This window comes from Oncorhynchus keta, chromosome 22 (genome assembly GCF_023373465.1).
Source record: "Oncorhynchus keta strain PuntledgeMale-10-30-2019 chromosome 22, Oket_V2, whole genome shotgun sequence".
Classification (NCBI taxonomy): Eukaryota; Metazoa; Chordata; class Actinopteri; order Salmoniformes; family Salmonidae; genus Oncorhynchus; species Oncorhynchus keta.
Window position 1 is genome coordinate 21,817,012 of NC_068442.1, and position 72,089 is coordinate 21,889,100.

At 44.5% G+C, this 72,089-nt stretch overlaps 1 protein-coding gene across 1 annotated transcript; it reads left to right on the forward strand.

Moving 5' to 3' along the window:
• The first annotated feature begins 37,282 nt into the window (after window positions 1-37,282).
• lrrc4.2 (leucine rich repeat containing 4.2) lies at window positions 37,283-42,328 on the forward strand. Its single transcript, XM_035797763.2, has 2 exons — window positions 37,283-38,619; window positions 38,850-42,328. The coding sequence occupies exon 2, from the start codon at window positions 38,973-38,975 to the stop codon at window positions 41,034-41,036; it is 2,064 nt and encodes a 687-aa protein (XP_035653656.1). The 5' UTR covers window positions 37,283-38,619; window positions 38,850-38,972; the 3' UTR covers window positions 41,037-42,328.
• The last annotated feature ends 29,761 nt before the right edge of the window (window positions 42,329-72,089 follow it).

A 72,089-nucleotide genomic window follows, 5' to 3' on the forward strand; every position in this document is an offset into this window, starting at 1 on the left:
CACAGGAGAGCCATTTGAACGTACATTTAAAAAAATAAAAAAAAGGTCTTTTGGAAGAAATGCCTCTGGAAATGGTGAACTTTCATGTGCCTTAAAACCTGTTAAGGTATAGGGGGCAGCATTTTCACTTTTGGATAAATAGCGTGCCCAATTTCAACTTCCTGCTACACATGCCAGGAATATAAGATATGCATATTATTAGTAGATGTGGATAGAAAACACTCGGACGTTTCTAAAACTGTTTGAATCATGTCTGTGAGTATAACAGAACTTATGTAGCAGGCGAAACCCCGAGGACTAACTGTTCAGAATTATTATTATTTTTGCCTCTGACTGTTCCCTGAGTTGTCATTGCCATGGGATATTTCTTAAGAACCTGTTTTCAGTTGCTACCGCTTCCACTGGATGTCACCAGTCTTTGGAATTTGGTCGAGGTTATTCATTTGTGCAATGAAGAAGAAGCACATCCAGGAACAAAGTTACACTATTGAGAGTTGCGCAAGACGTAAAAAGGAGCATTGTTTGTTTACTTCCTGTACTGAAAACAGATTGCGCCGTCTACAATTTGATCGATTATTCACGTTTAAAAATACCTAAAGTTGTATTACAAAAGTAGTTTGAAATATTTTGGCAAAGTTTATAGGCAACTTTTGAAATATTTTGTATTGACGTTACGTTTTTTTGGAAGCAGTTTTTTTCTTGATCAAACGTGTCAAATAAATGGACATTTGGACATATATGGATGGAATTAATCGAACAAAAGGACCAATTGTGATGTTTATGGGACATATTGGAGTGCCAACAAAAGAAGCTCGTCAAAGGTAATGCATGTTTTATATTTTATTTCAGCGTTTTGTGTAGCGCCTGCAGGGTTGAAATATGCTACTCTCTTTGTTGACATTGTGCTATCATCAGTAATAGCTTCTTATGCTTTTGCCGAAAAGCCGTTTTAAAATCTGACATGTTGGCTGGATTCACAACGAGTGTAGCTTTAATTGAATATCTTACATGTGTTATTTAATGAAAGTTTGATTTTTACATCATTGTTTGAATTTGCCGCGCTGCATTTTCCCTGTTTTTTTTCTCCAAGTGGGACGCAACTGTCCCCTATACCATAAGAAGTTAATAACAAACTTTTATGCCATCTGTAAATACGAATAAAACTGTTAAATTAATAGGCTAGTTGGTTAAGCCATAGAAAAAGAAAAGAAACCTTCCCACAAGCCGTGATTAGCTGAGATGATGGACATGCCGAGAGGTGAGTTTGGATTGGTCTGCCATGTTGACGCTCTGTCTATTTGAGCTGGTCAGTATGTGTAGGTTATCCTGTCTAACATGTTTTTAAAAATATATATCACATAGTAGAAATGCATAAGTGTTGCTCTCCTCTTTCTGGAGGACCGAGTTCTGGAATGAGTGGAATTTGAGTATGATAGCTAAGGAGATGGAGAAAAGACCTGGATTACATCTTTAGCATCTCTAGGGTAGGGGGCAGCATTTGGAATTTTGGATGAAAAGTGTGCCCAAATTAAACTGCCTTCTATTCAGGCCCAGAAGATAGGATATGCATATAATTGGTAGATTTGGATAGAAAACAAATGCCTTACCTTTGATGATCTTCTTCTGTTGGCACTCCAAAAGGTCCTAGTTACATCACAAATGGTCCTTTTGTTCGATAATGTCCTTCTTTATATCCATAAAAACTCAGTTTAGCTGGCGTGCTTCAGTCAATAATCCACTCAATTCCCTCCATCAAAATGCATACAAAATGAATACCAAACGTTACTAATAAACTTTTCCAAACAGGTCAAACAATGTTTATAATCAAACCTTAGGTATCCTAATACACAAATAAATTATAAAATTGAAGATGGAGAATAGTATGTTAATTACCGGAGATAAATAAGAAAGAACGCGCTTTACTCCACGTGCTTGGAAACACTACAACCAAAATGGGAGCCACCTAGGAAAGCTACAATTTTCTGGGTAATTTCTCCAAAAGAACAGCCTGAAACTCTTTCTAAAGACTGTTGATATCTAGTGGAAGCCCTAGGAACTGCAATATGGGAGGACTTGGGCTTATAATTATAATATTAGCCATTGAAAACAGTGATAAGCTGAATTTTTTTTTTTTTTTTGGGGGGGTGGTTTGTCAAATGGGTTTCACCTGTCATATCAGTTCTGTTATACTCACAGACATAATTGTAACAATTTTAGAAACTTTAGAGTGTTTTCTATCTACATCTACCAATTATATGCATATCCTAGTTTCTGGGCCTGAGAAACAGGGAGTTCGTGTTGGTCATGCTTTTCATCCAGATGTGAAAATACTGCCCCCTATCCCAATGATGTTTTAAAGATGAATTAATCAGACAAATAGTTTTATCTGTGTTAGGGAAGATGTAACACATCAGATGTAGGCCAGCCAAATTAGTCCATCCACTAGTCAATCACAGATGTCCATATAGACCCAGTCCCCAATGGCTATAGGCCTATTGATCACTAACTAATTATTTAGTTAGTGACTTTCAGGGAGATCACTCTAGTTTAAAGTCGAAGTTAGACGTCCATCCAGGTCCCAAGAATGTCTAGAATTGCCTTCAAAACCGGGACACTTGGGGCGTTTGTCCATGTTTTTCAAAAGTCTATTGGTGAAGTCAAGGTAAACGTTGATTTTGATTAAGTGGAGACGCTGTTACCTATCTCTGCAAAAGATAAAGAAAAAAACACTGGCACATCGAGATGGGGGTTTCACATCTCGTTAAGGGTCATCACTAGTTACCACAGCCACAAAGTCAGAAGGATTGTCTACTCGACCAATTCAGATGAGGGAGTGTGATGACACGTTTGTTAACTCAGCCCGCCTCCTCAACGAGTGATGAATAATAGTATTCCGGTTCGAATGAAATGCTTCATTTTCAAAATGGCATATCTCGAGTTTAGGTTTGAGGACTTTCAAGACAACTGGGAAATCTGAAAAAACAAAAACAAGGTCAAATCATGACGTCATTGATCTTTAGGTCCGAATGTCAGAGTTCAAGAAAAATACACAAAAAAAAATCCACGTTGGATAACCAATCAAAACAAATTTTTCCCAGTTGGAGCTAGTTTTTTCCCAAATTCCCAGTTCTCTTGAAGGTCGGAAGTCAGAGATTTCCCAGTTCCCATTTGTTTTGAATGCGCCACAAATAACTAAATATAACTACATTCGGGAGCAAGAATTGACAGCGCACAAAAATTCATAAAATTAAGAAAGGACAACTAGTAGCCAACTTCTGCTACTCTCATCTACAATGAGCTACCTAGCTAGCATAAGGGATTCCATTCCAAGCAGAGAGGAGTTATTCTATTTGACAGAGTAACACTGTTAGTTTCCCTACAAGCCTTTCATTCTAATAGTAATATATCATATTCTTGACCTTCAACAGATGCACAGCCTTTGGCAGGAAAAAAACTCTGGGAAAGGAAAAGTCTCCCATTCAATGGCGTTCAGTTTCAAGACAAAGTAAAACAACTACTTTTGTTCTCCGAAGAGGGGGATGGATGTTCCAATAAAATAAATACAAATAAAGAGTATGTATAAATATACTGTACATGCCCAGTCGTTGTACAACATTCTAAATGCAGTCATGGGAAAACCCACCTTTGAAAGCAGTTTTGATGGCCACTAAAAAGATGAGGATCACTGAGTTTTCAAGTGTTACTAGAATACACATGTTTCTCAAATCCAATAAATAAGTAAAATACATCATTTTTGAACCAGAGCTTTTAGCAGCGGCCTGGATTATGGGCGCTCGCGGTCTCCAATGGCACCAATGTTGTTCAATGCATAGCGAAGACTGGGGCTAAATGTAACACGGGTCTAGACTTTAGAGTTTGTGATCTAGCTGTGATCTAGCTAATGATTAGCCCAATGGGGTAAATGCAGATGGGCAACCCTCAGCCTATTTTATTATACCCGCTATGCTATCAGGTGGGGGACATCAGGTGCCTAATGCTAATTGCTAAATTGCAAACCTGTCTGATAATATGGACCAATATGTTATTGGGCTCGTTTCTGGAGGGGGAAATGATTTGTTAGACACCTGCATTATCTACTTTCATTCATTTTGGAGTAGAATGTCCCTTTAAAAAGTCACCAGAGCTGACCTTCTCACAGTCATCCTCACCCAAAAAATGATAGCTCCCTCCATGACACATAGTATGCTGTGATATTTTATTTTGTCATTTCATACTGTTTAGGCTAGTGTATTATATCACGTGTCTGCAGGGCCAGCAGTGTGATGTCTGCAGGGTCGGCAGTATGATGTCTGCAGGGTCATCAGTGTGATGTCTTTCCATCACTCTCTCTGTTGAATATCAAAGAGGCTCTGACTTCCTCCACAGAACTCTGTGGGGAATAGGGATCATTTTCACGGATCAAAAGGAATTCAATTCACGGTCGGATAAAAGTGGAGAAATTATTAAGATTGGGCTTAATGGTCACATGACCAATGGTGCGATGGGTACAACTTTGGACGATTTAGAAAGTTGGATACTGTACGATAAAAGTGCAAGGCCCAAAAGTATTATCAGTGTAGTAGAGGAGATTTTATCATGTTGCTTATGCCTTGCTTGTTCAAGGGAGGGGGTAGAGAGTGAATAACGATCTGCTGAAAGACAGAGAGCGTGAGAATATTGTGGGGGTAGTCTCCCCATAACAGGTTGGCTGAAATTGATATGGAATATCATAGATAACATGATAGAAAGACAGCGTGTGTGCCAGCGTGTGTTTGAAAAGAGGACTGAGGTGTAGGAGTGGGTATGGCAATTATTCAGCCATAGTACCCAGGGCAGCATACTGTACATTATAATGTCTGGCACATGATTACAAATGTTTTTATTGACATAGTAAATGTGTTTGACACAGGCAATGGTCTGTCTGGGGATAAAATACTTACACACTCTATCAAAGACGTTTGTAGCTGCATCCCAGTACGGCACGATCTATGTGTGTGTGTGTGTGTGTGTGTGTGTGTGTGTGTGTGTGTGTGTGTGTGTGTGTGTGTGCTGACCTGACAAAAACTATCGCAAAGCAGTTGTCTTGGTACTGCTCTGTTTCAGCTGTTGTTGGCTGCCTAGCTGTTTGGAGAAGGTGCTTTCGGTGCCCTTGAGTGCAATACATACCTTTGAACTACTTTGATCTTTTTTTTATGTACATTTGATTGGTGGATTCAAATTAACTATTTAGAATGTGTTTGTTTGTGTGTGTGTGTGTGTGTGTGTGTGTGTGTGTGTGTGTGTGTGTGTGTGTGTGTGTGTGTGTGTGTGTGTGTGTGTGTGTGTGCAGAGTCAGACTCCCAGAGCTGTTTTTAGCTACCCTTTTAGTGACCTCTGTAAATTAATTGCTTTCTGATACAAACTGTGTGTGTGTCACATGAGGTTGGTGGCCCCAACCTCACGAGCTCGTGGTAATGGCTGAAGTGAAATTAGTAGAATGGTATCAAATATATCAAACACATAGTTTCCATGTGTTTGATGCCATTCCATTCACTCCGTTCAGGACATTATTATGAGCCGTCCTCCCCTCAGCAGCCTCCTGTGGTGTGTGTGTGTGTGTGTGTGTGGATCTGCCAACAACGATGGCAAAGCAGTTGGCTAGGTACTCCTCTGTTTCAGCTGTTGTGTGCTATCTAGCTGTTTGGAGAAGAAGATGCTTTCTGTACCCTTGAGGGACCTTTGAAAGGTTTGGATCCTTTTTTAATATAAGATGGATTGGTGGATTCAAATAAACTATTTAAAATGTGTTTTTGTGTCTGTGTGTGAGAGAAAAGGGGAGACTGTCAGTCTCTCAGAGCTGTCTTTAGCTAACCTTAGCGACCTCTGTAAATTCATTTATTTCTGATACGGTGTGTGTGTGTGTGTGTGTGTGTATGTGTTTGTATGTGTGTGTGTGTCTGTGTGTGATAGCTTGTGTGTGTGTGTTTTGTGTGAGTGAGTGTGCCTCAAGGTCTCTCTTGTTGTGATGTGGGTTTTGTCCTATATTTCTATTGTATTTATTTAAAAAATTTCATCCCAGGCCCCGGTATTTTGACTTTTGGTAGGCCATCATTGTAAATAAGAATTTGTTCTTAACTGACATGCCTAGTTAAATCAAATGTAAAAACACTAGCTAGGCTTATTTGAAACATTGCCATTTCTTGCATTTACGTACTAGATTCTAAAGCTTGTAAACCCCATTAGGTTTAGTGGCTCAGGTCACTGAGGTGACATTGGTGCAGAAAATGACCTGGAGGGCAGGCAGCTTGCCCCCTTTGATGTGTTGGGCTGACCGCACCACTCTCTGGAGAGCCATGTGGTTGAGGACGGTGCAGTTGCCGTACCAGGCGGTATTGCAGTCTGACAGAATGCTCTCAATGGTGCAAATGTAGATGTTTGTGAGGGTCTTAGGAGCCTTGCCAAATGTTTTCAGCTGCCTGAGATTGTAAAGGTGTTTTTGGGCTACTGGGCAAAAAGGGTCAATATCAGGGGATATCTGTATCTACAGTGCCTTTGGAAAGTATTCAGACTTTTTACACATTTTGCTAGGTTACAGTCTTATTCTAAAATGTATTAAATAGTTTTTCCCCTCATCGATCTAACCCCATAATGACAAAGCAAAAACAGATTTTTAGAATTTCTTTGCTAATTTATAAAAAACTGAAATACTATATAAGACAGGGTTGTGCCTTTCCAAATCATGTCTAATCAATTGAATTTACCACAGGTGGACTCCAATCACGTTGTAGAAACATCTCAAGGATGATCAATGGAAACAGGAGGCACCTGAGCTCAATTTCAACAAAAAAAAAGTCAAGGGATCTGAAAACATTTTGAAGGCACTGTATATATTTCTGACATTTGATTAGATATAAGGAATAAACATGCTCCAGATACGCATGTCCTTCACGTCATATATGGAGATATTTTCTGTAATGGGACAGTTTGTACATGCTAATCGTGATCTTCCTACTACAGTATGAGTCCAGGGACATATCTGGGGTGAGATACGTTCAAGACATTCACTTGATGTTCGTGCGCCCAATTATATATTTGTAGACTATTCTAACTCTGGAAAAGGTATGTATCAACATGCTGACATATCTAAGCCTTTGTACTTAGGCATGAACGAATCCACGTATTTTCAGAAATGTATATCTATAGTCATTACCTGATCATTTTTGCATCCGTATAAAAAAATCAACATGCTTCTTCACATGAAGGTGACATATCTGAGGATACATTTGCACCACATTCAGTAGTAGGCTTTAAGGCACAGAAAGGCAAACATTGTCATAATAAACCAAGTTGCTATTTTCAAAGTAGATCGCTGCTATTTCTGTTTAAAACATGCAGAATATCAAATCCAGCGCTCCAATCACAACCATGTCATCGTTAAAGATGCAAACGAAGACTAATCTTTGCATTTATTTTACAGAAAATAAACATTGCACACCCTCAATACCCCTGCCTGCCCTGTTTGTTATAGACGATGGATGCGATGGGTGCAGATTAGGTCGTCAATGGTGGTCCCTCGCAGTCCAGACCCAATGTGGTGGTAGTGTTGGTCTGTGATCCACTCCAAACTGTCAATGCATAAATCATTGTCACGCCCTGGTCGAAGTATTTTGTGTTTATCTTCATGTTTGGTTCAGGCCAGGGTGTGGCATGGGGTTTTTGTATTGTGGTGTGTTTTGTCTTGGGGTTTTGGTATGTATTGGGATTGTAGCTAGTGGGGTTATCTAGCAAAGTCTATGGCTGTCTGGAGTGGTTCTCAATCAGAGGCAGGTGTTTATCGTTGTCTCTGATTGGGAACCATATTTAGGCAGTCATATTCTTTGGTTGTTTTGTGGGTGATTGTCCTTGGCGTCCTTGTAACTATCTACTGTTAGTTTGCACCAGTTTAGGCTGTTTTGGTTTTCGTTACGTTTATTGTTTTTTGTATTGATTCGTGTTTACGTGTGTTTTTTCATTAAACATGAATCGTAATCTACACGCTGCGTTTTGGTCCGACTCTCCTTCACCACACCTAGAAAACCGTTACAATCATGAATTCTAATTGTGTTGTTATCTCAAGAAAATATTGTCATTTCACACAACCATACCCCAAGGTAGCTACTGCTTCTGTCATGATGAGAAAACTACCTGGAACAAGGTAGTTAGCTAACCAAGTTAGTTAGCTAGATAACTTATATTTACCAGTAATACAAAATACACTTAAACATTTTAAAATGTTAGCTGTCACCTTGCGGCTTGATAGGGAGTAAACATGTTTTTCCCTGAAGGGATGGCAATTTTGTTATTTGTTAGCTAGCTAACTTACCAGTTAGCCTTTACCCCCCTATCAAGCCTGGCTAGTTAGCTAGCTAGCCCTACTAGCTGCTGGTCAAATGAGCTAATGTTCCTGATCCTAGTTACTAAGATAAATAAAACATCTCATATTAGCTACTTACTTTTCTCACCTCTTTGTTTCTCCAATTGTCAGTTCCACCACAGGCTGTTTACACACTCATTAAAAAATGACAATTGGAACTCCACAGCGTAACATGCATGATTGTTGTTGCTAGCCTACCAGTTACAATGCTTTTAGCATGCGGTTTGCACATGCCTTTATGCAGAGGCAATACAAACATTTTAGTTCGTGTCTGAAAGAATCATATGGACTTTGTCAAATTATTGACTATGTCATCAAGCTCAAATAAGAATCAGAAATTGCCATTCTTTAGCATATCAAAAAGCATATCAAGTTCCTGATATGGACCTCATGAAAGAACATATTGTCAAATTATTGACCATGTGCTTAAAACTCAGACATGCATCCTTATTTTCAGCATATCAAAAAGCTTAGAAATATCTGGATATGGACCTCAGCCAAGAGAAACATATCTGGAATAAATATAGCTTAATATATTGAATGTGCTGAGAAAACACATATATGAGATGTAATACAGTCAGTATTTGTCAAGATGAAGAGAGAAAATAGGATGTCACATATATCAGGATTTTGAATGATTCTATATTCGGCCATAGGAAATGTCCATGTGTGATATTTTGAGTAAAACCAATTGTATGTCTAATTCAGAATTTGTCAGGATATGATACATAACCACAAAACTCAAAATATGAATTGGAAATTATATGTACTCTCTAGAATATCAAAAATGTGTGTCATGTAAAGATATCCCCTGATATAGTCCCTTTCCGCCCAGTGTGCCTTCTTCACCATGGTGTCGGTGTGGTGAGATCATTTCAGGTCCTCAGTGATGTGCATGCTGAAGAATGTGAAGCTTCTCACCCTATCAACTGCGGCCCATCGATGAGGATGGGGGCTTGCTCCCTCTTCTTTTTCCTGTAGTCCACGATCGGCACTTTTGTTTTGTTGATGTTGAGGGAGAGGTTATTTTCCTGGCACCACTCCGCCAGGGCTCTAATCTGACTGGTCGGCCCATCAGGAAATCTAGGACCCAATTGCACACGGAATTTCAGACCCTGAGCTTAGTGAGGAGCTTGGAGGGCACTTTGGTGTTGAAAGATGAGCTGTAATTGATTAACAGTTATTCCTCATGTCTAGTTGGGATAGGGCCTTGTGCAGTGCAATGGCGATTGCATCATCCGTGGATCCGTTGGGGCAGTATGCAAATTGTAGTGGGTCAAGGGTGTGAGGTGTGGTGGAGGTGATATCGTCCTTGACTTTCAAAGCACTTCATGATGACAGAAGTGAGTGCTACAGGGTGATAGTAATTTAGTTCACTTACCTTAGATTGCTTGGGTACAGGAACAATGGTGGCCTTTTGAAGCAAGTGGGAATGACAGACTGGGATAGGGAGAGGTTGAAAAGGTCCGTAAACACTTCAGCAAGCTGGTCTGCACATTATATGAGACTAAACATTGGCAAAAAAGCGTAATTAAATTGTTGCAAGCAGCACAGTTGCAGTCACCAACATTCTGAATAACATAAAAACAGTCTAACCAGTGCTGAATTAGCTGTTCTCTAATTTGTGTCTGGAAGTAGCTAGCAAGCTAGCCAACATTAGCCAGTTAGCTTGGGTGATTGACTGCTGTTGATAGGTCTGAACACGTGGAACAACCCTACTCCTTGGCCAAAGCGTCCAGTGTGAGAAAACAATCTGAATTTAAGAACTGACAATCTGACAATGCTCTGAGTGCACTCTGAGCGCATTCTGACAATCCAGATTGAATTCATGATCACACCCGTAGTATAAACCAGACCTTAGTCTTGAAATCTTTAGTTGTTTAGTACATGGCCTCACATGTGAATCCAGATGGGTGGGACTAAGGCTCAAGAGGTTGTGAGCAATGCTGAATGGGTGTAGACAAAGAAGAGCCCTCTAGTAGGTTTACCAAAACATTCATTTTGTCAAAAGTGAGGTTACAAGTTTATCAACTTTCAATGCAGAATTACTTTCCCATTGTTCCTCAACTGTATTGTATGATATACCATTTTCTATGTCTGAGTTTCCACTTTTATCCAATGTAAAAAAAAATATATTTTTTAAATGTTGCTACGTAAGACTGAATCAAGACGGTCGGTCAGAATTGCACGCTCCCTCAGAACTTGAGACATCTGGCATTGTGTTGTGTGAGAAAACTGCACGTTTTAGAGTTGCCATTTATTGTCCCCAGCATAAGGTGCACCTGTGTAATGATCATGCTGATTAATCATCTTATTGACATGCCACACAGGTCAGGTGGATGGATTATATTGGCAAAGAAGAAATGCTCACTAAACAAATTTGTCTGGTATATTTTATTTCAGGTCATGAAACATGGGGCCAACACTTTACATGTTGCTTTTATTTTTTTAAATAAAAAGACATCACCAGGCAAGATCTATCCTGGAACCACTCAAGAGAAAAGTAAAAAGAGGGCGCCCAAGAAACACCTGGAGGCAGCAGCTTGAGGTGCTGAGATTGCAATCCTAGCGAAGGTTCTGCCCCTGGTTAAATAATTATGTTATTTTATTGTCTATTCTAATGCTGCACGTATTGCCAGGGCTGATTAAATTATGTCATATATTTTACCCCCTACACCACTTTCAATAACTTTGAAAAACAGTCTCTCTCTCTCTCTATCTATAACCTGTGGCTTAATCTAAATGTACACAAGCAACAGAAAAATCAAGAGATCTCTCCTGGTCTCGTTCTATCTTTCACTTCCCTGGTCTTTCTCTCCCTCTCTCCTCTCTCCCCCTCCTTTCCCTTTCCTCTTTCCTCCCTCTGTTATTACCCTCTTGACATTAAGGGTGCTGAGAGTCGTGAGGAGCAAGGTGACTCAAATTGGAATCTTATATAACAGACAAGATAATAATACAACCCTACAGAAAGAGAGAGAGAGAGGGAGAGAAAGAGAGAGAGAGAGAAATAGCGAGCGAGAGAGAAAGAGAGAAAAAGAGAGAGAAAGAAATAGAGAGATTTCTCTAATTTCCAAAGGAAGTCTTGAAATGAAGCCACTGTCTCCTCGTGCAGAGTGTGTGTGTGTGTGTGTGTGTGTGTGTGTGTGTGTGTGTGTGTGTGTGTGTGTGTGTGTATAGGTGTGTATGCTTGTGTATGTGCACATGAGTGTGTCCAGGTAGAGGGTGGTTAGTGTTGGATGAAGGCCGACTGCGACAAGTTATGTCTCATCACAGGATTGTGTCTGTCTCTAGGATACCAATTACTATCGTAACATCACCATGGTGACAGACTACTCCCACTCACCATTGTATTTGCAATCTCTACCTAACCTCAACACACACATATGCACACACACACCTGTCATATGACATTAAAAACTGAAATATCTTATGCTTCACGGAGTCGTGGCTGAATGACGATATTATCAACATACAGCTGGCTGGTTATACGCTGTATTGGGAGGATAGAACAGAGGCGTCTGGTAAGGCGGGTGGCGGACTATCCATATATATAAACAACAGCTGGTGCACGATATCTAAGGAAGTCTCAAGGTTTGGCTCGCCTGAGGTAGAGTATCTCATGATAAGCTGTAGACCGCACTATCTACCAAGAGAGTTTTCATTTGTATTTTTCGTAGCCTGGACATACCACCACTGACCGATGCTGCCACTAAGACCACACTCAATGAGCTGTATTCAGCCATATGCAAACAGGAAAACGCTCATCCAGAGGCGGCGCTCCTAGTGGCAGGGGACTTTAATGCAGGGAAACTTAAATCTGTTCTTCCAAATTTCTATCAGCAATGTGCAACCAGAGGGGGAAAAAACTCTAAGCCACCTTTTCTCCACACACAGAGATGCGTACAAAGCTCCCTCCATTTGGCAAATCTGACCATAATTCTATTCTCCTGATTCCTGCTTGCAAGCAAAAATTAAAGCAGGAAGCACCAGTGACTTGGTCAATAAAAAAGTGATCAGATGAAGCAGATGCTAAGCTACAGGACTGTTTTGCTAGCACAGACTGGAATATGTTCCGAGATTCTTCCTATGGCATTGAGGAGTACACCACATCAGTCATTGGCTTCATCAATAAGTGCATTTATGATGTTGTCCCCACAGTGACCGTACGTACGTAGCCCAAACAGAAGGCATGGATTACAGACAACATCCGCACTGAGCTGAAGGCTAGAGCTGGAAAGGGACAATAATCCGGATGTTTATAACAAATCCCACTATGCCCTCCGACTAACCATCAAACATGAAAGGTGTCAATACAGGACTAAGATCTAAGCGTAATACACTGGCTGCGACGCTCGTCGGATGTGGCAGGGCTTACAAACCATTAAAGACTACCAAAGGGAAGCACAGCTGAGAGCTGCCCAGTGACACAAGCCTACCAGACAAGCTAAACTACTTCAATGCTCGCTTCGAGGCAAATAACACTGAAACATGCATGAGTGCACCAGCTGTTCCGGACGACTGTGTGATCACACTCTCCGCAGCCAAGTAAGACCTTTGAACAGGTCAACACAGAGATTACCAGGACGTGTACTGTGAGCATGCACTGACCAATTGGCAAGTGTCTTCACTGACATTTTCAACCACTCCCTGTCTGAGTCTGTAATACCAACATGTTTCAAGCAGACCACCATAGTCCCTGTGCCCAAGAACACTAAGGTAACCTGCCTAAATTACTACTGATCAGTAGCACTCACATCTGTAGCCATAAAGTGATTTGATAGGCTCATGGCTCACATCAACACCATTATCCCAGAAACCCTAGACCCACTCCAATTTGCATACCACCCTAACAGATCCACAGATGATGTAATCTCTATTGCACTCCACACTGCCCTTTTCCACCTGGACAAAAGGAAAACCAATGTGAGAATGCTTTTAATTGACTACAGCTCAGCATTCAACACCATAGTGCCCTCAGAGTTCATCAATAAGCTAAGGAACCTTGGACTAAACACCTACCTCTGCAACTGGATCCTGGACTTCCTGACGGGCCCTCCCCAGGTGGTGAGGGTAGGTATCAAAACACAAAACACATCCGATCAGAACTTTCACAATGAAAAGGCTATGTAAATGGCATGTCCTGCTCCAAAGGGCAGGACATAAATATGCTCTATGGCTAGATTCCTTTGTTCATATCATAACATGACTTTAACCAAAGTCACTCAAAGGATCTTATGATATATGCCTAGGTCTAGAAAGTGTTTCTACCTTTATGCATTTGTGTGTTTTAAGTTTTTCCTAACTGTAGACTACTACCTTTAGCACTTGAAGTTAATCAATGTTTAAATATTTATTTGTGTTTTAAACACTACCTCACTGCTTTAGCACATGGCCACAGTCACGTATTCCAATGTGAATTCTTTGAGATGGGTGGGTCTGAGGCTTTAGAGGGTGTGAATAATGCTAAATGGGCATAAACAAAGCAGCACAGTAGCTGTTCAATGTGAAAGGTTATATTTATTACTCAACAATAGACAATGTAATAGTGTTAATAGTTTGCCTAATGGGGGAACTTGGTGATTTAATGTTCAGAGAATCCATTTTGGCAGTTTGTTGCAGGTGTTCCTTTTCTTTAGAGCAAGTCTGAAAATCACAGCAAAATGTTTGAATGCATTTTCTCCTGAATGGGATAATACATTTATCAACTTAACAGCATTACTTCCTCACATTTCCAACTACTGTGCCTGATGTGTCATTTTGAAGCTCTGAGTCTGCACTTCTATCCAAAATAAAAAACACAACTTCAAATTTTGGAACATAGCACTGAAAAGAGATGGTTGGCCACATATGTGGAAATAGCTGATTTCTATGTGTTGTCGTAAAAAATATAGAGGAAGATAAGTGTTTCCAATGAAATCATCGGTGTACCTCATGATTTAAACCAATTATGAGTAGACTTTGCCTACTACTTACCTACTAACTGTCTACTATTTGGTTGATGATGTCTTTGGAAACACTTATCTCCCTCTATCTTTTTTTACTATAAAACATGGGAACTCGACATTTTCACATAACTCGATGTTGGGATTGTGCTGGAGATAATGAATATGAAGTTGAACATCTAAAAATTCCCCTTTAAGTTTAGGCATTTATTCCAGAATGGTTAACGTAGGGGTTAATGTTTGTGATAGGGTGTATACCACTGGGATTTAACACACACCCCTCATAAAGACGATGCTGAGCAAGAGGAGTGACCCGGGATGTCAAAAACCCGTAGAAATGTGATCAAATCAAATCAAATAAAATGTATTTATATAGCCCTTCGTACATCAGCTGATATCTCAAAGTGCTGTACAGAAACACAGCCTAAAACCCCAAACAGCAAACAATGCAGGTGTAAAAGCACGGTGGCTAGGAAAAACTCCCTAGAAAGGCCAAAACCTAGGAAGAAACCTAGAGAGGAACCGGGCTATGTGGGGTGGCCAGTCCTCTTCTGGCTGTGCCGGGTAGAGATTATAACAGAACATGACCAAGATGTTCAAATGTTCATAAATGACCAGCATGGTCGAATAATAATAAGGCAGAACAGTTGAAACTGGAGCAGCAGCACAGTCAGGTGGACTGGGGACAGCAAGGAGCCATCATGTCAGGTAGTCCTGGGGCACGGTCCTAGGGCTCAGGTCCTCCGAGAGAGACAAAGAAAGAGAGAATTAGAGAGAGCATATGTGGGGTGACCAGTCCTCTTCTGGCTGTGCCGGGTGGAGATTATAACAGAACGTGGCCAAGATATTCAAATGTTCATAAATGACCAGCATGGTTGAATAATAGTAAGGCAGAACAGTTGAAACTCGAGCAGCAGCATGGCCAGGTGGACTGGGGACAGCAAGGAGTCATCATGTCAGGTAGTCCTGGGACATGGTCCTAGGGCCCAGGCCAGTTGAAACTGGAGCAGCAGCATGGCCAGGTGGACTGGGGACAGCAAGGAGTCATCATGTCAGGTAGTCCTGGGGCATGGTCCTAGGGCTCAGGTCCTCCGAGAGAGAGAAAGAAATAGAGAAGGAGAGAATTAGAGAACGCACACTTAGATTCACACAGGACACCGAATAGGACAGGAGAAGTACTCCAGATATAACAAACTGACCCTAGCCCCCCGACACATAAACTACTGCAGCATAAATACTGGAGGCTGAGACAGGAGGGGTCAGGAGACACTGTGGCCCCATCCGAGGACACCCCCGGACAGGGCCAAACAGGAAGGATATAACCTCACCCACTTTGCCAAAGCACAGCCCCCACACCACTAGAGGGATATCTATCTGATGTTTGGAGCAACTTTGAAATTTGGTGTTTGGAAAAACATGGATAAACCTCAGAATCTGAAGTAAATTGGTAAAGCTGTGAGATCTTGTTGGCCCACTTACATGCTCTAGCATTCAAACGCAGCCCTAGGACAGAACTGTCAATGGTCTGACAAGCACAACTGGAGCTGCAAACCAAATGAGGCCTAATTAGACAAAAGAGCAAGTAAGTAATTTGAACAGGATAATACGTCGTTCAAATGACTTAGTATTTTGTTCGAACGACTTAGTGTCCTGTTTGAAAAACTTAAATGTTCTTTGTCTAATTAGGCCTAATTTTTTTACTAAGCGTCAGGCATGTCAGACCATTGCTGCAGCCATTCACTCACTGATTCCATCCCTAAACCAATCCCTTAGGTTTTCTCAAAAAAGTTAAGAGATGTACAGGTAACTGCCATAATAAAAGAAACACCTTAAAGAGGAATTTCAACCTGGCTTTGTCACGGCATATAGTTATTACTATATTAACAACATTTTCTTTTTGTCATAAACATTAACATTATCCAAAGCACAAGTTTATTGTGCAGGGGTACGATAAGATGCCCCGATAGAAATGGCAGCTTCATTTCAGGGCCTTAGGAAACAGTGCAGTGTTTTGTTTTTCTAATGCATTATTTCTTACATTGTTAGCCCAGAAAACCTTAAGTGTTATTACATACAGCCGGGAAGAACTATTGGATATCAGAGAGACGTCAATTTACCAGCACAACCAGCACTCCGACCAGGAATACAAATTTTATGCACCTCCCAGGGCATTTAAACTGATTCCAGAGGCCAACCCAAAACAACGCCATCGGAGGAGAGGGTGCCGGAGCGGTCTTCTAGTGATGCTTCGGCTGCGTGCACGCCACCCACCGCTTCCGAGCATATTACTTGCTAATGTCCAGTCCCTGGTTAACAAAGTGGACTAAATTAGGGCAAGAGTTCCTTTCCAAAGAGATATCCGGGATTGTAAGATTCTCTGTTTCACAGAGACATGGCTAGCTGGGGACATGCTGTCGGTGTCCGAACAGCCAACGGGATTTTCAGTGCATCGCCCCAACAGGAAAAAACATCTCTCTGGTAAGAAGAAGGGCGGGGTGGATGTTTCATGATTAATGACTCATGGTGTAATTGTAACAACATACAAGAACTCAAGTCCTTTTGTTCACCTGACCTAGAATTTCTCACAATCAAATGCCAACCGCATTATCTCCCAAGAAAACTCTCCTCGGTTATCGTCACTGCCGTGTATATCCCTTCGCAAGTGGATACCAAGACGACCATCAAGGAACTTCACTGGAATTCATGCAAACTGGAAACCATATATCCTGGGGCTGCATTTATTGTACCTGGCGATTTTAACAAAGCTAATCTGAGAAGAAGGCTACCTAAATGCTATTAGCATATTGATTGCAGTACACAAGTGAGTAACACACTCGACCACTGCTACTCTAACTTCCGCGATGCATACAGGGCCCTCCCCCACCCTCTTTTTGGCAAATCTGACCTGTTGCTCCCCTCCTATAGGCAGAAACTAAAACAGGAAGCGCCTGTGCTTAGGTCTATCCAACGCTGGTCTGACCAATCAGATTCCACACTTGATTGATTGCTTGTGGACTGGGATATGTTCTGGGTAGCATCAGACAATAACATTGACGTATACGCTTACTCAGTGAGCGAGCATATAAGGAAGTGTATAGGAGATATTGTACCCACTGTGGCTATTAAAATCTTCCCTAACCAGAAACCGTGGATTGGTGGCAGTACTTGCGCAAAACTGAAACTACGTACCACCGCATTTAATCATGGCAAGGCGACTGGAAACATGACTGAATACAAACAGTGTTGTTATTCCCTCCGTAAGGGAATCAAACAAGCAAAGCATCAGTATAGAGACAAAGTGGAGTCACAATTCCATGGCTCAAACACGAGAGGTATGTGGCAGGATCTATAGACAAACCCGGATTACAAAAAGAAAACCAGCCCTGTCGCGGACATTGACATCTTGCTCCCAGACAAATTAAACAACTTCTTTGCGTGCTTTGAGGACAATACGGTGCCGCCGACACAGCCCGCTACCAAAGACTGTGGGCTCTCCTTCTCCGTGGCCGACGTGAGTAAAACATTTAAACATGTTAACCCTCGCATGGCTGCCGGCCCAGACGGCGTCCATAGCTGTGTCCTCAGAGCATGCGCAGGCCAGCTGACTGGTGTGTTTACGGACATAATCAATCAATCCCTATCCCAGTTCTGTGGTCCCCGCATGCTTCAAGATAAACACCATTGTTCCTGTTCCCAAGAAAGCTAAGATAACTGAACTAAATGTGTCACTTCTGTCATCATGAAATGCTTTGAGAAATCATATCAACTCCACCCAACCTGTTACACTAGACCCACTCCAATTTGCTTACCGCCCCAATCGGTCAATAGACGATGCAATCGCCATCACACTGCACACTGCCATATCCCATCTGGACGAGAGAAATACCAATGTAAGAATGCTGTTCATTGACTAAAGCTCAGCATTCAACACTATAGTACCCTCCAAACTCATCATTAAGCTTGAGAACCTGGGTCTCAACCCCACCTGTGCAACTGGGTCCTGGACTTACTAACCCCCAGGTAGTGTCAATGACGTGGCCCTTTCTGGGTGTAGATCCTGGACCCCCCCTCCCCTGCCCTATCTCACTCTCTCTCCTAACCCAGGTTAATTACCTCCGGTTGTAAATCCCGGGTAGAAACTGCTATGCAGTATTGAGGGAGAGAGTCTCCCAGAACGGAGACTTGTCCAAACTCCTAAACCCAAAAATGTTAGAATGAAACAATATTGCTACTTTTGAGAATGTGGGAATAGTCCGTGGACACTTAAGGGACAGTCATGTTGAGTGTGTTTCATTTGGTGATCTCATGAAGTACAGGAAACACACATGACGGTATCTCTTAAATTGTAAATTTCCCAGCTGTCAGGTTTACATCTATATATTGTCAAAAGTATGTGATTAAGAATGAAATTATTTGTGAAAAGATGTAATGTGACATTAACATTCTAAATGAGAGAATGGATTGTCATATAAAGATGAACTGCTCAGTGGCCAAACCCCCGTGAGCCCAGACATCACATTAGGCATCATGGACCTCCCTTTTCTACTGTTACGTATAAAACCCATTCCTGATGAAATTCACATTAGACCACGCAAATCCCGTTGTAAGCTAAGGTTGCAAATGGTTGAATTTCTAAGATCAAAACATGCCGGGTGACGTTGGTGTGTGAAGTGGTTTAAACTACAATTCTACCAGAGGACAAGACTATTCCACGTGGAGTATTGGCTACACGGCTGGAAATAGTTAAACTCTGAGACTATCGATCTATTCTATGAGAACATTCTCGAATGGTATTCTGAAGAATCCATTCCAACCACTAAAGAATTTGATCTTCAGGGAAACGCAACCTCTCACTCAATGTCAGCAAAACAAAAGAGATGATCGTGGACATCAGGAAATGGCAAAGGGAGAACCCCCCTATCCACATCGACGGGACAGCAGTGGAGAAGGTAGAAAGTTTTAAGTTACTCTGTGTATATATCACGGACAAACTGAAATGGTCCACGCACACAGACAGTGTGGTGACGAAGGTGTAACAGTGCCCCTTCAACCTCAGGAGGCTGAAAAAAATGGCTTGTCACCGAAAACCCACACTAACTTTTAGCACAACTGAGAGCATCCTGTCAGGCTGTATCGCCGGCTGGTACAGCATTTGCAGAGGGTGGTGCGTTCTGTGCAACGCATCACCGGGGGCAAACTATCTGCCCTCCAGGACACCTACAACACCCGATGTCACAAGAAGGCAAAAAAGATCATCAAGGACAATAACCACCCGAGCCATTACATGTTCACCTCACTTCCATCTAGAAGGCGAGGTCAGTACAGGTGCATCAAAGCTGTAACAGAGAGATTGAATAACAGCTTCTATCTCAAGGCCATCAGATTGTTAAACAGCCACCACTAGCACAGAGAGGCGGCTGCCTATCTATAGACTCGATATCATTGGCCACTTTAATAAATGGGACACTCGTCACTTTAATAATGTCATGTTAAGAATGTTTACATATCTCGAATTACTAATCTCATATGTACATACTGTATACTGTATCCTTCACTATCTATTCTTTACTATCTATTGCATCTTAGCCACCATGTCACTGCTCATCCATATATTTTATACTTATATATTCTCATCCCATTCCTTTACTAGATTGTGTGTATTAGGTTTTGATGTGGAATCTGTTAGATATTAGGTTTTGTTGTGGAATTGTTAGATATTACCTGTTAGATATTGCTGCACCGTCGGTTCTAGATGCAGAAGCATTTTGAAACACTCGCAATAACATCTGCTAAACATGTGTATGTGACCAATACAACTTGATTTGATTTGAAGCTTGAATGAGCGCATTTGAATATCACTGGTAGAATCGGGAAGTTTCGACTTCCTGTGTATTTATCTGCTCATAGTGAACCACAAAGTCCAGCATTTGTAACGAATGAAGATACCGCACTGTTAATTAGATGGGGCATGCCCACAACCAACACACAGTAATCTCATAACTTCTCTAGGCATTGAAAACTTTTGTTTTTCACTAACGTTTGTCATCGTGTCCGTATGGTGTTCTGACTGTGCTAATTACAAACATGCACAAATATGAGTTATCTTTCACCGTTCTACCTACCAGAGATATACCTAGATGCTGCCAGTGGTTTGTGGCAATCAAGAATGATGCTTACGTTGACCAAAGATTATCAGAGTGATTTTCAGGCTGAACAGACGGGAAATCCATTTAGATGGGAATCCATTTATCTGAAAAGTGATGTGATACCATCATTTTCTCCCTTCACAACAAAATAGAATATTCTCGATTTGATTTGAGACTGGACTAGGTAAATTAGCTATGTTCGCTAATGTTACAGTCCTGTATTAAACTCTGAAAGCCATCAGCTAAATCATATAGCTGAATGTCAATCCATTTTGCCTATGCCATGGAAATCACTGCTAGACTGGTAGCTACCGTCAGCAAAGTAAACATGTTTGTCTGTTTGTTCTATCTTTGACCAACATTAGCTAACTTAAGCTAACTAACATTAGCAAATAAAAATAACTAAACCTGGTAGCCATCTATTCCACCCTTGTCTGGAAAACACACTCTTACTAAAAATCTAATTGTCGATATAGCTAACTCAGTTTTGGAGTGTCTTTGGTTGGTTAGTTAGTTCTCAGCTGGCTAGCAATCTTGCTGCCAATTTAGTGATGCTAGCTAACTAACTAACAAACTAACTAACTAACTAACTAACTAACTAACTAACTAACTAACTAACTAACTAACTAACTAACTAACTAACAGTAAGCTCACAATATTAAAATGGCTATGTTAGGTGTGCTAAGATAACCAGTCTCATAGAGATCAATACAATTAGTGGGGTGGTTAAATTGTGTATTAGTGTATGTTTTGTTGTAGGTAGTATATAATCTGATTGCACCAGCATGTGTTTTCAACCCCAATATCTGCACAAGGTGAAGGTAAATTGGCAAAAATATTTACAACCTGACGGCTAAGATAGCTCAATTTACAGTAAGCATGGCATAAACATAAATTGGGTAGTGTTTTTAAGGGTTTGTGTTTGTTTTATGGGGTTACAGGTGGTTAGAGGTAGCCTGAGGACCACAGAGTACCTTCCAGACCATGTAATCAATTTAGCCTAACCCTTGTTCCCACAGGTCCTGCTGAAAATACACCAAAGCTGTAGCATTTGGGGTGCACGAGCATGAGAGAGGGGGCACAACTTGCGGTTATGGAGCACAACAGGATTGTGGGACAACAATTAGTAAGGGAGACTGGAAGGTATAAAATCAAGACAGCAGTAATAACACAACTCCCTCATTCCTCTCTCTGCAGATTCTCAAAACACAAGACACGTAAAAAAAACCCTGCTACTATTGACAAGAATGATCTGTCAAGTCAATGGGCTGGGGGAGGTTTACAGATACGTCTTTGAGATGAAGAACGGGATTTTGGTTGCGCTTATAGTTATTAAATGTATTGTTGTGTATTAGGAGAACGATTGAAAGGTGCCATAACTCCTCAGTCTCCTATACACAACAATATATACTGTGTAAACACTTTTCACACCTTCTGTAGCCCCACAGCTATTCACTTTGTTGACTGATCTTTCCTGTCAAAAGCAGCTCTCAATGTCCCTCATTGTCCCTAAACAAAACACTATTCTGTCTCTAAACACTTAGGTCCCACACGGTTGACACCTTTACCAACAAAGGCGTGTTGCCCTACGTCCACAAATGGTATAAAATGGTAACCACAACCATGTCTTTCCAGGAGACATGCAGTACCAGCAAATATTCTGCAAGAGATCCAAACAGTTGGTGGTTAAGGTCTATGTGCCCTACACCACTTCTGTCAGTCTTATCCAGCTGTCTGTACACCAAAGACTGGACAAGACCACAAGCACTCTACTTCCACAACCCACCATGCCAAACACCATTACCAGTGTTCTGAAGATGGATAAAGGACAATGAAATACATATAGATATTTTTTATCAACCCTCAAAAATTTTCTACATTTATGGTTTCACAGAAGATATTTCTATAAGCTGCACAAGGTTCTGTAGTTCTGTTAGACATTCAGATATATCCAAACAATGTTTATTTGTCAAAATCTAAAATACAAGGGAGTGTACAATTTTTATGCCAACTCTAAAAGAGAACTGGGTATTCAAGAAGAATGTAACATAAAAGTAACATACAAAAAATAAAGTATGAACATTGTAGTACAGTTCAGCGTGTCTCAGGTGTACTAAAGTGCAGAGAACTGTAACTACATATTGTTACAACAGATAATTTGATTTAAACCAAATATTTTTGTTATCCATTTCTGCAAGTTACATTATAGGTACTGTTTGGTGTAGAAGAGATAATTTTCGACCAACCTTAGCTTGGCGATGCAATAATTTGTCCTTGATTCGTGGAGACAGAAGTCTCAAAATGACCAGGGTCAAATAAAATGATCAGTTGGAGTATATTTGAAGGGTCTGTCCTATATCTGAGTGAGAGAGAAGAATGTTCAGATTTTTTTGTGACCAATATTCAATCTCTTTTGGGCACTAAAGTGCTTCCATAAATGTTTTTAACTGGTACCTTCAGATGAGCCTTATGAGGCTAGTGGGCGTTGTAGAGCAAAACAAGTTATTGAGAGTCTCATCTTTCGATGGTGGGGTCATTCGTTTGTAGCCCAAACTGTTTGGACGCTACAGGCATTTTTGTGAGAAGACTGATTTTCGGGATGTCTCCTAATCTGACAAACACTGCTGTAGATCTGCCACCTTTCACTGATGAGGAATCCAGCCATCGGCAGATACGGTGGGTTGAGATGCAACCTATGCAAAAAATATATCTCTAGCTTAAACAGATGGCTTTTAATAGGTCTTTTTTATGATGCTAATTCAATTTCCACTTGGGCGCAACATCTGTTAGACCCTGGCCTTTGTCACGTTGACATCATGTCTGTCTCTCCTCCTGACAATGACGTAGTCAATCAAGTGCCAATGTTTGGACAGTGGGTGCATATTGTTTTCTTGCGGTCATGCTCAGCACATGTCCTTAGTAACAAAAGGCCATTGCTGTTGCGTTTGCCAATGCCATGTGTACCTATAATCCCATTCCATGAGTGATGGTCTGTGCCAACTCTGGCATTGAAGTCGCCAAGAATGGTGAGTTCCTCTGTGCTGGGAACAGAAGCAATTGCAGTCTCCAGTTCACCATAGAACTTGTCTTTGAGTTCATCAGGTTAGTCATGGTTGGTGCATAGGCACTGATTAAGTCATTTTTTTTATTGGCCACAGTAAAGTGAATCAGAGAATGTTTAGGACACATTTTCTAGCCCCTTCCTCATGCTGGGGAGGAGAGCAGTGTGATCCTGATTAGGGATGCTCAGATGCTCGGTCTGCTGCCAAGTTCCACTGCCTCTTCAGTCCAGTGAATAGCGACCCGATAACCTGAACCTCCTGAATGTGGGACCATGGCTACAGCTTTCAGTGGATCCACACCTGCTGTTCTTCATTCGCTGAATACCACATGACTTTGGGTGATGGTGTCATGACTTGTGCTTTGAATTGGATTTAAGTGAGGGAGAGTTGCGTAGCTTCGACCTCACTCTCTCACCCAGAGTCATCTGTACCCAGTGGCAAGACAGTGTCTAGATGGATAGAAATAATGCTGGATGCAGTCTGAGGAGACGCAGTGGCGGGTTTAGGTATAGGCGACATGGGCAGCTGCCCAGAGCAGCAAGGGGCACCCGCACATAAAAAAATCAGAATGGTGACATTTGCGCAATCAGTTTTCTATCGCTCATTTGCACGTCACGTCAATGATATCATGTCACCGTGTGGGCGCCCTGATTCTAGTTTGTGAGCTAGGCAGGCTACTGCCTGGGAAGGTCTCCCACTCAGAAGTACGAGATGGGGAGGGCGGCTGGGGTAGGTTGTCCTCAGGTCTCCCCACTGGAAGCCCGAGGTAGCGGGAGCGGGGGAATCTATCAAATAGCGCATCTCTAACTTTGTACAGTTCTAATGCAATTAGTTAAATCAGTCATAGTCCGAAAGGTTACCAAGTAAACCACAATTCGTTGGTAATACTGTGAACATATGGTTTTACAGACATATCGTTGTATTTTTTATTGGTTTGTGTGAAATTATTAAGAATAATATGAAACCAGTCTGCACACCGCCAAGGTCAATTGGTTTAGTCTTGACTCTTGGTTGACAGTGTTGGGGGATGGGTAATGTATTGATACTCAAGTGCCAAATCAACAGAAATTTGTTTCTATTTGTCTTTGTCACTTCTTTTTTATATTTATGAGCCTTTCTTTATATATATTGTCACGTTCTGACCTTTATTTTCTGTGTTTTGTGTTTAGTTAGTATGGTCAGGGCGTGAGTTGGGTGGGTAGTCTATGTTTGTTTTTCTATGTTTTGGTTATTTCGATGTTTTGGCCTAGTATGGTTCTCAATCAGAGGCAGGTGTCATTAGTTGTCTCTGATTGAGAATCATACTTAGGTGGCCTGGGTTTCACTGTGTGTTTGTGGGTGATTGTTTCCTGTCTCTGTGTGTGCACCAGATAGGACTGTAATTTGAGTTTCACATTTCTTGTTTTGTTAGTTTGTTCATGTGTACCTGAAAGCATTAAAGAAGTACCATGGAAAATTACCACGCCGCGTATTGGTCCTCTGATCCGTTTCGCCTCTCCTCTTCGGAAGAAGAGGAGGAAGCTCGTTACAGAATCACCCACCACAATCGGACCAAGCGGCGTGGTAAAGGACAGCGACGACAGCAGCAGCAGCATCAACAACAGAGGCCACCATCACAGGACTCCTGGACATGGGAGCAGATATTGAACGGAGAGGGACCCTGGGCACGGGCTGGGGAAAATCGCAGCCCCAAAGCAGAGCTGGAGGCAGCGAAAGCTGATCGGCGGCAATATGAGGAGCCAGCACGGCAGTGCGACAGGTACGAGAGGCAGCCCCAAATTTTTTTGGGGGGCACACGAGGGGTGGTACTAAGCCAGGTAGCAGACCTGAGCTCACTCCTCGTGCTTATTATGAGCAGCGCATTACTGGTCAGGCACCGTGTTATGCGGTTGAGCGCACGGTGTCGCCAGTGCGTGTCCATAGCCCGGTGCGCTATAGGGCAGCCCCCGAGAGTGCCATGCGAGTGTGGGCATTGAGCCAGGGCGTATGGTGCCTGCTCAGCGGGTCTGGTCGCCGGTACGCAGTCTGGGTCCAGGTTATCCTGCGCCGGCTCTGCGTGCTGTGTCTCCGGGCGCTGGGAGGGTGCAGTGCGTCCTCTGCCTGCGCTCCGCTCGTACCGGGCAACTGTGGGAGTGGAGCCTAGGGGAGAGGTGCGTGTAGTAAGCACTAGATCTCCCGTGCTTACCCACAGCCCGGTTCAACCTGTGCCTGCACTTTTGAGGGTCCGGGCTCGAGTAGTTGTCCAGCCTGGGGAAGTGGTGCCAAGGTTGCGCACCAGAGCTCCAGTGCTCCCCACAGCCCGGTCTTTCAGGCTCCTCCTAACACCAAGCCTCCTGAAAGTCTCCCCAGCCTGGTAGTTCCTGTGGCAGCCCCACGCACCAGGCTGTCTCTCAGTCTCCTCCCTGCAGGTGCTCCCGCCTGTCCGGCGCCGCTGCCGGAGCGTTCCGCCTGTCCGGCGCCGCTGCCGGAGCCTCCCGCCTGTCCGGCGCCGCTACCGGAGCCTCCCGCCTGTCCGGCGCCGCTGCCGGAGCCTCCCGCCTGTCCGGAGCCTCCCGCCTGTCCGGCGCCGCTGCCGGAGCCTCCCGCCTGTCCGGCGCCACTGCCGGAGCCTCCCGCCTGTCCGGCGCCGCTGCCGGAGCCTCCCGCCTGTCCGGCGCCGCTGCTGGAGCGTCCCGCCTGTCCGGCGCCGCTGCCTCCTGTAGCAGCTCCACGCACCAGGCTGTCTCTCTGTCTCCTCTCTGCAGGTGCTCCCGCCTGTCCGGCGCCGCTGCCGGAGCCTCCCGCCTGTCCGGCGCCGCTGCCGGAGCCTCCCGCCTGTCCGGCGCCGCTGCCGGAGCCTCCCGCCTGTCCGGCGCCGCTGCCGGAGCCTCCCGCCTGTCCGGGAGCCTCCCGCCTGTCCGGCGCCGCTGCCGGAGCCTCGCCTGTCCGGCGCCGCTGCCGGAGCCTCCCGCCTGTCCGGCGCTGCTGCCGGAGCCTCCCGCCTGTCCGGCGCTGCTGCCGGAGCGTCCCGCCTGTCCGGCGCCGCTGCTGGAGCGTCCCGCCTGTCTGGCGCCGCTGCCGGAGCGTCCCGCCTGTCTGGCGCCGCTGCCGGAGCGTCCCTCCTGTCCGGCGCCGCTGCCGGAGCCTCCCGCCTGTCCGGCGCCGCTGCTAGAGCGTCCCGCCTGTCCGGGCGCCGCTGCCGGAGCCCCTCAGCCCAGAGGCGCCAGAGCCCCTCAGCCCAGAGGCGCCAGAGCCCCTCAGCCCAGAGGCGCCAGAGCCCCTCAGCCCAGAGGCGCCAGAGCCCCTCAGCCCAGAGGCGCCCCTCAGAGCCCCCCCTCAGCCCAGAAGCGCCAGAGCCCCTGTCCCTCTGTCCAGAGCCCCTGTCCCTCTGTCCAGAGCTTCTGCCCCTCTGTCCCGAGCTGCCCCTCTGTCCAGTGGGGTCATTGAGAGGGGTTGCCATGGTGAGAAAGCCACGGAGGCGGACAAAGACAATGGTGAAGTGGGGTCCGCGTCCCGCGCCAGAACCGCCACCGCGGACAGATGCCCACCCAGACCCTCCCCTATAGGTCAAGGTTTTGCGGCCGGAGTCCGCACCTTTGGGGGGGGGTACTGTCACGTTCTGACCTTTATTTTCTGTGTTTTGTGTTTAGTTAGTATGGTCAGGGCGTGAGTTGGGTGGGTAGTCTATGTTTGTTTTTCTATGTTTTGGTTATTTCGATGTTTCGGCCTAGTATGGTTCTCAATCAGAGGCAGGTGTCATTAGTTGTCTCTGATTGAGAATCATACTTAGGTGGCCTGGGTTTCACTGTGTGTTTGTGGGTGATTGTTTCCTGTCTCTGTGTGTGCACCAGATAGGACTGTAATTTGAGTTTCACATTTCTTGTTTTGTTAGTTTGTTCATGTGTACCTGAAAGCATTAAAGAAGTACCATGGAAAATTACCACGCCGCGTATTGGTCCTCTGATCCGTTTCGCCTCTCCTCTTCGGAAGAAGAGGAGGAAACTCGTTACATATATTTATATAGTTTTTAATGTTATGATTATTTATTTGTGTTTTTCCAGACGTCTGAATAAAAATGACAGTTAGTGCAGAATGGTTATTTTCTTTTTTGTTGGCATGGGGGGGCTGAGCTGGGGGTTCGCCCAGGGAGCCATACAAGCTAAACCTGCCATTGCTTCCGATGGTATTCCTCCACCAAGGGTTCCACAGACCCAAACTCAGACACTAAGTTTTCCGGGTTAGTTAACTGCCGCCTGGGGTTCGGCATTGGCAGCTACTGGCAGTACCGACTCACCAGGTGCAAGATGGAAAGCACCTGATGTACGCCTACGGTAGCAACTACAGTGCTGCTACTAGTTGAACACCCAGCTGGCCAGACACCCAACACACACACACACACAGACACAAACAAAACGCACAAACGCATCTCTTTATGAGGCATAAAACATTGACAAAGTCCCTTTTTACTGCTGCTTGTTGGCACGGTAACACCAGACTAATGAAGTCACACACTGACAGAATATTAATAACATCAAGCCAATTACAGGGCTCAGTTCATTTACATATGAGAGGGTGGGGGGCACTCCCTACAGTGCCCCCCACACACTGGCTTCATACATCACCAGACACAGTGGGTTGATTGTGTCAGAAGAGGCTGATGGGAGGAGCTACAGGAGGATGGCAAATGTTTTATTTATCTAGGCATGTCAGTTAAGAACACATTCTTATTTACAATGACAGCCTACCAGGGACAGTGGGTTAACTGCCTTGTTCAGGGACAGAATGACAGATGTTTACTTTGTCAGCTCAGGGATTTGATCTAGCAACATTTCAGTTACTAGCCCAACATTCTAACCACTAGGCTACCTGCCACCCCATTGTAATGGCATGGAATCGAGTCAATGGTAAAACATGTTGTTTCCATGTTTTATATGTGTTTGTACCATTCCATTGATTCCATTCCAGCCAATGAGCCCGTCCTCTAATAGCTCCTCCCACCAGCCTCCTATGGTATGTGTGTGTGTGTGTGTGTGTGTGTGTGTGTGTGTGTGTGTGTGTGTGTGTGTGTGTGTGTGTGTGTGTGTGTGTGTGTGTGTGTGTGTGTGCATGTGTTTGTGTTTGTGTGCATGTGTTTGTGTGCATGTGTTTGTGTGCATGTGCTTGTGTGTGTGAGAGAGACAGCGAGAGTTGTCAAGCCACTGCCAGACTAGGTGGGTATGACTCAAATAATCAAATGAAAACAGTAAAACATAAACCTCTCATTGAATGAAAGTGTTTCATTAGCACTTCACTTCCTATCACAACATGCAAACATGGCTGCCTATAACCATGCTGCACGGAACATTGAACTTTGAGTCTGTACACTGCTGCCTGTCCTCTCCTCTCCTGTGGGGTTAGTCAGTGTACTATCTCTCAGGTAATCAGTGATGTATCTAATTACTGTGGTGTTCTACATCACCGCTAAACTCACTCACACTTGATCATATACAGTACACACACACACACACACACACACACACACACACACACACACACACACACACACACACACACACACACACACACACACACACACACACACTTGTCCTCGTTGTAAATCAGAGTGAGTTATGGGCAGAGTGGAAAGAAACAGGATGTGACTGGCTGTATAGATCTACAGATCACAGGGGAGTCAATGCGGAGTGTGTTAGACCAGTTGGGGGTGGTGTAGCATCTAGCAGGCTGCTCAGGGATTCATCACACTGTATTGTTTACAACCATACACATTCCTTGTGATTCTACATTGATTCAATTTCTGACACACCACAATTGACATAGGACCCTTCCCAATTGGTTCACTTTCCTATCATTCAGAGCCATTTTATCTACCTGTGATTAAGACTCCCCTTTGCATTTGAGTTGAAATCACTCTGCTGTGATGCAGTTGATTCTCCTGACTGTGTGTGGACGGTTGTGTGTAGATTTTCCAGACTGTGTGTGTTGTTGTGACTGAGCAAGAACAGCTGATGAGTCACCTCGTCCCATCCTGCACGGAGGGGGTTGCAATCAGGGAGGAGAGCTCTGAGCGAGGGTTAATAAATGCAGGTCACATCGATCTGCCTCTATGCGCACACACACACACGCACGCACCGACGCACGCACGCACACTGCTCTGTCTGAGGCCAACTGCTACTTCTCCACATTGCTGACCCGTCACACTAAGACACTGTAGACCATTAGACCACAGGTCCTCTCCATCTGACTGGTAATGCTAAACAGAGGGGCAGTACAGATGTTGACATTACACAACAAGCGAGATACCACAATGGGAACTGGGAATAGTTGTTAGCAGAAATGCTAATTAATTATCTCAATGAGCTAAATCAAGTCTCCATGTGTCAGACAAGGTTTTTTTATCACCAATGTGTGTTTTACCGAGCCACCTCTTTCACACTAACAGCGTGGCAGTATCCCATTACATCTGTGTTGTCTGTGTGTTACATCAGTGCTAGCTGTAGATAGGATCACAGTAGTAACAGCTGCATCAGTAGACCTCTGTAGCGATAATATCACTCTAGTCTGTTGGCACAGTCCTGCAAGCCTTCCATCCTGCCTCACACTCACCCTTCACTGTTACCGCTAAAACACACATACACACACGTTCACTCTCACACGAGCAAAAACACACAGAGTCACCAGCCTCATTGCCTGAAACATTTCATTTCCACTCTCATCCGGACATATGGGGAATGGTGAAACATGCTCAATATTTACACACCACCTCCCTGTCAAAGATCCCCGTCACCCGTACCCCCAAGCAATGGCCTGTAAACCTCCAGCACCCCTTCCCCTTCCTTGCCCTTGTGTATCACTGACTAACCGCCCTCCCCACACACCCCTCATCCAATTCTACCTCTCCACCACAAACCACAGACCTCAGTCCACCAAGCTTTATCATATCAGCTATGTTTATGACAGTTCTGCTATGACAGATATGCTATGTCTCTCACTTTAATATGTCATCCTCAGTGATTTTGTTATGGGTGTTATAAGACTGTCAAATAAACGAAATAGAACTAAATCCTGAACGTGACTCGAATTGTGACCCAGATTCTTGAGAACACCCAGTAAATCTGTGAGGGGTTAGAGAAATCATTTGAGCCGATACTACACCACCTATGTTTGCTAAGAGTTTAGGAACTCTTTCCATACAATTATAGCACACAGGTACTTTGAAATCTGGTGGGAGCTTGCAATCTGGTTCACACAGAGAGGAGGCTGAGACTGGAATACGATTAGGAATATTTATTCTGGACAATGTATCTTTTAAAATGTACCCAGAGATTGGTAAAAGGATATTGATAACTTTGTCTATCAGTCTACATGATATTGTCTGGAATAATAGCAATTTCACATGCTCAAGGACAAAACCAACAAATCAATAGAGCAAATCAGTAAGTCTGCTAAGTACTGAAGAAAGAAACAGTTCAAAACAATATCTACATCTAAAACCCACTGCTCGCTCACTCTGCCTGCTCAACCCAGATCTTAAGCTAGAGATATGTTTTTTTCTTGCATTGGGCTGCATCTCAGTACACCGCATCTGACAATGTCACCCTTCCACATCTGCAGTGAAAGATGGCAGAGCTGGAGCTGTGTTTGTCAGACCATGAGACATCCCAAAAACTGTTCCACCACTGTGTTCTCCGTTTTGCCAATTGTTTGGTTTCACAAAATTAGACCATAGATGGGTACGAGTTAAAACATTTTATCAACGTATCCACTGTATAAAGAGAGAGTTTAGTGCCAAAAATAAGGTGTTGAATACATGTAAAAAAATCTAATTAAAAAAAGTATGCCTTAAAAGGTCCTAAAACTCAAAATAGCGGGAAGACTTGAGGCTGTAATCGCTGCCAAATGTGCCTCAACAAAGTACTGAGTAAAGGGTCTGAATACTCAAGTAAATGTCATATTCAGTTTTTTATGTTTAATACATTTGCAAAAATGTCAAATCATCTGTTTGCGCTTTGTCATTATAGGGTATTGTGTGTAGATTGATGAGGCAAAAAAAATCTTTAATACATTTTAAAATGAACTGTAACGTAACAAAATGTGGAAACACTCAACGGGTCTGAATACTTTCCGAATGCACTACTTACATTCAGCACGCTACGAACACTCTGACCCATTACACTACAAAAACATCTCACTGGGTTAGACAAAGATTTGAACCTGCGACCAATCTAACCTCTGAGCTACCTGCTGCCTCCAGACCTCCCTACAACCATGCCAGCCTCTATATAAACCTACTGTATACCAAATCATAAGGCTTTACTCTGTACACTCCCTCTGTAGGTGATAAATGTTCCTCCCATGCCTCATTTAACACACTGAACAGAGACCAGTGAACTCCACATAACTATAAAGACTTGGAACACCCCTTGGTGAACCTGCCCCTCACCTACACTGGCTTAGGGACTGCTGATGCATGGAACACAGAGAAGAAGAATGTGAGGGAGAGTGTATGAGATTTATTCAGTGTTCTATGTGACCTTTCCATGTTCATAGCCCCTGTAATGTTATTAACAGTGCAGCCACAGCCTCAGCCATGACCATCAATTAGAGCCACTCTGTTGCTTGCTTGCCTGCCTGCTATCTGCCAGCACACACACTGCCTCACCTCAGAGGAGCTCTCTCTCTCTCCCCCCATCTCTCTCCATCTCTTCAGATATCCTTTTTCATGGTTTGGGCTAGGCAACTTATTTCTAGTGAAGGGAAATCTTAACGCTACAGCATACAATGACATTCTAGACAATTCTGTGATTCCAACTTTGCGGCAACAGTTTGGTGAAGTCCCTTTCTTGTTTCAGGATGACAATGCCCCTGTGCACAAAGAGAGGTCCATACATACTGTATATGTTTTGTCGAGATTGGTGTGGAAGAACTTGACTGGCCTGCACAGAGCCCTGACTTCAACCCCATCGAAACCTTTGGGATTAATTGGAATGGCGACTGTGAGGCCAACATCAGTGCCTGACCACACTAATGCGCTTGTGGCTGAATGGAAGCAAGTCCCAGCAGCAATGTTCCAACATCTAGTGGAAAGCACATGATTTTGTAATGAGATGTTCGATGAAGAGGTTTCCACATACAGTACTTCTGGTTATGTAGTGTACTTCAAAATGTTCTAGTATTTTACGTAACAGAGAATTATTACACAACCACAGTGTTTATATAATTACACAATTATAACACCATCATTGCAATACCATTTCGGTGTGGTATTATTACAAAAGATCGTTATCAATAAAATATCACAATACAGTGCAGAGCGTTTAATTTGCCGCTGGGGGGCAAGTAGACTCCCAGCTCCACTAAAACCATTGCCAACTATTTGGTTGTAATATCTTTTCCTCTTGAACAGCACAGTCAAAGTTCCAAAGCCTGGACCTAGTATAGTGTCTAAGAGATCATACATTATGTTTTGTAGTGATTTCTACGTTGTTGATGTAAATAATATTTGTTGGTCCGGGCTGTGTAATGAGGAGCAAACTTGACACATTCATGAAATTGCTTATCCCAGTTACTAATAAGCATGCACCCATCTAGAAAATGACTGTAAAGACATTTAACTGTGGATTGATGAGGAATTTAAGAATGGTAAGGTTGAGAGGGATGAGGAAAAAGGAATATAAAATAAGTCTGGCTGCACAACCGATTGGCAAATGCACTGCAAATTGAGAAATCATGTGACTAAACTTAATAAAAAGAAGAATAAACTACACTATGGAACAAAGATAAATTACCTAAAGAATGATAGTAAAAAACTTTGGAGCACCTTCAATAACATTTTGGGAAAAAAGGTGGCTCAGTCATCACAAAACTGACTGATATTGTCAACTAATTTAATTACTTTTTTTCATTGGCAAGATTAGCAAACGTAGGCATGACATGCTAACAACAAACACTGACACTACATATCCAAGTATATTTAACCAAAGGATGAAAGACAAGCATTGTAATCTTTAATTCCTTAAAAAACCTCTTAGGGCTGAGATCCAACTAAAGGGATCGATATGACAACAGCCAGTGAAAGTGCAGGGCGTCAAATTCAAAACAACAGAAATCCCATAATTAAAATTCTTCAAACATACAAGTATTTTACACCATTTTAAAGATACGCTTCTTGTTAATCCCACCACAGTGTCCGATTTCAAATAGGCTTTATGGCGAAAGCACCACAGCAATTATGTTTAAAATACAGCTATTTTCCAGTCAAAGAGAGTCACAAAAAGCAGAAATAGTGATCTTCATCAGATGACACTCATAGGAATTCATGTCACACAATACATGTATGTTTTGTTCGATAAAGTTCATATTTATATAAAAAATACATATACAATGGTACATTGGTGCGTTATGTTCAGTAGTTTCAAAAACATCCGGTGATTTTGCAGAGAGCCACATCAATTTACAGAAATAATCATCATAAATGTTGATGAAAATACAAGTGTTATACATGGAACTTTAGATACACTCATCCTTAATGCAACCGCTGTCAGATTTCAAAAAAGCTTTACGGAAAAAGCAAACCATGCAATAATCTGAGTACGGCGCTCAGAGCCCAAACAAGCCAAAAAGATATCAGCCATATTGTGCAGTCAACAGAAGTCGGAAATAACATTATAAATATTCATATTTACCTTTGATGATCTTCATCAGAATGCACTCCCAGGAATCCCAGTTCCACAACAAATATTTGTTTTGTTCGATAATGTCCAACATTTATGTACAAATAGCTCCTTTTGTTAGCATGTTTGGTAAACAAATCCAAACTCACGAAGCGCGTACACTAGGAGCAGACGAAAAGTCAAAAGTTCTGTTACAGTCCGTAGAAACATGTCAAATGAAGTATAGAATCAATCTTTATCAATCCAACCAGAGAATTCCTTTGTTTGTAGAAATGCAATGGAACAGAGCTCGCTCTCATGTGAACGAGCGTCACGAACTCAAGGCATTCTGGCAGACCTCTGACTCATTCCCCTCTCATTCGCCCCCACTTCCCTGTTGAAGCATCAAACAAGGTTTTAAAGACTGTTGACATCTAGTGGAAGCCTGAGGAAGTGCAACATTACCAATATCCCACTGTATCTTCAATAGGGAATGAGTTGAAAAACGACCAATCTCAGATTTCCCACTTCCTGGTTGGATTTTTTCTCAGCTTTTTGCCTGCCATATGAGTTCTGTTATACTCAAAGACATCATTCAAACAGTTGTAGAAACTTCAGAGTGTTTTCTATCCAATACTAATAATAATATGCATATATTAGCATCTGGGACAGAGTAGGAGGTAGTTTACTCTGGGCATGCTATTCATCCAAAAGTGCTGCCCCCTATCCCAAATAAGTTTTAAGTTACTTGCTGTTTAACTCTGACGATAGAGCTAAATGTGTAACAATCGGAAATGTATAGTTCTGACTATGCATTTCAAGAGATGATGATATTGAAAACAAATAGTTTACATTTATTTAACAATCCATTGAAAACGGCATGTAGTTGTCATATCCAACGCACCATATTGTGACTTTTTTATTTATTGATTATGACCTATACCATCTTATAGTAGCCTATAATAACAAAACCATTATACATTACAGAATTACATTAGACATTGTAAGTAGTGTGCACATGAGAGGAGAGTGAGTGTGTAGAAATACCAACACTGCTTAGTTGAGCCCCATCTAGACAAAGTGTGTTAGTGTTGTTAGATTCTGGGTCAAATTTGGAACATTGTTATACTCAGAAGCACCGTATCTAAGGAGTGATATGGACTGGTTTTTACATCAGATGTTAATGGTTATCTGCAGGAGCCAGATGGCTTTGGAATGTGTTGGGTGGATGGGAGGAAGTCACAGGATTGCTGTAGGGGATACGGGTGGAGAGCTTTGGATTAAGCGTCAAGGGGGCTGAGGTCAGGTCAGATCCCCTTAAGTGAGATGGTTTATTACCCTATCACTTCGTCTTCCTGTCAAACCATGAAATATGTAAGGATTGGAGAGAAGGAGGAGTGCCTAAATTGGAGTATATATACTTGTGGTGCTGGAAACATGAATACAGCTATATTGACCTGGGCAGAATACACTTGGTTACACACAACACAGGTTAATGTTTCATATTTTCCGTTGAGTGTTTTACTCTGAGAATTAGAAGCGAACAGTGTCCTACAGGGTTGGGCTCAATTCTTTTCAATTCAAAAAGTCAACGAAAAACATCTAATTGAAAATCATTGTAGAGAATTGGAATTGGAATTTTAACGTACTTCCTGAATAGACTGGCATTAAAATGGAATTGACCTAACCCTGGTGCCCTACTTTAAAGTGTTCAATACCCCTGCTTCCAGTCCAGCTCCATTCAATTTAAAGTGAATTCAGAAAACTGATTGGACATGGAGCGTGGGTTCTACAATACCCTCTTCACATGATGGCATTTTCAATTCAAATCATGTCCAATTCATTTCCTAAATAGACTTGAATTAAAAAGGAATTGACGAAGCGGTGTATATGATTGGCTATATGTGCTGTATGCCAAAATGAGGCAGCAGCGCTGCTCTGGTGTGAAATTAACAGCTCTTTACTACACCCCCAGGAGCGAGTCTGAACACCAGCAGAGAGAGAGGGGAAGATGGAAAGAGAGATGGAGAGGGAGGAAGGTGGCCATTAACTAAAGGCAGAGAGAGGGAGGGAGACTCCTTCTCCTGCATTCAAATAACATATAATCCAGCGTTATCAGCTCTGCTCTCTCTTCATCCCTCCAACCTCTCTCTTTTCCTCATTCCTTCTCACTGAAAATGTTGTGCATTAGCATCCCTCATCTATCTCCCTCCCTCTTCCCCTCTAGGTCTATCTGGGAGATGAGGGGAGGTAGAGAGGAAATGAGAGAAGGAAAGGAGGAGAGAGAATCTTATCCAGCAGAGAGAGAAGCAGTCAACTCCAGCCTCAATGATGTCAGAGATCCCCCCCAACGCATGCGCACACACACACACACACGCACACACACACACACACACACACACACACACACACACACACACACACACACACACACACACACACACACACACACACACACACACACACACACACACACACACACACACACACACACAGCACCTCTATCATATTGTTCGGTCTTGTGGCCATCATGCATGTGGTTAATACTTAGTGGCATAATGAATTACAAGGGAAAAACTGCCTGATACATACAATACAATGTATTTGTACAGCAGCACTGGTGTACTGTGCTCTGTGCTCTGGGAAGGAGAAGGGAGGGGGAAGAAACACATATAAATACTCTGAGGGTTTAGAGTTAACAGAGATACTAAAATCAGAGGGAGAGAGAGAAGGGAGTGGGGGGGTGAATTTGTTAATACGAAGGAACACTGCATCAAACCAATGAACTGCTCTGAGCCTGGCTGGCTGTGTGTGTGTGTGTGTGTGTGTGTGTGTGTGTGTGTGTGTGTGTGTGTGTGTGTGTGTGTGTGTGTGTGTGTGTGTGTGTGTGTGTGTGTGTGTGTGTGTGTGCGTGCGTGCGTGCGTGCGTGGGTGCGTGCGTGCGTGCGTGCGTGCGTGCGTGCGTGCGTGCGTGCGCGTGTGTGTGTGTGTGTGTGTGGCTGTTTGAGCCACGGCTGAGAAGGAGAGGAGTGCGTCAGCATTACATTCATGTTCCCACTGAAGGACAAAGGGAAAGGGCAGAGACAGTCTTAGCTCCTCTCAAGACACACACACAGGGAAAAAAGAGAGGCTGTAGAATAAATAACAAGAAGAGAAGAGGAGATGGGGATTGGAATGCTGCTGATGCTGTGACGGTGTCATGCCTGTTTGCCTGCTTGTGTGCCTCCTCTCTCTCTTCCGCTCTCTCACTCTCCCTTTTGCTTTCCCCCTCTCTCGCTTCCTATCTCTCTCCTCCACAGTGGTTACTGCAGTAGTCCAGCAGCCAGTCGGGAGCTTCTCTGCCACACAGAGAGCTAACTGCCACAACTTGCTACCTCACCTCATATACCTACAGCCCTCAGTCCTGAGCTCAGCCCTGGGGATCAACTTGTAGACAACCAGGACAGACAGAGGGATACGGCAGGAGACACACACCTCAGGGGAGAGGGCACCAGGCCAGGAGCACCCCATTCCTGGCTCATTTTACGGATAGCAGCTACAGATATATACCCTTCACAGCCACCATCGCATCCACACAACAGGCATCTACTCCTCTCTCTCTCTCTCTAAAGCGTAGCTCCGGCAGCACTGCGCTCCCCTCCTCCTCCCTCCTCTCTAACCAGCAGCACCCCCAGGAGGAATCGCTGGATTATTGCTAACTATGCTGCACGCGGCAGGCTGCAGCTGCTATAGACACAGCCAGGCAAACCAACGCAGGGAGAGGACCAGAAGAGAAGAGAGAAAAAGAGAGAATAGGGGGGTGACTGCATCAGGAGTCCTTTAGCTTTTCCCTCTCTCTCTTTCTCCATCCATCAGAGCGGGGCTAATCAGGCACAAGCTAGCCGTCGGCAAAGTCACAGAGACGGAGGGCTCTCTGCCGACACTCACACACACAGACACAAAGGAACACGCTCACATGCACGAGGACCTGCCAAAACGGGGGATTTTTTATAATTTTTATTCTGTAATGTTTTCCCTTCTGCTCAGTGTATCTGGCTTATACTGCGTGATGGAGCAGTTTGATTCGTCAACAGAGGGGGCTGTGTGTCTGCGGCTGCAGGCAGGGAGAGGGGGAGAGGAGGGGGGCTGGGGGACGCCAGGCACCTGCTTAGCTTAACCCACACGGCCTGTCCTTTCCCACCGAGCCTGTAGTCTCTACACGCTGCTCCACTCCGCTCTGCTCCACTCCGCTCTGCTCCGTTCTCACCACGGGCTAATAGGAGACATCTTGTTCCATTGGTTAACACAGGGACATTACCACCACATTCCAGAAGAAGGAGAAGAATTGAAATTAAATATATTTTTCACTTTTCGGATTTTCCATTGAAGTGAACTACACGGCTGTGGTTTGTGATTGGTTTTCGTAGTATTCGGAAAGGAAGAGAAACAGGCCATTTCAGAACTAATGAGGTAGGTGATTGATCCTGGTTTTCAACCGTTTGTTTTTATCACTGCAAAGAATTCTGCTTCTGCTGCTGCTCTGCCTTCACATTAATCTCTCTTTCTCCCTCTATTCCCCCTCTCTCCTTCTTTCACTCTGACTCTTCCTCCCCTCTATTACTCTCCCTCTCTCTTTCTCTTTTCTTCTTTCCCTCTCTCTTTCTCTTTCTCACTTTCTCTCCCTGTCTGTCTCTGCGTAGCGTCTCCCAGTCCCGTCGATGGCGTGGCGAGCCCTGTCCTTGTTCCAGCCAGGGTAGGAGGGTGGTGTGTCCTCCTCTAGCGTCTGTCTCCCCCCACCATGCTGAAAAAGAGTCCTCCGAACCATGAGTCCTGTGGGCCAGGTTTCTCTGCAGCCCACCTGGAACGCAGTCCTGCTCACCCTGCTAGCCCTCACCATGGTGCCAGCTCTCAGTTTGTACCAGCCTGTCGGCCTGGGTGCTCCCTCTAACCCCCAGAACTGCCCGGCGGTGTGCTCCTGCACCAACCAGCTTGCTAAGGTGGTGTGTACGCGCCGTGGCCTGGTCAGGGTGCCCCCCGGGATCCCCACCAACACCAGGTACCTCAACCTGATGGAAAACAGCATCGAAACCATCCAAGCTGACACCTTCAGACACCTACACCATCTTGAGGTGCTGCAGCTGGGCAGGAACGCCATCAGGCAGATTGAGGTGGGGGCCTTCAATGGCCTGACCAGCCTCAACACCCTGGAGCTGTTTGACAACAGACTGACGGGGATCCCCAGCGGGGCCTTTGAGTACCTGTCCAAGCTGAGAGAGCTGTGGCTGAGGAACAACCCCATCGAGAGCATCCCGTCCTATGCTTTCAACAGGGTGCCCTCTCTGATGAGGCTAGACCTGGGCGAGCTCAGGAGGCTGGATTACATCTCTGATGGGGCATTTGAGGGCCTGCAGAACCTCAAGTACCTGAATCTGGGGATGTGTAACCTTATGGAGATGCCTGTCCTGTCACCCCTGACAGGCCTGGAGGAGCTGGAGATGTCTGAGAACACTTTCCCTGAGATGAAGCCTGGCTCGTTCCGTGGCCTGTGCTCCCTACAGAAACTCTGGATTATGAACTCTGGGATCACCGTGATTGAGAGGAATGCTTTCGATGACATTACGGCGCTGGTGGAACTGAATCTAGCCCATAATAACCTGTCGTCTCTCCCCCATGACCTCTTTGCCCCGCTGCAGTACCTGGTGGAACTTCATCTCCACCACAACCCCTGGAGGTGTGACTGTGATGTGGTCTGGCTGTCCTGGTGGCTCAGGGAGTACATCCCCACTAACTCCACCTGCTGCGGCCGCTGCCACTCCCCTGCCCACATGAGAGGACGATACCTGGTGGAGGTGGACCAGACCACATTCCAGTGCTCTGCTCCCTTCATCCTGGATGCTCCCAGGGACCTCAACATCTCTGCAGAGAGAGTGGCTGAACTCAAGTGTCGCACAGCCTCCATGTCATCGGTCCGATGGCTGCTTCCTAATGGGACCGTTCTGACCCATGGCTCGGCTCACCCTCGGATTTCTGTCCTTAACGACGGAACACTCAACTTCTCCAACGTTCTGCCATCGGACACAGGCGTCTACACCTGTATGGTGACTAACATGGCGGGTAACTCCAATGCCTCGGCCTACCTGAATGTCAGCAACGCCGAACTCAACACCTCCAACCTGTCCTATTTCACTACACTGACTGTGGAGGTGCTGGAGCCCACCGTAGAGGAGATCCCCAAACCCAAACCCACCATCCCAGCCTCGCCCTCCGTGTTCCAGCCCGTCTTCATCTCCACACCCACTGTGTTGCTCCAGAACACCCAGACCCCCCGCCAGATATCTCTCCCCACGGCCCGTGGCCCCATCCACCCTCCCCCCAGCCTGGATGAGGTCATGAAGACAACCAAGATCATCATTGGCTGCTTCGTTGCGGTGACACTCCTGGCTGCTGCCATGTTGATTGCCTTCTACAAGCTGCGTAAGCAGCACCAGCAGCGGAGCACGGTGGCAGCGGCACGGACCATTGAGATCATCCAGATGGACGAAGAACTTCCCCAGGTTCCATCGGCCAGATCAGGTTCTAGTGGGTCTGAGGAGACTGGGCTGGCTCTGCCCATGTTACTGGAACACAACAGCACCGTCTTCAATAAGGAATACATCTCGTCGTCCTCATCGTCCTCCCACAGAGACAGGGACAGACACAGAGACAGGGACAGGGACAGAGCTGCCTACGGGGCTCACTGGACCCATAACAACCTGGGAAACTCCCTGCATCGCTCCTCCAACCGCCAGTATTATCAGCAGCACCACAGCCTCATCAGCACCATCGCAGAGCCGTATGTCATTAAGCCAACTCACACCAAGGAGAAGGTCCAAGAGACCCAGATCTAGGGGACTCATGCTGGCCTTACTGTGGATCTAGCTGTGTGGATCTAACTCAGTGGATTTCTATATGTATCTGACTTTACCCCTTCCTCTCCTCCTTTTCTCTCTGCTCACCAGTCCATGCAATAGAATGCACAAAGAAGACAGTAACTTTATTTTGTACAGAGTGCAAAATAGAGACAGTTTTTTCTCTCTTGTACATGCTTATACATAAATATAGAAATATAAAAAATATAAAATAAATATACTATGAGGACGGTGGTGGAAGATTATATTTAAAAAAAATAAAGTACAATTTAAACTATTTTCTAATAACTTGTAACTTGCTATTTAAAAATGAGAGATGTTGAGATCAGTGGGGGTAGCCTATATGATGATTGATTGAGGGAGCTGTCTTGAGGAAGACTGTTCTGTCTGTTATTTTGACCATTTAGAATGCAGTAAAACCCCTTTATACCCACACCAGTTTATAGAACAACAAGCCCTAACATCAGATCAGTCTCCACAGGTTAAGCTTGTTAAAGCACCAATTCGTACTGTGCCAAACGTTGCAATAAAAGACTGGAGGATTAAGAAAACCAACAGCCACAACCAAGCAAAATCTTGACAGAGAGTCATTTGTCGAGGGAGAGCTGTGGAGAGAAGAGTGTAGATTTTGCTGTTCAGTCGCTATCAGCCAAATGTTTTCAGACTGCAGTGGATTTCTGCAGCTAAGGTTTAACCCTTTGTTTATCGGAGCGAAACTACACGTCTTTCTAAAAGCATCTCTTTTTTATGTTACTGAATCTAAACCCATTTAGTATGATTGCATTTGATTTATCCCAGGTCCCCTTGGCTAAGATGAAGGACAGGCTATTTTGAATGGTGATTTGGTGTGATTACTTCATGCAGATTTCAGTTGCATAATGCATTATGTTTTATATTTATTTTCCTTTCCTTGGGTTGCGACATGCTTCTTAATAGCATGTGTAGTGTTTTGGGTTAATGTAGTGATGCATTAAAGCAGTTATTTGCCTGCTCTCTGTAAGAGCTCTTCTATTGGTAATCCCTCACAGATACCGACATGTGGTGCAGAACGACTGGGGTTTGCTGACCGATCTGCTTTTGAAAGAAAAAAAGGAGTGGTGTTGAAATGAAATGAATGTCTGGACATTGGGCTTGTTTCTCTGTGGACGTAATTGAAACAGTGAAATCGTTTTTTTTATTTTCCTTATTGTAGGTATTATTTCGAGCATTATGGGGAGGCTATAAGGATGCAAAAATAAATAAAACCTTTGGTTTGTATTTCTCTACTCGGACACATTGCCGTGCCATTCTTTTCCTTTTCCCTCTTGCTCACAGTGTGGCGATATTAGCTGGTAAGCCTGTTAGCATGTCAGTCCACAGACACTGAACAGAAAGCATTCTGAATTCCAAATGGAGCTCTACCCCGTAGCCACTTCTGTAGATCTGAAAGGTCCAGATATAGCAATATGACAAATGCTTCACTTTGCCTTCTGATAAACTTGTTGATTTCTTTGCAATATCGCTTGCACCTATCCAATCATTTCAGATGTACTGTATATCAGTACCAAGGGAGCAGGGGTCAGGATTGATTTGGAATTTAGAAGAAGAGGTCCATGCTATTTCTATGCTCTAAATCAAATCAAATTCAATCAAATTTTGATCACATGATTTGTTAACAACAGGTGTAGTGATATGCTTACTTCCGCTTACAGATAACAAAAAAATAATAATATGAGGAATATGAGGAATAAATACACAATGAGTAATGATAACTTGGCTATATACACAGGGTAAGTACCAAGTCAATGTAGAGGGGTGTGAGGTAATTAAGGTAGATATGTACATATAGGTAGGGGTGAAGTGACTAGGCAACAGGATAGATAGTAAATAGTAGCAGAATTGTTAGTCCAAAAAGGGTCAATGCAGATAGTCTGAGTAGCTATTTAGTTAACTATTTAACAAACTATTTATGGTTTGGTAGAAAATGTTCAGGGTCCTGTTGGTTACAGACTTGGTGAATCTGTAACAATTGCCGTACAGTAGCAGAAAGAACAGTCTATGACTTGGGTGGCTGGAATCTTTGACAATTTCTAAGGCCTTCCTCTGACACCACCCTGGATGGCAGGGAGTTCAGCCCCAGTTATTTACTAGACCATACACACTACACTGTGTAGCAACTTGCAGTCAGATGTCAAGCAGTTGCCATACCGAATGGTGATGCAGCCAGTCAAGATGCTCTCAATGGTGAAGATGTAGAATGTTTTGAGGATTTGAGGTCCCATGGCAAATCTTTTCAGCCTCCTGAGGGGGACGAGGTGTTGTCATGCATTCTTTATGACTGTGTTGGTGTGTGTGGACCATGATAATTCCTTAGTGATGTGGACACAGAAGAACTTGAAGCTCTTGACCTGCTCCATTACAGCCCCATCGTGCTCGGCCCTCCGTTTCCTGACGTCCCCGATCAGCTCCTTTGTCTTGCTGACGTTGAGGGAGAAGTTGTTGTCCTCGCACCACACTGCCAGGCCACTGATCTACTCCCTGCAGGCTGTCCTATCGTTGTCGGTGGACAGGCCAACCACCATCGTGTCATCATAAATCTCGATGATGGTGTTGAAGTCGCATGCGGCTACACAGTTATGGATGAACAGGGAGTATAGGAGGGGACTAAGCACGCACCCCTGAGGGGCCCCCGTGTTATGGGTCAGCATAGCGGATGTGTTGTTGACTACCTTCAGCACCTGGGGGTGGCCCGTCAGGAAGTCCAGGATCCAGTTGCAGAGGGAGGTGTTCAGTCCCAGGGTCCTGAGTGATGAGATTGGAGGGCACTATGGTGTTGAACGATGAGCTATAGTCAATGAACAGCATTCTCATATAGGTATTCCTGCTTGTCCAGGTGGGAGAGGGCAGTGTGGAGTGTAATAGAGATTGCGTCATCTGTGGATTTGTTGGGGCGTTATATGAATTGGAATATGTCCAGTGTGTCTGGGATGATGGTGTTGATGTGAGCCATTACAAGCCTTTCAAAGCATTTCATGGCTACAGATGTGAGTGCTATGGGGTGATAATAATTTAGACAGGTTAACTTGATGTTCTTGGGCATCTGGTGGTCTTGGACTATGGTGGTCTGCTTGAAACATGTAGGTATTACAGACTTGGTCAGGGAGAGGTTTAAAATGTTACTGAAGACACTTACCAGCTGGTCAGCGCATTCTCTGAGTACGCGTCCTGGTAATCCGTCTGGCCCTGAGCCCTCTATTCTCCTCTTTCCCTGTGATTCCTTTGCATTGCATTTCCTCTGGTCCCTGTCAGTGAATGAGTCTGGAAGTGATGTTCTATAAAATGCTGCATTATCCTCCCTCCCACACTGGAGCTCCTCGCTCCCATCTCCTGGTCTTCACATTGTCCGAGGTGGTTAGATAGCCACACACACGCTGAATGCCAAATAATTCTCCAGCACCTTTACCCTAGGCACTAAAAGGCATAGATACAAGTAATGTGGTAGTAGCCACCTTGCCCTACGTTGGATTTCTGCTATATTCCTCACACCCATACAATCCTTTCAGGTATACAAAGGTGCATAGTTGCTAGGGGGGTGATTTGGGGTTCAGTAACAGAGCTTGTGCATACCAAAAATCTAACACAACTTCCTCTTCTTGTACATGTTTCTACTTACTTTGATGTGAGGAGACAAGTATTGGTAGTCATTTACCATATTGATTTCCTCTTCTAGTTAGATCAGCGCAGAAGAAGGCGCAAAAGAGAGTGAGATAGTTTAGACCATTGAATTGATGTTTGCATATGGTTACACTGTCAAAAATATATATCCAAATGAAAATGAATCCTTCCTTCTATCAATACGCGGATCCGTAGTACATACCCTTTGTGGGGAAGTAGCCTACAGTGTAAATGACGTGTTGTGTAAATGACACTTTCCCAATTTCACAATGAAAATGAATGATTCTTGTTATCATCAATAATACGCTTTTGTAGTACATTCCCAGTGTGTGGGTTTCACTATGCCTTTTCCTGCACTGATGAAGCTTCTGAATCACCATGATGCCCCACAGTTGAAAGGTCAAACATCAGAATGAATTGATTATGGTCGTGTTCCCCTGCTCGGTCGTTGCTGACGCATGTCAAATCTTACAATGCATACATCTTACAACAACCACATCATATGCTATAGCAATCTAGTGCCGATGACACAGTCGATGACATGGCACTCAACCATTGGTTGGTGTATGCAAAGTCTGAGCAGGGGAACGTGATGTTCTGTAGTGAATAGTGCAGCATCACTACAACTTCTCATCTGCCCCTTCAGATACACTCAGTCACCCTCTTTTCCTCTCAGCAGACACACAGACCGCTACTGTTTCCTCAGCTCAGCTCAGACCACCAAATGTCAATCAGGGCCCAGAGGGGAACAGGAAGACAGGAAGGGAAGCATTGGAAATGTTCATGTTGCTCCAAAAGAGATGTTTCCCAGTCTATTTCAAGAGAAAGGAAGTACGAATGAGCCATTCAATAATTACAGAGGCATTCTGCTGCCAGACTTGGAGGGGAACACCAAGGCTGTGTTTAAATCCAACAGGCATCAATTGGACTGGCCTTATCACTGAGCTGGACATTTCCTCTCTCAGCAGGGAGAGGGTACAGATACACTGCCTCTTCCTTCTTCTCCCCCTTGTCCTCCTCTTTTTCAGCACCTCCTCCTCCCACTCCTTCTCCTCTTCCTATCTTCCTTCTTCCTCTTGTCTCTATAAATGCCTTAATCTACTACAAATGATACATTCATAATGCATTACAGACAACTGGTTCCTAGAGAGTGTTACTGACTGTTTTCTATCCCGTCTGCTCCTCAGTGTGTGTGTGAGGACTGTATACAGGTGTGCTGATGGGAGCAGTTGCGCTCATTACTGGGTCAAGTGGATGTTTTCTGACTTTTTCTCTGTAAGGTGAATCAGAACATGTTACACCAACGAGTCAGACACTCTCCTCTCCACTCCTAATATCTGAATGCGTTTGTGATGGGTGTTTTTACTGCAATATGGCAGCTTTGTCTGTTTGTTGAATGTGTTCTGTTGAAAGGAAAATCTTTTCCCCTTTTCTTGCTCTTATGTGTCAGTGAAAGAGAAGTTACCTCTGAGAGGCCATTAGCTCTGTCTGAGGCCTTTTAATATGGGGATATACATCCTTTAAACCAGGTATATCCAATAACAATCCCGGAGTGCTAAAACACTTGTTGTTTTCATTTTCTCCCTCCAATCAGAGACGGATTCAGAGTCAACACTAGGGTTACCAAAGTTACTGGAATTTTCAGCAATGTTGGTAATTAACCGGTAATCTATGGTAATTGTGGTAATATATACATGAATAAATTAGAAAAATGTAATCATATCAAATATCATCTATAATCTATATCTATGTCCATATTGTCCATGAGTTTTGAGTGGATAGACCATAAGAGAAAATGACCTAATTAATGAAAAATGTATCTAATTAACAATGACATAATATACAATTAACTCTGCAACTCTTCCAACTACTGACTTATTTTCAAAACTGCCACCAATGTGATGCCGCAACATTTACAACAAAGGTATATTGACAAAGTAAAGTAAACAAAAGCCTGTAAAAATATAAATGATATGCTACGCTGAAACTCTCATATTAAACACCCACGGTATTCACAAACTTGATGGGAAATACTTAGGGTAACATTTTACAGCTTTGTCATTGACATTTTCATATTAAAGTCAACAAATCAAATCAAATCAAATCAACTCAAAATGTATTTATATAGCCCTTCGTACATCAGCTGATATCTCAAAGTGCTGTACAGAAACCCAGCCTAAAACCCCAAACAGCAAACAATGCAGGTGTAAAAGCACGGTGGCTAGGAAAAACTCCCTAGAAAGGCCAAAACCTAGGAAGAAACCTAGAGAGGAACCGGGCTATGTGGGGTGGCCAGTCCTCTTCTGGCTGTGCCGGGTAGAGATTATAACAGAACATGACCAAGATGTTCAAATGTTCATAAATGACCAGCATGGTCGAATAATAATAAGGCAGAACAGTTGAAACTGGAGCAGCAGCACAGTCAGGTGGAGTGGGGACAGCAAGGAGCCATCATGTCAGGTAGTCCTGGGGCCCGGTCCTAGGGCTCAGGTCCTCCGAGAGAGAGAAAGAAAGAGAGAATTAGAGAGAGCATATGTGGGGTGGCCAGTCCTCTTCTGGCTGTGCCGGGTGGAGATTATAACAGAACGTGGCCAAGATGTTCAAATGTTCATAAATGACCAGCATGGTTGAATAATAGTAAGGCAGAACAGTTGAAACTGGAGCAGCAGCATGGCCAGGTGGACTGGGGACAGCAAGGAGTCATCATGTCAGGTAGTCCTGGGACATGGTCCTAGGGCCCAGGCCAGTTGAAACTGGAGCAGCAGCATGGCCAGGTGGACTGGGGACAGCAAGGAGTCATCATGTCAGGTAGTCCTGGGGCATGGTCCTAGGGCTCAGGTCCTCCGAGAGAGAGAAAGAAAGAGAGAAGGAGAGAATTAGAGAACGCACACTTAGATTCACACAGGACACCGAATAGGACAGGAGAAGTACTCCAGATATAACAAACTGACCCTAGCCCCCCGACACATAAACTACTGCAGCATAAATACTGGAGGCTGAGACAGGAGGGGTCAGGAGACACTGTGGCCCCATCCGAGGACACCCCCGGACAGGGCCAAACAGGAAGGATATAACCCCACCCACTTTGCCAAAGCACAGCCCCCACACCACTAGAGTGTGGTCATCATATATTATAATTTATAATATCTTAGAAATGTTCCAGATTTCCAGTAGTTTGCTAGTAAACTTAGAAAGTTACAATTAATATACCTTTCCTTTGCACTATACCACTTAACTCTCTGGCCAATCAGTTACAATTATGATCAATGTTCAATAACTGTGAGATAGAAAAGAAGGTATTTGAATAGCTCTGATCTCGGCCCTTGTGAAGATCTGAAAGGATAGGCAGCAGCAAAATGGTAGAGGTAGTGCTATCTCCATATTATTTTGTATCTACTGAAGTGTCTTTGTCTATGATAAGGGGTTATTGGTTGATTTGGTATTGGACATTAGTCTACAAACACAAGAGCCCAACAAAAGGCTAGCTGTGACAACATCAGTAGTGCTAATACGAGACAGCTCCTCTCTCTTATCAGTAGCAGTGGAGTCTGTCATGCGTTCAGACTGTGCCTGCATGTTGCCTAAGAGCTGTGAAGATGCCTTGTCATAACGTGGATCAGTCCCTATTTCTCTCTCCCCTCCTCTTTGTCTGAAATGAATTGACTTAAAATCATTGACTTAAAGTCAACCACCCCCTTCTCTCTACCGCTCTCTCACCATCTCTTTGTCTTTCCGGACCAGGCTTCTCTCTACCGCTCTCTCACCATCTCCTTGTCTTTCCGGACCAGGCTACTCTCTACCGCTCTCTCACCATCTCTTTGTCTTTCCGGACCAGGCTTCTCTCTACCGCTCTCTCACCATCTCTTTGTCTTTCCGGACCAGGCTTCTACCGCTCTCTCACCATCTCTTTGTCTTTCCGGACCAGGCTTCTCTCTACCGCTCTCTCACCATCTCTTTGTCTTTCCGGACCAGGCTTCTGTCTACCTCTCTCTCACCATCTCTTTGTCTTTCCGGACCAGGCTTTTCTCTACCGCTCTCTCACCATCTCTTTGTCTTTCCGGACCAGGCTTCTCTCTCTCTCTCTCTCTCTCTCTCTCTCTCTCTCTCTCGATCTTTCTCTTTCCTTTTCTCTCGATTAACACAGGGGTCACAGTGATGGAGGTTGGAGAGGTGGAGGGGTGGATGAATGGTGGGATGTAAGAGTTGAGCTGTGGAGGGAGGACAGTGTGGTTTCGGTGGTTATTCTCCTGTCACCGCTGCATTTGTGCTCCAACAGAGTTGTGGGAAATGAACCATGGTCCTCTGGGTAAGAAATGACCCAGCCCTCCTTTCATTTCTCATCCCTCTCTCCACAATCTATTAGTCAGCCTACACATTGAAGGCTTTCTCAGACCTCTACTCAGGCAGTCTTCCCTAGATCAAAACTCTTCCCTCTCTCCTCTCTCACAAAAACTTGTCTTGGTGTGATGGTTAATGAATTTATACTGTAGAATGTTTTCTATTCAAAATTATTGCTCAGAGATTCAGCAACTTTCAAAGTGAAGGGTACAATATATTTTCATATAACAGGAAAATAAATATTTGCATACAGTTATATGCTCCAGTAGATTGCATTATTCAAACAGAATATCGGAAGGGAGTGCATGTAACGGCAGATTTCCTCCTCTTCGTCTGAAGAGGATTAAGGAACGGACCAAGATGCGGCGTGGTAAGTGTTCATGACGATTTTAATAACAAAAGCACTGAACAATATGAAATGCAAAAACAATAAACAAATACGTGAAATAACAAAACCGAAACAGTACCGTGTGCTGAAAAACACAGACATGGAAACAAACACCCACAAAACAACAGCGGAACCCAGGCTACCGAAGTATGATTTTCAATCAGAGACAACTAACGACACCTGCTGTAACGGTTTTCTTGACTTGAAGGAGAGGCGGACCAAAATGCAGCGTGGTTTCTATTCATGTTTAATTTATAAAGACTCTACACATGAACAAACTAACAAAACAAAAAATGTGAAACCTGCCTCGGATTGAGAACCATACTAGGCCCGAAACAGAAACCAAACATAGAAAACACAAAACATAGACTTCCCACCCCAACTCACACCCTAACCATACTAAATAAAGACAAAACAAAGGAAAATAGAGGTCAGAACGTGAGAGTACCACCCCCCCAAAGGTGCGGACTCCGGCCGCAAAACCTGAACCTATAGGGGAGGGTCTGGGTGGGCGTCTGTCTTCACCAAAGTTCTGGTTCGCCTCTTTGCCTGCCTCCGTGGCCTCTTTAAAGCAGCGACCCTCGCCACCGACCTTGGACTGGGAATCCTAGACATGGGTCCCGAATGGACAGGGAATTCCGGCAGCGCCGGACAGGCGGGAGACTCCGGCAGAGCTGGAGTGAAGGACGACTCCGGCAGCGCTGGACAGGCGGGAGACTCCGGCAGCTCCAGAGTGAAAGGCGGCTCTGGCAGCTCCTGGCTGGCTGGCGACTCTGGCAGCTCCTGGCTGGTTGGCGGCTCTGGCAGCTCCTGGCTGGCTGATGGCTCTGGCAGGTCCTGGCTGACTGACGGCTCTGGCAGGTCCTGGCTGACTGACGGCTCTGGCAGCTCCTGGCTGACTGACGGCTCAGGACAGACTGGCGGCTCTAGCATCTCAGGACAGATGGGAGACTCTAGCAGCTCAGGACAGACGGGAGACTCTGGCAGCTCAGGACAGACAGGAGACTCTAGCAGCTCAGGACAGACAGGAGACTCTAGCAGCTCAGGACAGACGGGAGACTCTAGCAGCTCAGGACAGACGGGAGACTCTAGCAGCTCAGGACAGACGGGTGACTAGCAGCTCTGGACAGACGGGAGACTCTAGGAGCTCTGGACAGACGGGAGACTCTAGCCGCTCTGGATAGACGGGAGACTCTCGGAGCTCTGGACAGACGGCAGACTCTAGCAGCTTTGGACAGACGGGAGACTCTAGGAGCTCTGGACAGACGGGAGACTCTAGCCGCTCTGGATAGACGGGAGACTCTCGGAGCTCTGGACAGACGGCAGACTCTAGCAGCTTTGGACAGACGGGAGACTCTAGCCGCTCTGGATAGACGGGAGACTCTAGCCGCTCTGGATAGACGGGAGACTCTCGGAGCTCTGGACAGACGGCAGACTCTAGCAGCTTTGGACAGACGGGAGACTATAGCAGCTCTTGACAGATGGGAGACTCTAGCAGCTCTGGACAGACGGGGAGCACTGTAGGCCTGGTGCGTAGTGCCGGCACTGGTGTTACTGGGCCGAGGACACGCACCTCAGTGCGAGTGCGAGGAGGAGGAACAGGGAGTACTGGGCTCTGGAGACGCACAGGAAGCCTGGTGCGGGGTGCTGCCACCGGAGGGCTGGTGCATGGAGATGGCACCGGATAGACCAGACCGTGCAGGCGTACTGGAGCTCTTGAGCACAGAGCCTGCCCAACCTGGTTGAATGGTCCCCGTAGCCCGGCCAGTGCGGCGAGGTGGAATAGCCCACAATGGGCTGTGTCGGCGAACCGGGGACACCATGCGTAAGGCTGGTGCCATGTACGCCGGCCCGAGGAGACGCACTGGAGACCAGATGCGTAGAGCCGGCTTCATGGCACCTGGCTCGATGCCCACTCTAGCCCGGCCGATACGAGGAGCTGGAATGTACCGAACTGGACTATGCACACGCACTGGGGAAACTGTGCGCTCCACCGCACAACACAGTGCCTGCCCGGTCCCCCTCTCTCTCCAGTAAGCACAGGAAGTTGGCGCATGTCTCCGACCTGGCTTCGCCACACTCCCTGTGTGCCCCCCCCCCCCAATACATTTTTGGGGCTGCCTCTCAGGCTTCCTTGCCAGCCGTGTTCCCTCGTATCGCTGGCTCCTCTCTCCGGCTGCCTCTGCTCTCCTAGCTGCCTCCACCTGTTCCCATGGGAGGCGATCCCTTCCAGCCAGGATCTCCTCCCATGTTTAGCAACCCTTGCCGTCCAAAACACCCTCTCATGTCCAGGAGTCCTGAAATCGCTGCTGCTGCTGGCCGTTACCATGCCGCTTGGTTCTCCGTTGGTGGGTGTTTCTGTAACGGCAGATTTCCTCCTCTTCGTCTGAAGACCATCTGATTCTTGGTCACCTCTCTGATCCAAGGCCCTTCTCCCTTGATTTCTCAGTTTGGCCAGGCGGCCAGCTCTAGGAAGAGTCTTGCTTGTTTCAAATTTCTTCATTTAAGAATGATGGAGGCCACTTTGTTCTTGGGGACCTTCAATGTTGCAGAAATGTTTTGGTATCCTTCCCCAGATCTGTGCCTCGACACAATCCTGTCTCGGAGCTCTACAGACAATTCCTTCGACCTCATGGCTTGGCTCTTGCTCTGACATGCACTGTCAAATGTGGGACCTTATAAAGACAGGTTAGTGCCTTTCCAAATCATGTCCAATCAATTGAATTTACCGTAGGTCGACCCCAATCAAGTTGTAGAAATATGTCAAGGATGATCAATGGAACCAGGATGCACCTGAGCTCAATATCTCAATGTCTCATAGCAAAGGGTCTGAATACTTATGTAAATAAGGTATTTCAGTTTTTTTATTTTAATATATTTGCAAACATTTCTTAAAAACATTTTTCTTTTGTCTTTATTTAATCCAAGGTTGTAATGTAACAAAGTGTGGAAAAAGTAAAGGGGTCTGAATACTGTCCCAAGGCACTGTATATTCATTTAGTATGGGATATAGAAAATGAGAACCAAACCTCAAAGGTAGAATTTCCTTTTGATATATAATACCAGTCAAAAGTTTGGACACACCTACTAATTCAAGGGTTTTTCTTTATTTTTACTATTTTCATTGTAGAATTATAGTGAACTCTGGAATGAGTAGGTGTGTCCAAACTTTTGACAGGTACTGTATGTGCACATACTAATATTCAGTTATTGAAAACAGACCGATGTTATTGTTCTTTCATAAAAGCAAAGGGAAAGATATGACATAAGAAGAAAATCATGTTTTTCAAAGACCGTAATCAAGTAGAGGCATGTCAACAGCACCATGTGCTTTGTGTGTGTTTCCATTAACCATGTCTTTTGCACCTGGTACAGCAATACAAAATAACAATCAATTCGCAATAGATCAATGGGACTGCATGCACACACACTCCTTTGTGGAGAAGTGCCTGTACAAGTGGGACACAGTAGAAGTGAATTGAAACAGATTTTGGGTTACTGCATCAATATCAACACTGTAATCAGTCTAATTTAATGTCATGAAAATATTATACTTTCGTTTGAGGGTGAAGACCACAGCCTGTTATAAATTCCACCAAAAATTCCTCTCCCCTATTGTGAAGGAGAAACAGTGCTTCTTCGCCAATGGACATCATCTCTGAATCTATCACCCCTGACCCAGTTCACTCAGAATACACACACACACCCACACACACCATCATCCTGTTGTGGGCCATAGTGAACTCTCCTGGCTAGGGTAGCTTCGGATAGGAGCTAGAAGCTGCAGATGGTGGCTGATGCTTCTGGTGTGTGTGTGTGTGTGTGTGTGTGTGTGTGTGTGTGTGTGTGTGTGTGTGTGTGTGTGTGTGTGTGTGTGTGTGTGTGTGTGTGTGTGTGTGTGTGTGTGTGTGTGTGTGTGTGTGTGTGTGTGTGTGTGTGTGTGTGTGTGTGTGTGTGTGTGTGTGTGAGAGAGAGAGCGAGAGAGAGAGAGAGAATATGTGATATACATGTACACATCTGCAAATGCAACCAACACAGAGCTCAAGCCAGATACATGACATACAATAATTAATGCACATCACACAGAACTTTAGGTGCAGGGACAGTGAAGAAAACATCTGAAGAAGACTTTTTTTTACATTTTGTTACGTTACAGCCTTACTCTAAAATTGATAAATCTTTTTTTGCAAATGTCAAAAAAGAATACCACATCTTTGAAAACATGATTTTCTTGTTATGTCATATCTTTCCCTTTGCTGTTATCAAATAACAATAGCATTGGACAGTTTTCAATAACTTAGTATTAGCCTGTGCACATACAGTCCGGGTCAAAAGTTTGGACACACCTACTCATTCCAGGGTTCACTATAAGTATTCAGACCCTTTACTAAGTACATTGTTGAAGAACTTTTGGCAGCGATTACAGCCCCGAGTCTTCTTGAGTATGACGCTACAAGCTTGGCACACCTGTATTTGGGGAGTTTCTCCCATTCTTCTCTGCAGATCCTCTCAAGCTCTGTCAGGATGGATGGGGAGCGTCGCTGGGGAGCTATTTTCAGGTCTCTCCAGAGATGTTCAATTGGGTTCAAGTCCTGTCTCTGGCTGGGCCACTCAAGGACATTCAGAGACTTGTTACGAAGCCACTCCTGCATTGTCTTGGCTGTGTGCCTAGGGTTGTTGTACTGTTGGAAGGTGAACCATCGCCCCAAGCTGAGTTCCTGAGCGCTCTGGAGCAGGTTTTCATCAATGATCTCTCTGTACTTTCCTCCATTCATCTTTCTCTTGATCCTGACTAGTCACCCAGTCCCTGCCGCTGAAAATCATCCCCACAGACTGATGTTGCCACCACCATGCTTCACATTAGGAATGGCGCTAGGTTTTCTCCAGACGTGAGGCTTGGCATTCAGGCCAAAGAGTTCAATCTTGGTTTCATCAAACCGGAGAATCTTGTTTCTCAGGGTCTGAGAGTCTTTAGATGCATCCAAGAGGGCTGTCATGTGCATTTTACTGAGGACTGGCTTCCGTCTGGCCACCATAAAGCCCTGATTGGTGGAGTGCTGCAGAGATGGTTGTCCTTCCGAAAGGTTCTCCCATCTCCACAGAGGAACTCTGGAGCTCTGGTTCTTGGTCACCTCCCTGACCCTGGCCCTTTTCCCCCTATTGCTCAGTTTGGCAGGTGGCCAGCTCTATGAAGAGTCTTGGGGTATTGTGTGTAGATTGATGGGGGGGAGTTTTAATTTTAGAATAAGACTCTAACTGTACAAAATGTGGAAAAAGCCAAGGGGTCTGAATATTTTCCGAATGCACAGTATATGGGAGAATACAGTACAGTCCAAGAGTATTTCTATTTGCTTCAGTAGAGAGACAGCATTGAGCCACCCAGAGCACATCTCATCCAAATCTCCTCCTCTCTGAGAAGGATGGATAATGACTCACCTCTGCATTCTCTCTCTCTCTCTCTCTCTCTCTCTCTCTCTCTCTCTCTCTCTCTCTCTCTCTCTCTCTCTCTCTCTCTCTCTCTCTCTCTCTCTCTCTCTCTCTCTCTCTCTCTCTCTCTCTCTCTCTCTCTCTCTCTCTCTCTCTCTCTCTCTCTCACACACACACACACGAACATTCAACGAGTTCATGTGACTATGCATCCTTGTTTCATTTACATTTACATTTACATTTAAGTCATTTAGCAGACGCTCTTATCCAGAGCGACTTACAAATTGGTGCATTCACCTTATGACATCCAGTGGAACAGCCACTTTACAATAGTGCATCTAAATCTTTTAAGGGGGGGGGGGAGAAGGATTACTTTATCCTATCCCAGGTATTCCTTAAAGAGGTGGGGTTTCAGGTGTCTCCGGAAGGTGGTGATTGACTCCGCTGTCCTGGCGTCGTGGGGAGTTTGTTCCACCATTGGGGGCCAGAGCAGCGAACAGTTTTGACTGGGCTGAGCGGGAACTGTACTTCCTCAGTGGTAGGGAGGCGAGCAGGCCAGAGGTGGATGAACGCAGTGCCCTTGTTTGGGTGTAGGGCCTGATCAGAGCCTGGAGGTACTGAGGTGCCGTTCCCCTCACAGCTCCGTAGGCAAGCACCATGGTCTTGTAGCGGATGCGAGCTTCAACTGGAAGCCAGTGGAGAGAGCGGAGGAGCGGGGTGACGTGAGAGAACTTGGGAAGGTTGAACACCAGACGGGCTGCGGCGTTCTGGATGAGTTGTAGGGGTTTAATGGCACAGGCAGGGAGCCCAGCCAACAGCGAGTTGCAGTAATCCAGACGGGAGATGACAAGTGCCTGGATTTGGACCTGCGCCGCTTCCTGTGTGAGGCAGGGTCGTACTCTGCGGATGTTGTAGAGCATGAACCTACAGGAACGGGCCACCGCCTTGATGTTAGTTGAGAACGACAGGGTGTTGTCCAGGATCACGCCAAGGTTCTTAGCGCTCTGGGAGGAGGACACAATGGAGTTGTCAACCGTGATGGCGAGATCATGGAACGGGCAGTCCTTCCCCGGGAGGAAGAGCAGCTCCGTCTTGCCGAGGTTCAGCTTGAGGTGGTGATCCGTCATCCACACTGATATGTCTGCCAGACATGCAGAGATGCGATTTGCCACCTGGTCATCAGAAGGGGAAAGGAGAAGATTAATTGTGTGTTGTCTGCATAGCAATGATAGGAGAGACCATGTGAGGTTATGACAGAGCCAAGTGACTTGGTGTATAGCGAGAATAGGAGAGGGCCTAGAACAGAGCCCTGGGGGACACCAGTGTTGAGAGCGCGTGGTGAGGAGACAGATTCTCGCCACGCCACCTGGTAGGAGCGACCTGTCAGGTAGGACGCAATCCAAGCGTGGGCCGCGCCGGAGATGCCCAACTCGGAGAGGGTGGAGAGGAGGATCTGATGGTTCACAGTATCGAAGGCAGCCGATAGGTCTAGAAGGATGAGAGCAGAGGAGAGAGAGTTAGCTTTAGCAGTGCGGAGCGCCTCCGTGATACAGAGATACAGTTTCACAAACATCAATTTTCGAAGTTGTTCCAAACGTTACATTTCAAAGTGTTTAAGGTTAAGTTTAGGCATTAACTCCGAAATCTTAAGTTTAGGCATTAATTCTGAATGGTTAAGGTAAAGGTTAAGGTTTGGGATAGGCTTAAAACAACACACACACGCTATCGCTGGATTCAAACATGCAACCTTTGGCACCAGAGGCAGATGCTTACGCCTATCCTACATCCTCATCCACAACACCCTAGCAAAACCAAAACCTCCTTGAAGGTAACAGCGCTCACTGTTGCCCTAGTGGCTGGTTTCAATGGCATCTCACAACGTCCTCAGACATAGATGGACGTTGAATACTGACTTGCATCTTGGGTGACTTGGCTCGAACATTTGAACACACTCTTACTCATTGTTGGAGGAAATTATAGTTGAAATGATTAATTATGTATACATTGATTTAAGAACCATTTATATTAATACTATTATGTTATGGTATGAAATGTATTGGTTCTTGGTTAAGCTGTTACTGAAAATGTAAGTAAAATGAATTAATTGTCTGTACCTTGCGGGTTTAAGGGAGAAGGATGATGTATCTTTTCAGACAGATAAGAATGTTTGTTTTGTGTTCCATTATTGGGAAAAGTATATATTTTAGACAGTTTGGAATGTAGTTTTATGAGGGGAGTAGAAAAAGATCTCCAGACCTGAAGACACTGCGCTATTGTGGGGATCGGAGAGAGTGTGTGAAACTGATGACGTCATTTTATGTTCTCTCTTTAAAATGTAATGTTCTTTGTATTTTGGGTCAGTACTCATCATGAATAAATGCTGAACTTGTTTTTAAGACTGGTCCCTTTCTATTTCATGCCAATGATACATTTACAACTTATTATGAAATAGATAGAGTGTGAATTTGGTTTTGGCTACAAAACATATAGGAATTTAGAATTCCTCTAACACTCATGCATCAACATACGAACACACCCACACACAGTGAACATAGACCGCATGACTCATAACGGTGGCAGCCTGTGCCGTTTAAGATGAGGGAGGATTAATAATATTTTTTAGGAGCATTGCCTTAATTTTATTACAGCATATTGGATGACTGTCATTCATATTCCATTCACCCAGTTCAATGTAACATGGATATGTTAATTTTCCCTGTACCCATCATGAGGTTGTTGCATCCTAGCCTGTGAATTAAAGTTTACAACGTAGGTGCACAGGTAGAGAGAAAATGTTGAGTTATAAAGATGACAGACATTGACACATTCAATACCGCATTGCAACCTCTTGCCTGTATCTAGCTGATCTACGGTGTAATCATTAGTCCAACAGTTGAAAATGAGAGTTTCTAATTGGACACATGTATTTTTTTCCCTGTTTCGTTCCCTTTGCTTCCATTTAAGAAAGGTTTTTCAACAGAATCGGAGGAATGATCACATGCAAACACAGTTCACTTTCATAGCAGCCACATACAAACAGCAGGATCAATTTGCTTGCTTTGTATATATATATAATTCCTTCTCGCATCTATTTACGTGCTCTCCTCCACTCACCCTTTTCCTTTGCTTGTGGATTTCAGTTCAAAACACATCAGCTGTCTGTGACATGGCAAAAAAACATTTCCAAGCAAAGGCTTCATATCATGACCACAATCCACTACACACAGCCTACATCGTTGTCACCATATTAGCTAACGTCATAGTCGACATAGCTACTAGAACTAATGCATTAGCAAACCTGCTACAATCATGCAGTACAGTGTACAGTCGGGAAGTTTAGCAGTTTAGCAGTTACACCGGCGGGCCCGGTGGCAATCAATGAATAAAAGCTAAAGTTTACCTTGACTTGGAAGAGTTGTCGGATAGCCATAGCCAGCTAGCTAACATAGTGTCAATCTCTGTTTGAGATGGCTGTTTGTGTAGACTAAACTAGCAAGCTGCATTCACTAGCTAAGTAAGTGAACGTGAGAAAACAATATATCATTAAATATAGCTAGCTCTTTCTCTTTTGCTTCTCCTAAATTTTTGAAGAAATTAATTTGTTCAAAACTGTTCAGCTATTGTCTTTCTCTCTTTGAGTAAACTACTCGCCACATTTTATGCACTGCAGTGCCAGCTAATTCAAGCTTGTGCTTTCAGTACTAGATTTATTTTCTGATCCTTTGATTGGGTAGACAACATGTCAGTTCATGCTGCAAGAGCTCTGATAGGTTGGAGGATGTCCACCGGATGTTTTCATAATTAATGTGTAAGTCTAATCAAGAGCCTTCTAGGTTTTGTATTGAAGTCAATGTACCCAGAGGAGGACGGAAACTGTTACCCTACAGTGCTGTAGAGGCTACTGTAGACGTTCACTGCAAAACAGCGTGTTTTAATAAATTATTTGGTGACATTAATATATTTAGTCTAAAAAGGATACGTTTTTTAGTTTCACATTTTTTTTAAATGAAATTCATTGAGGATGGTCCTCCCCCTCTTCTCTGAGGAGCCTCCATTGACTCATACAAACCGACCAGTACAAAGAACCTCTGTTAACTGAATAAACTAAAAGGCCAGCTCTCTCTCTCCCCCCATCTGTCTCTCTCTCTCTCTTTCTCTCTACATCGTATCCTCTATCTCCTTTAACGTACATCAACAAGTCACTAACTGTCAAATCTCTCAACAACACAGTGGCTGTTTTGGCAGTTGTTCAGTTTCTCTTTCTTCTCCTTTAAACTTCACTTCCTTCTTTCTCTTTAATTTCCCTGACCCTGCCAATTACATTCAAGGCTTCTGGGTTGCCATGGTTCCACTGTATCCCAGTGTTGTGATTGGTTGTTGAGGGATGTGCTGTCTCTGTGTGTGTGTGTATACTTTCAATCATACAGGCTAAAAGCCATAACCAGTGTTATTAAATCCATACATACACATAACAGGGAAAGTGGATGGTGTCTAGAACATGGCAAATGCCATCAATTCATAATCACTTTAGTGAATGACTGAGAAGCTACTGCTCCAGTGTAAGCCTAAAGAAGTCAATTACTTGTCCTTAGGAGAATTACTCCTTTAATACAGAGCGGATTAACGTTGCACGCATCCTAACCATCCGCTCACAAACAAACCACTGGTAAACACACACAGCACTCTTAATGTGGTTTTACTCACACACTAATCCTCTACCCAGTAAATTCCACAGACCATTAACAGAGGTAATGTGTTCTAGTGTGTGCGTGTGTGCCTGTGTGTGTATGTGCGTGCATGCGCGTCCGCGTCCGTGCATCTGTGTGTGTCTGGTAAATATTCTAAAATTACAAGGCAGTGTCAGTTTTACAAATGGAGGAGAAGAGCTGTTTATTCATTATTTGTATTTTACACAGTCAACCTTATCACTCCCAAACATTCTGCCACTGCTCTATAAATTACAATGAGCTGACTGCCTCAGTATCTCTCACTCTTCACATAGACACATTGCTCTCTCTCTCTCTCTCTTGCTCTCTATCTCACTCTACCTCTCTCTGTCTATCCCTCTATGTCTGTAAGGATTTAGCTGTGATAGAGGACCATAGTGCTGTAGAGGTGGACTGGGGACGCCAGACTGCTGTCACCTCATGCCTCAGCATCATATCACACACTCCATTATCTGGCCTGCTGCTGCTTCTAAGCTTACTGAAAAAGACAGACAGAAAGACCAACCAAACAGGACAAAGTGTACAATTTGTGCAATTACAACGACAATCTGCAGAATAAATGGATGGATGGATGGATGAGTGTGTGTGTCTGTGTATGTCTGTGTGAGTATGCAAAGGAAGAGCGGATTGTACATAGTCCCTATGGACAGTCAGCTGAGTGCAAATCACATCACCGATACATATCACAGAAGGGTACACACTACACTACACATATCGACTGGCCCCATTCACACTGAGCGTTGGTGTCCATTATCATCCCTTTGTGTGTGTGTCTCTCTCTCTCTGTTTGTCTGTCATAGAGAGAGAGAAATAGAGAGAGAGAGAGAGAGAAAGAGAGAGAGAGAGGGGGGTACATTCTGTATATTTCTCAGAAGAAAAAAACGATTGATTAGAAGACAGAGAAGGAGAGGTATATAGATGCTATATGCCACAGCTTACTATTTGGAGAAATATGTTTCACAGCAGTGTAAACCATCATGCTATGGACTGTCTATGACACATCACTACCGACTGTTAAGTTTATTTTAGGCTTATGCAAGCTTTATGAAGGTTCTATAAGCATTACGCTAAAGAACCAGAGTACTCCTACACATTGTCAATAGAGACAATTGATAGAATAATAACATTTCTTTCTAGGCTTTAGCTTGGTAAGCTAACACAGCCTTGTCGCAGGCAGGCAACCCAAGTTCAACTTTAGTCATGCACATCAGTATAAGAGCCCATGAACAGAATAATCCCACTTTACATTTACATGTTTTAATTTTACTTACTTTTGCATAATTATTTTACTTATTAGTGCATTCATCTTAAGATAGCTAGAACACCACATATCTCAGTAATAGTATGTTTTTTCTAAATAAAGTAGCTATCAGTAAAGTCAGTGCTAGTAGAAGAAAAAAGTAAAGTGCAAGTGTTAGTTTGGGGGGGATGTTTTCGGGAAGATGGGCTGGGACTCTGCTGTCCTAGTTTCAAGGGGAAAGTGGTTCCACCATTGGAGTGCAAGGACAGAGAAGAGCTTTGACTGTGCAGAGCGGGAGCTGCCCTCCCGTAGGTGTAGGAGGGCCAAGAGACCAGAGGTGGCAGAATGGAGTACTCGGGTTGGGGTGGAGGCTTTGAGCATAGCCTGAAAGTAGCATTGCTACAGTATTGGATAGGTAAGTACCATGGTTTTGTAGTGCATGCGAGCTTCGAACAGCCAGTGGATTGTGCAGAGGAGACATGGGAGAACTTGAGAAGGTTGAACACCAGCTGGGCTGTGGTAATCTGGAGTACTGTATCATTTTAATCATTTTAGTCAATAAGATTCTTGCTACGTAAGCTTAACTTTCTGAACATTCGAGACGCGTAGTCCACTTGTCATTCCAATCTCCTTGCATTAGCGTAGCCTCTTCTGTAGCCTGTCAACTATGTGTCTGTCTATCCCTGTTCTCTCCTCTCTGCACAGACCATACAAACGCTCCACACCGCGTGGCCGCGGCCACCCTAATCTGGTGGTCCCAGCGCGCACGACCCACGTGGAGTTCCAGGTCTCCGGTAGCCTCTGGAACTGCCGATCTGCGGCCAACAAGGCAGAGTTCATCTCAGCCTATGCCTCCCTCCAGTCCCTCGACTTCTTGGCACTGACGGAAACATGGATCACCACAGATAACACTGCTACTCCTACTGCTCTCTCTTCGTCCGCCCACGTGTTCTCGCACACCCGAGAGCTTCTGGTCAGCGGGGTGGTGGCACCGGGATCCTCATCTCTCCCAAGTGGTCATTCTCTCTTTCTCCCCTTACCCATCTGTCTATCGCCTCCTTTGAATTCCATGCTGTCACAGTTACCAGCCCTTTCAAGCTTAACATCCTTATCATTTATCGCCCTCCAGGTCCCCTCGGAGAGTTCATCAATGAGCTTGATGCCTTGATAAGCTCCTTTCCTGAGGACGGCTCACCTCTCACTGTTCTGGGCGACTTTAACCTCCCCACGTCTACCTTTGACTCATTCCTCTCTGCCTCCTTCTTTCCACTCCTCTCCTCTTTTGACCTCACCCTCTCACCTTCCCCCCCTACTGACAAGGCAGGCAATACGCTCAACCTCATCTTTACTAGATGCTGTTCTTCCACTAACCTCATTGCAACTCCCCTCCAAGTCTCCGACCACTACCTTGTATCCTTTTCCCTCTCGCTCTCATGCAACACTTCCCACACTCCCCCTACTCGGATGGTATCGCGCCGTCCCAACCTTCGCTCTCTCTCCCCCGCTACTCTCTCCTCTTCCATCCTATCATCTCTTCCCTCTGCTCAAACCTTCTCCAACCTATCTCCTGATTCTGCCTCCTCAACCCTCCTCTCCTCCCTTTCTGCATCCTTTGACTCTCTATGTCCCCTATCCTCCAGGCCGGCTCGGTCCTCCCCTCCCGCTCCGTGGCTCGACCACTCATTGCGAGCTCACAGAACAGGGCTCCGGGCAGCCGAGCGGAAATGGAGGAAAACTCGCCTCCCTGCGGACCTGGCATCCTTTCACTCCCTCCTCTCTACATTTTCCTCCTCTGTCTCTGCTGCTAAAGCCACTTTCTACCACTCTAAATACCAAGCATCTGCCTCTAACCCTAGGAAGCTCTTTGCCACCTTCTCCTCCCTCCTGAATCCTCCTTCCCCCCCTCCTCCCTCTCTGCAGATGACTTCGTCAACCATTTTGAAAAGAAGGTCGACGACATCCGATCCTCGTTTGCTAAGTCAAACGACACCGCTGGTTCTGCTCACACTGCCCTACCCTGTGCTCTGACCTCTTTCTCCCCTCTCTCTCCAGATGAAATCTCGCGTCTTGTGACGGCCGGCCGCCCAACAACCTGCCCGCTCGACCCTATCCCCTCCTCTCTTCTCCAGACCATTTCCGGAGACCTTCTCCCTTACCTCACCTCGCTCATCAACTCATCCCTGACCGCTGGCTACGTCCCTTCCGTCTTCAAGAGAGCGAGAGTTGCACCCCTTCTGAAAAAACCTACACTCGATCCCTCCGATGTCAACAACTACAGACCAGTATCCCTTCTTTCTTTTCTCTCCAAAACTCTTGAACGTGCCGTCCTTGGCCAGCTCTCCCGCTATCTCTCTCAGAATGACCTTCTTGATCCAAATCAGTCAGGCTTCAAGACTAGTCATTCAACTGAGACTGCTCTTCTCTGTATCACGGAGGCGCTCCGCACTGCTAAAGCTAACTCTCTCTCCTCTGCTCTCATCCTTCTAGACCTATCGGCTGCCTTCGATACTGTGAACCATCAGATCCTCCTCTCCACCCTCTCCGAGTTGGGCATCTCCGTCGCGGCCCACGCTGGATTGCGTCCTACCTGACAGTTCGCTCCTACCAGGTGGCGTGGCGAGAATCTGTCTCCTCACCACGCGCTCTCACCACTGGTGTCCCCCAGGGCTCTGTTCTAGGCCCTCTCCTATTCTCGCTATACACCAAGTCACTTGGCTCTGTCATAACCTCACATGGTCTCTCCTATCATTGCTATGCAGACGACACACAATTAATCTTCTCCTTTCCCCCTTCTGATGACCAGGTGGCGAATCGCATCTCTGCATGTCTGGCAGACATATCAGTGTGGATGACGGATCACCACCTCAAGCTGAACCTCGGCAAGACGGAGCTGCTCTTCCTCCCGGGAAGGACTGCCCGTTCCATGATCTCGCCATCACGGTTGACAACTCCATTGTGTCCTCCTCCCAGAGCACTAAGAACCTTGGCGTGATCCTGGACAACACCCTGTCGTTCTCAACTAACATCAAGGCGGTGGCCCGTTCCTGTAGGTTCATGCTCTACAACATCCGCAGAGTACGACCCTGCCTCACACAGGAAGCGGCGCAGGTCCTAATCCAGGCACTTGTCATCTCCCGTCTGGATTACTGCAACTCGCTGTTGGCTGGGCTCCCTGCCTGTGCCATTAAACCCCTACAACTCATCCAGAACGCCGCAGCCCGTCTGGTGTTAAACCTTCCCAAGTTCTCTCACGTCACCCCGCTCCTCCGCTCTCTCCACTGGCTTCCAGTTGAAGCTCGCATCCGCTACAAGACCATGGTGCTTGCCTACGGAGCTGTGAGGGGAACGGCACCTCAGTACCTCCAGGCTCTGATCAGGCCCTACACCCAAACAAGGGCACTGCGTTCATCCACCTCTGGCCTGCTCGCCTCCCTACCACTGAGGAAGTACAGTTCCCGCTCAGCCCAGTCAAAACTGTTCGCTGCTCTGGCCCCCAATGGTGGAACAAACTCCCTCACGACGCCAGGACAGCGGAGTCAATCACCACCTTCCGGAGACACCTGAAACCCCACCTCTTTAAGGAATACCTAGGATAGGATAAAGTAATCCTTCTCACCCCCCTTAAAAGATTTAGATGCACTATTGTAAAGTGGCTGTTCCACTGGATGTCATAAGGTGAATGCACCAATTTGTAAGTCGCTCTGGATAAGAGCGTCTGCTAAATGACTTAAATGTAAATGTAATAAGTCTCAGGGGTTTGATGGCATGAGAGGGGAACAGCGAATTGCTGTAGTCCAGAAAGGGGATGACAAGTGCCTGGATTAGGGCTTGTGCCCCTTCCTGTGTGAGGTAAAGTCCTACTCTACGGGTGTTGTAGAGAATGAACGTGCAGGAGAGAGTCACTTCTATGATGTTTGAAGAGCATGAGTGGGGTAATAGTTCCTGTCTGGAGTTGGAGATTTGCCCCTGGTGGGTGGGGTAAAGGGGGGAGAACTAGGAGCGGGTGGTGGAGAGGGATGGATTTGGTTTGGGAGAGAGAGAGAGAGAAGGAAGGACTTAATTACACTACAGTGTAATTTTATTTGTGACTTGCAAACCTGTTGTAAAATAAAAGTGATGTACAGATTAGGAAAGGATGTTGAATCATTATGTGTATTTATACTATGATCCTTCCAATTTATGGAATGTACATTGCCCTCATATATCATGTCTGCTAAAATATTGTATTTGGCTCTTCAATGATAGACTGAACAGTTAAGGTTAACTTTAATTATATACAAGCAAAGACCAACAAAATCCAACTTGTGAACAGGCGTCTGGTAACGGCGTTCTTCGTTTGTAGAAAGAGAGTCGGACCGAAATGCAGCGTGGTGGTTACTCATGTCTTTAATGAAGAAAAACGGAACGATACATGAAAAAACTAATAAATACAAAAAAACAACAAACGGAACGAGAAACCTATTACAGCCTATCTTGTGAACACTACACAGAGACAGGAACAATCACCCACAAAATACAAAGCGAAATCCAGGCTACCTAAATACTGTTCCCAATCAGAGACAACGAGAATCACCTGACTCTGATTGAGAACCACCTCAGGCAGCCAAGCCCATACAACACCCCTACTCAGCCGCAATCCCAATAACCACAAAACCCCAATATGAAATACAACAAAACAAACCCATGTCACACCCTGGCCTGACCAAACAATCAACGAAAACACAAAACACTAAGACCAAGGCGTGACAGCGTCATGATGGAGAAAAAGGCATAAGTTTCTTGAACACTTATAGTGCATTCAGAAAGTATTCAGACCCTTTCTCTTTTTCCACATTTACGTTACAGTCTTATTCTCAAATTGATTAAATAAAAAAAATCGTCATCAATCTACACACAATACCCCCTAATGACAAATGTAAAACAGAAATACCTTATTTACATAAGTATTAACACCCTTTGCTACGAGACTCGAAATTGAGCTCAAGTGCATCCTGTTTGCATTGATAATCCTTGAGATGTTTCTACAACTTTATTGGAGTCCACCTGTGGTAAATTCAATTGGACATGATTTGGAAAGGCACATACCTGTCCATATAAGGTCCCACAGTTGACGGTGCATGTCAGAGCAAAAGCAAAAACCGAGCAAAAACCAAGCCATGAGGTCGAAGGAATTGTCTGTAAAGCTCCGAGACATCTGGGAGGGGTCCCAAAACATTTCTGCAGCATTGAAGAAGACAGTGGCCTCCATCATTCTGTAATGGAAGAAGATTGGAACAATCAATATTCTTCCAAACTGAGCAATCGGGGGAGAAGGGCCTTGGTCATGGAGATGAGAGAAGCTTCCAGAAGGACAACCTTCTCTGCAGCACTCCACCAATCAGGCCTTTATGGTAGAGTGGCTAGACGGAAGCCAGTCCTCAGTAAAAGGCACATGACAGCCCTCTTGGATTTTGCCAAAAGGCACCTAAAGGACTCTCAGACCATGAGAAACAAGATTCTCTGGTCTGATGAAACCAAGATTGAACTCTTTGGCCTGAATGCCAAGCGATACATCTGGAGGAGGCCTGCCACCATCCCTACGGTGGAGCATGGTGGTGTTAGCATCCTGCTGCGGGGATGTTTTTCAGCAGCAGGTACTGGAAGAATAGTCAGGATCGAGGGAATGATGAACAGGAGAGATCCTTGACAAAAACCTGCTCCAGAACGCTCAGGACCTTAGACTGGGCCAAAGGTTCACCTTCCAACAGGACAACAACCCTAATTACAGAGCCAAGACAATGCAGGGGTGGCTTCGGTGGAACAGTCTCTGAATGTTCATGAGTGACCCAGCCAGAGCCCTGACTCGAACCCGATCTAACATCTCTGGAGGGACCTGAAAATAGCTATGCAGCGACCCTCCCCATCTGGGAGAAACTCCCTAAATACAGGTGTGCCAAGCTTGTAGCATCATAACCAAGAAGACTTGAGGCTGTAATCGCTTCAACAAAGTACTGAGTAAAGGGTCTGAATACTAATGTAAATGTGATCTTTGCATTTTTTTTTTTTTTAATTGCAAAAATGTTTCTAAACCTGTTATGGAGTATTGTGTATCGATTGATGAGGGAAAAAAAACTATTGAATCAATTTTAGAATAAGGCTATAAAGTAGAAAAATGTCAAAAGTCAAGGGGTCTAAATACTTTTCGAATGCACTGTAACCTGCTAGAGTTGCTGTCCTCGTCCCCGCAAAAATAATCCCTGTAAAATATGCGTCTCAATCCTCTGCATCAGCCAACGTTGCACTTCCGCATCTGCTTTGAAAGGTGAACAGAGCTAGTGGTGTTTGTCAGACCATGAGACATCCCGAAAATGTGTCTTCTCACAAAATCGTCTGTAGCATATGACCCATCTATGGATAGATGAGTCCCCCCTCAGTTTCGGCAGGTATTATACTCGTATGGGATAAAGATATCATAAGCAGATGTGGTTCTTTAGAGTTACATTTTAAAAAGCATAACTTGAATATTTTAAGAGGAGCTGGGTTGGAGAGGCCTACACTGCCACCTGCTGTAGTAACAGCAGAGGTGTAGACATCCTTATACATAATAATACAACATTTTCACTTATATCCCAGAACATGGACCAAGAAGACTGTTTTATAATCTTGAATTGTACCTTACTTGGTGAAAAATGCACATTGATTTCATTGTATATCCTACCAGTGGCAAACCTGGTACTTTTAGATAGATTTTAAGCTATATTACATGATAGCCAGACAATAACTATTATTTTAGCTGGTGACCTAATCATACATATGATAAGATTGACAAAGTAATAAAAAGGGCACATTTAAGGAAATGTATCTCTACAAATAATTTACAGGACAGCAGGAGATTATTATTCCCAACTACAAAATAATATTCATTTTTTTCTCAAAGTAAGAAAAGCTATTCAAGAACTAGTTACATTTTTGATCCAAAAATGCACTCAACAATTTACTGGACTCAGAAATGCACGTATAATGCTTAATTACACCAATAGAAAATACACTTAGCAACAGCATTTGGAGAATGAACAGAGCTCATCTTCTGGACCTGAAATGTATTAAATACGTAAATGAAAAAATAAAAACCACCTTGTTACGGATACCAGTATCCTGTGTGTGTATCCTGTGTGTGTGTGTGTATCCTGTGTTCTTTTCTCTCCTTCTCCCCTCACAGGTGAAAATCATCACTCCCCAATCAGTCACCAATCCATCATCAATCAGAAGACACACCTCCTCCTGTTTCCTACCCTATCACAGTACCTTTCCCTTGGTTTAAAAACCCTGTCAGTAAAATTCTTCACCACATTCGGGTTACCTAAGGTACCAATTTCCTATCCAAACTCTTCAAGCAGGTGTTAAAATCCTTGTCAATTACGCACCGTGTGTCAAGCGCCTATCACCCAGAGTCTCAGGGTGCGCTTGAAAGGTGGCATTACACACCGAAGTCTATGCTATATAAATATTGTTTGGAATCTGAGAAAGATTGGGATGAGGGAGTTCCTCTAGTTTTGCTTGCTGCTCGTGAAACTGTGCAGGAGTCCCTAGGTTTCAGCCCGGCTGAACTAGTGTTTGGTCACACAGTGAGAGGACCAATGAAAATCCTTAAAGAACAGTTCTTGTCCCAAGAGTTGTGTACAGGAGATGAGAATGTGTTGGACTACGTTAGTCGTTTTCATGAGCGCCTACACCAAGCGTGTGCTCTCGCAAAGGCAGCTCTGTCTTCCTCACAGAGGAGCATGAAAAGACACTATGATAAAGAGGCTGTTTCTCGTCCACTACAGCCAGGTGACCAAGTACTGGTGTTATTACCTGTTCCAGAATCTTCACTGTCAGCTCGTTTCTCTGGTCCTTATTTAATTTAAAATAAAAGAAGTGAAACTGACTATGTGCTTCAAACTCCTGATAGACAACACCAATCTCGTGTGTGTCACATTAACATGTTGAAAGCTTCCCCCACGACCCATCACACAGTTAGAGAGTTCAAAAACAGAGGACGGTACTGCTGTCTCCTCTGCTACTACTGCGATGATAGTGGACTGTCATATTGATGATGTTGTTGGAGATGGATTGGAGTTGCGCAATACTCAGCAGCAGTGTGTTAGATTGCCCAACTCTATCCAGTCAGGTCTGGTTCATTTAACGGATGGACAGGCCAATGATATTGTGAGGCTACTACACAGTTTTCCATGTCTCTTTAATGACGTTCCTACTCGCACAATCGAGTTGGAACATGACATTAATGTTGGAAATGCTACACCTATCAAGCAACACCCATATCGTATCAACGCTTCCAAGAGGAAGATAATGAGGGATGAGGTGAAATATTTGTTGGAGAATGACCTGGCTACGCCAAGTTCCAGCCCTTGGAGTTCTCCTTGCATTCTGGTTCCTAAACCTGATGGTACGTCCAGGTTATGTACGGATTATCGAAAGGTAAATTCTGTCACAATGCCAGATTCGTTCCCGTTACCCAGACTGGACGACTGTATCGACACTATTGGTGTTGCTAAGTATGTAACTAAGTTGGACCTCTTAAAAGATTACTGGCAGGTTCCGTTAACTTCACGTGCTTCTGAGATTTCTGCCTTTGTGACCCCAGACAACTTCCTACAGTACTCAGTCATGGCTTTTGGGATGCGAAATGCACCAGCCACTTTCCAACGACTGGTTAACTCCGTATTAGCTGGCGTTCCTAATTGTAGTGCATACCTTGATGACCTAGTGATTTATTGGTCTCAGTGGTCAGATCATGTTGACTCTCTAAGGGTAGTATGTGAACGGTTGGCAGCTGCTTCTCTAACCCTGAACTTGGCAAAGTGCGAGTTTGGGAAGGCTACTGTTACTTATCTCGGTAAAGAGGTTGGCCATGGACAGGTGCGCCCTGTAGCTTCTCTGCTAGTTGCTCCATTGACCGATTTGCTCAGTCCGGCTAAATCATTTGTGTGGTCCCCTGATTGTAAGAGAGCTTTTGAATCTGCGAAAGCACTCTTATGTAGTACCCCTGTACTTGCTGCTCCGGATTTTGAACAACCGTTCAAACTTGAGGTAGATGCTAGTGCCAGAGGTGCTGGTGCTGTTTTACTGCAGCAGGACAAGAGTGGAGTGGATCATCCTGTTTGTTATTTTTCCCGTAAATTTTATAAATGTCAAACAAACTATGCAACAATAGAACAAGAAGCTCTTGCTTTGTTGTTGGCTCTGCAATACTTTGAAGTATATATTGGTTCCAGTGCCCTACCAGTGATTGTATATACTGACCATAACCCCTTAGTGTTTCTCCACCGGATGTACAACCAGAACCAGAGCCTTATGCGTTGGGCGCTTATTGTACAAAATTATAATTTGGAGATCCGCCACAAAAAGGGTTCTGATAATGTGTTGGCAGATGCTTTGTCTCGTGTGTAAAAATTATTTTTGTATGTTTTGTGAGGTTGACTTTGTTGTTGTTCTTGTGGGTTATTCATTGAAATACTGTGGTCGCAATCCCTAGGGTTGCTCTTTTAAGGGTGGGAGTGTTACGGATACCAGTATCCTGTGTGTGTGTGTGTGTGTGTGTGTATCCTGTGTTCTTTTCTCTCCTTCTCCCCTCACAGGTGAAAATCATCACTCCCCAATCAGTCACAAATCCAGTCATCAATCAGAAGACACACCTCCTCCTGTTTCCTACCCTATCACAGTTCCTTTCCCTTGGTTTAAAAACCCTGTCAGTTGTTTGCTCTAAAGCTCAATCTCTCTGTAAATGCCATGTCTGTAGGTCTCTGTGTTACTCTCGCTTTGTGTATTAACCTCTCTTTTGTTTGAGCACCTCCATAGCACTTTGTCCTCATCTGTGAGTATTGTTTTTGGTTATGGTGTTTGTTTGCTGGTGGGAAAAGGGGAAACCAAGACAAGTTGCCCATGGGCATACACTACCCGTAGGTAGACTTTGTTAAATACACTAGTTAGAACTGGGCGGACCATCCACTGTATTTTTGGTTAGTTAGTTACCTGTTGTTAAAGTAGGCTAGTCTAGCTTATGGTTGTTTTTGAATACTTGTTTATTTCCTTGGGTCCAGCTCAGCCCCTTTTCCTGCTCCCCCCTTTACCGTGTGTTTATTAATAAACCCTGAGTTTGACGGTAGATCCCAGTAGTCGTGGTTATTTCGTTCTCACTTCTACTTTGTCACAATTATAATTTGCATGAGTTATGTTACGGGTCTCATTACCATCCCCCCTAGACTGTCGGGCCAAAAGGGATTCGTAACAAGGATAGAGAAAAGACAACCCCCAAAATAATCTGGGATGCTTCTAAAGCGTACATCAAATACATTATAATCTGATACTCTGCAAAATATAAATCTGATTCAGAAATTAAAACTAAAGAAAAACGCATCTCTATCTTAGAAAAAATCCTACAAGGTCAAAGAAAGTTAAGCAGGAATACTATCAGACCTCAGGTTAAGACCCAGATGCAAACAGTTCGAAATAACAAAAATGTATTACAAAACAGGGGGTAGGCAAACTACAGGTCAAGGGCAGGCAAAGGTCAGTAAATCCAAGGCAGAGTCCGTAAGGTACAGAACGGAAGGCAGGCTCAGGGTCAGGGCAGGCAGAACGGCCAAATGCTGGGAGAACTAGGAAACAGGAACTAATGAGAAACAGGCGTACGGGAAAAATGCTGGTAGGCTTGACGAGACAAGCCAAACTGGCAACAGACAAATGGAAACCACACAGAATAAATTCACAGGGGATAACGGGGAAATCAGCGACACCTGGAGGGGGGTGGAGACAAGCACAAGACAGGTGAAACAGATCAGGGTTTGACAAATATGAACTTTTACTTCTGAAGAGAGACAACAATTACAGGTTAAACTCAAAGAACCAGAGAACTGGAAATTATCTTGCACCTCTCATAAAACGAATGCACGCTAAACCAGTTATAATTTTAAAAGATAAAAATACAAATGCGGTAATTATAAATAGCAGCAATGTGATAATTTTATAAGCTTCTATGAAAATGTTTATAAATCTGAATTATAAAAACATTGGATGGATCCTTGTTGTTCCCGCTTGAATTTGATGTAAAGGGCAGTGAATTTGCTCATACATGAGAACTTGCTAAGAAGCGGCTGTGTGTAGTTTTCACATAGAGATGATTCAGAATTGAAGATGCGTGTAACTATGTAAAATCTTACCCTATTGGTGATAGTAATTTACACTGTTATTCTGTATCTTGTATTTCATATACACTGTAA

Bases quoted from the DNA above. Each gene is read 5' to 3' on its own strand.
- lrrc4.2 (XM_035797763.2), top strand. From the start codon at position 38,973: ATGAGTCCTGTGGGCCAGGTTTCTCTGCAGCCCACCTGGAACGCAGTC.